This window comes from Monodon monoceros, unplaced genomic scaffold (genome assembly GCF_005190385.1).
Source record: "Monodon monoceros isolate NGI ecotype Baffin Bay Population unplaced genomic scaffold, NGI_Narwhal_1 Super_Scaffold_21, whole genome shotgun sequence".
Lineage (NCBI taxonomy): Eukaryota > Metazoa > Chordata > Mammalia > Artiodactyla > Monodontidae > Monodon > Monodon monoceros.
The window spans coordinates 37499628-37551809 of NW_021703778.1; the positions used below are offsets into that span (position 1 = coordinate 37499628).

Consider the following 52182-nt stretch of genomic DNA (forward strand, 5'->3'; position numbering starts at 1 on the left):
GATATAATTTATGTACCATGAAATTCACTCTTAAAGTACATAATTCAATGGTTTTGGTATATTCATACAGTTCTGTAACCATCACCACTGTCTAATTTTGGGTCATTTTCATCACCCCCCAAAAGAGACCCTGTAACCATTAACAGTGACTCCCCATGGTTCAGTTCCCCCACTCCCCACCCCAGCCAGCTCATCTGCTTTCTATCTCTATAGATTTGCCTGTTCTGGACATTTAGTATGAATGGAATCATATAACATGAGGCCTTTTGCATCTTGCTTCTTTCACTTAGCATCATATTTTCTCATGTACCGGTACTTTGTTTCTTTTTATTGCTCAATGCTATTCCATTGTATGGATATACCACAGTTTATTTATCCATTGATATTGATAGGTTTGTTTTGAAACCACTTTGGAGATCATTTCCAGCGCTCTGGCCCAGGCCAGGAGGGGCAGTGATTCAGAGTGGGGTGGGGGGCTCACTGTATAATTCAGAAGCCCGGGCGCACCCTGGCCAGCGTTTGGCTGCAGAGAGTGCGATCCAAAAGCCGAGGCCCTGCAGGGGGGCGGGACCTCACACCTTCGCTGATCCGCCCCCTTTCCCTCATCTCCACCCTCAACGCGCTCTCCCCTCCCAGAGCCCGAAGGAGCAGAACGGGAAGTCTTTTCCAGGACCCAGCCCAGTTTAGAAAATCTATTTACATGGCAAAGGCCCCGTGGTTTAGGACGGGGAATTAAAGTTATTAGCAAGTCTTTTCACAGATAAGTGGGGCTCATCGGCCAGCCCCCTCCCCTGCGGAGAGCCTCCTCTCGCTCTCCGAGCCCAGGAGCGGCCCACTGTTTATTAGCACCTGGGTGTGAATTTTCATTAGCACGTCCCTGTTAATAAGAGAGGTCTGGAGATGGGAAGGGGGCGCCTCCCACCACTCCCACGCCCCCACCCCCTTCCTGGGCTGGCCGCACTCACACCCAGCGGGAGGAGGACCAAGCAGCATCCAGGTAGGTGAGCCCTGGGCGAGTGCTCGCTCTCAGTTCTCTGCTAACCTGTGAGCTAACCCCAGTTAGCAGGGCCATCTTGAGGATGAGCAGTTACGGAAGGAAGAGGCTAACTAACGCGCCCGTGCGGATATTCAGGGGCAGCGCTGGGACTGGGACGCGGGTGTGACTCTAGGGCCTGCCTGTGTGCTTCCCCGATGGTGCACTGCCTTTGCGACAGCTGAGCAAGGACAGAGGGTGCTGGGTGGCGCCTCACCTCACCTGGGGCTGGTCCAGAGCGGTCTGGGCACCGTCCTGCTAGAAGTGGGAGGAGGGGGAGGATGGCATCAGGGGCCTGGCCTGCGGATCCGCTGGCACGCTGGTCGCCGCCAGCCAACAGTGCTGCCCTGCTTTCCGCCTTCGAAGCCCAAGGGGTCAGACATATATGGAGCAGCAATTTCAAGTCATTTTAGCCTCAGAGCCACAGGTGGGGCGGGCAGGTGGTGCTTATACCTATTTTATAGATCAGGACGCTGGAGCACAGAAAAAGGTCAAGGAATTTTTCACAAAGCTGGTGCGCGGCTATTGGGGTGGGGACAATGGTGGGTGGTAGTCGACAAATCCGGTCTTTGCCTTAGCCTGGCAGGCGAGTGTGTGAGCATGTTGAGGGTGTGAAATAAAGCTCCTAAAGCACATGGGCCACCAGTGCCGTTGCCAGCAGGGACCTGCCACTGCCTACTGACCACACGTGTTGCTCCCGCCGAGACAGCTGTACTGTGTAGATGCTGATGCTGGACGGGCCAGTGTTTTAAGGAGGAACAGCTAAGCTGATTGGTCGACATGCAAAACATTTATTCAAGGACACGCCACTTGGGTCATCGTATGAACCCAGGGGCAGAGGGAAGGGCTGGTGGTCATGAGTTGTCTGTACCGGCAGATGGCGGACTGTCCTGGTAGCAGGGCTGGAGAGCTGGGCTCAGCCGTGGGTGGGCAGGTGGTGCACCTGGAGGAGGGCCGTGCGTTGGCCATGCGTTGCTAAATAAACAGGTCCATCTGAGGGGCACATGGATGCCCCAAGATTCTGAAACACCCCCTACCTGGAGAACCAGGCTGGCACAGGGCTGTGGAGGGAAGCGAGCCCTAACTGCAAAGCCCCTGTTTATCCCAGGGCGAGGCCAGGGCCACTTTGTCCATTCCCCAGCTCTCCCCCAGGGGCAGACCCTGCATTTGCACAACGCTGAGGGTAAGTGCCTCCTCAACTTTGTACCCCAGGCACTCATTTGCCTCACCCTAGTCCCAACACTCCCCTGAGAAGACCCAAGCTTCTTGGTGCTGCTCCTAAGGGGCCCTTTCTCCCAGTGGGCAAGGACCTCTTTGGGGGCCACTGGCACAGCCCCAGTGGTGCACCAGCGCTAGTGCCCTGTATCCCCAGCCTAGTGCCACCTGGGCCTCTTCTGCCCATCTTCTGGCACTTTGCCAGCCCTGTTCCTTCTTCCTCCCTCTGTGGGCCCCAGCACCTAAGGCTCCCTGTGAATGCCCCAGCCCTCCTCGCTTCCCCCACGCACACTAGGAAATGAGGAGGTGGCCTGGCGTTGGCTGCATGTGACTTTGGAAAGGGTGGACAGGGCACCTCCGTTGTCTCAGCCTGTTCAGCATCCCTCCTGCCTTCGTCCCTTGCGGCCTGTCATTTTCTTTTCTCCAGACAGCTCCCCCTTCCTTAGTTTGGGTGGCCATGACCTCCATGCCCCTCCAGGGATGGGCATGTGCGCAGGCTGGTGAGGTCGTCATGGTGAGTGGTTCAGGGATGTGACCACATGCAGGCGGGTGAGGAACAGGCTCAGGACTTTGCTGGAACCATCGAGAAAGGGACACTCACTGTGGGTGCTGTTGGTGGCCGTGGTGCCGCTCAAGCAGAGGGCCTACCTGGAAAGGGAGTCAAAACTGAGAGGCAGGGCTTCCCTGGTGGGTGGCGCAGTGGTTGAGAGTCCGCCTGCCGATGCAGGGGACACGGGTTCGTGCCCCGGTCCGGGAAGATCCCACATGCCGCGGAGCGGCTGGGCCCGTGAGCCATGGCCGCTGAGCCTGCGCATCCGGAGCCTGTGCTCCGCAACGGGAGAGGCCACAACAGTGAGAGGCCCGCGTACCGCAAAAAAAACCCACAAAAAAACAAAAAAAACTGAGAGGCGGAGAAGGATTCCTGCTCTTATCCAACACTGGGGTCCAGCCACATGGAAAGCATTATGCCTGGACTTTTATACTACATGAGCCAACAAATTCCCCTTGTTGCTAAAGTTAGTTTGAGGGGGGTTTCTGTCACTTGCTGTTGAAAAAGTCCATCAGGATTTGATACAGGCTGTTCCAAGCTGTGTAACCTGAGTGTCAATTTCCCTCTCATGTAAAATGGGGGTAATGATATCTACATTTCACAAGGCTTATATGAAAAATACACAGACCACGGTAGATGCCCCGTAAATGTTAGCTCCCCGTCACATTTAGGTGGCCTGTAAGGCCAAGACTATCATCCTAAGTTTTCCTTCCTCATCTCAGAGAGAGCTGCCACCATGCCTACTGTGGAAAAGGATTGTTGTAGAAAGTTGTTTTTGCTGCTGTGTTTTCATTCCCATCCGGGGGAGGGCAAGGGGTAGAGTGTCTCAGGTGGGGACCTCTTCATCCAGGGGAGTCAGCTATAGTCGGTATCAGCACCATGAGGGCGGTGTCGTGCCAACAAAGAGTGTGTGTGACCCAGGGGAGAAGGTGGATGGGGACACAAAAGCAGCTGCGGTCACAAAACAATGTAAGCGTTTGGCCTTGGTGGGCCGTCTTGGGGGAGGGCCGGAGGCACTAACCACTTGCAGTTCTCAAAGGTACCACACGGTGTCCTCGGAGAGGCAGATGTAGGCCTTGAGCTGCAGGGGACTCCTCCACCCAGTTTTCCTGGGAAGGACAGTTTCTAGAAAAGAAAAAGGCACTTCTCCGCCCTCTTCCTGTGCCCCCAGGTCCCCCAGCCTCCTCTAGGGTTCCCAGACCAGAAGGCAAGAGGCAGTAGTGGCACAGTTCCTGCCTGCCTCCTCGCCTGCCCCTACTTTGCCTCTCATACCTGTGTGACCTCAGGCAGTCACTCAACCTCTCTGAGCCTCAGCCTCTCCAAACTGATTCCATAAGGTTATGAGACAGCAAAGAGAGGGAAAAGAAGTAGGTGGAGAGAAAAGGAGGCCACACAGTAGCTGGGGTGGACTGGGCGTCTTGCTCATTTGAACAAAGTGTCTCCTGGTCCTATGAGGCAAGTGGTCCTCACAAGGCCTGAGACTCTGGCTGACATCATTGCCTGGGCCCTGCTGGGGGTCTGGACTGGGTGGGAATGAAGGTTACACACCACAGCAGCTTTGGAGTCTGGAGACAGTATCGCTGTTTATTTAGGTGACACATCTGCCCGCCTGAGGATTCCGACAAGTGGCTTAGTGGTTGAAGGCCCCCCAAACTGGGCCTCTCCCCTTGATGGCTCTGCAGAGGTCCCAGACTGCAAGGCTAGGCCCCTTAGGCCTACTGAGCTGCAGCCCTTTGTCACTGTGTCTCTTGACCTCACAGCATTCCAGGGCAAAGCCTGCCTGCTGCCAACCTTTTCAGAGAGCCCAGGGCAGCAGCCCTGTCACTTGTTGAGGTTCTCTCTTTGGAGAAGCGAGGAATACCTCCGAAGCCGGGTCCAGTACTCCTGTTCTTTCACCTTGTTCTTCACCAGCTTCCGAAACCTGTGGGCCACACAGTTGATGAGAGGAACCTGCTTTGCTCTACGTTCCCCCCAACCCTGCCCCGGGGGCTCCTAGGTCCCCAGGGCAGACCCTGACCACCCTGGGCTGATATAAGAAACTCTCCAAATGACACATCTGCTTCCTGTCTGTGTTCTCAGGACTCAGCCTGCTGCACAGAAGGCACTCGAAACAGCTTTACTGAAGGAACAATATAGGTCTAGCATCCTAAACTAGGAAATGTACAGTGATAAGAGGCATGGTGAATTTACAAACTAAAAGTCTGTTTGCAGGACCAACGTTAAATACATCAGAATGCCAATAGTTACACTTAACAAACATTCCTTGAGCATCTACTAGCCACCGGCACTGGTGGACGTGTTGGAAAGATCAAAGTGACTAAAACAGCCGCCCCTCCCCCCCAGTTTAGTAAGAGGGAGGAGAGGAAAAGAACATTTGTAACAGGAGGCATTTAAGAGCTGTAGAGGTAAAGTGCAGAGAGCAGCACTCCCTGCTTGGGGAGTGCTCTCAGAAGTTAAGATTTTTGAGTTGAGTTTTTTAAAAAAAAATACTAGGTTTTTAAAAAATAACAAATAAATGCATAGTCAGTGTGGAAGAATCAGAGAAGCCCAGGGTCTCCCCTCATTCTGCACGTCGAGCTGGCCACAGCAAGCAGGCAGGAGGAGGCCTTCATTCTGGGGAGAGGATGCAGGCTGCTGCCAGCTTTCTGCCTCTGGTTCCTGAGTGAGCGACGTTTTAAAAAATGTTTAAAAGCTTAGGGCAAACGGGAGAAGGGACCCTTTTGTGGGGAAAGACAGGGACTGCAGTTTTTTGCGGCTCTGCCTATGGGACAGTCACATGGAGATGTCTGGTACACAGTGCATTAAAGCATTTTTTTTTCTTTAACTTAAAGAAGTAACCTATGCTTTGCTTTTAAAAAAGAAATCAAGGATACAAGTGAGTATACAATTAAATCTCCTTCTCACCTCAGATCCTTATTTTCTCTTCCCAAAGCAACTGTAATTAACAACTCCTTATAAATCCTTGAATACTGTTCATACACACAAGTACAGACATGCATAGAATCTTTTTTAAAATTTAAATGGAAGTGTGCAACACACTGTTGTGCCGTCTGCCTTTTTCACTGAAAATGTATCCTAGCAGTTGCTTCCAGGAGGCACTCAGATCTGCCTCATTCTCTTTCCCTATTGATGACGCTTGGAGATTCCAGTATGCAGTGTGTGTGTGTATATATGTGTGTTGCGGGGGGAGCGGATGGGCAGGGGGCAGGCAGAGGCTATGCAGGTTAGAAACTCAGGCCTTGGCCCCTCACTGCTTGTGTGCAAACCCAGCTACTTCACTTATAAGGTGCTGACCCTGGACGGGCAATTTGACCTCTGTCTTCCTCGCTGTACTGTGGGGATGATAATAATCATAGTAAGAAACAAGATATGCCACAAAGTACTTAGCATAGTACCTGGCACACAGTAGGTGCTCAGTAAAGGTTAATTGTTTTTCATTTTTTAAAATTGAAGTATAGTTGATTTACAATGTTGTGTTAAAGACTGCTGTACAGCAAAGTGAATCAGTTATACATATATATATATACATTCTTTTTAAAATATTCTTTTCCATTATGGTTTATCACAGGATATTTTTTTAAAATATTTATTTATTTATTTATTTAGGCTGCCCCGGGTCTTAATTGCATAACGCTGACTTCTTAGTTGCAACATGCATGTGGGATCTAGTTCCCGCAGGAATCGAACCTGGGCCCCGTGCATTGGAAGTGCGGAGTCTTACCCACTGGACCGCCAGGGAAGTCCCTATCATAGGATATTGAATATAGGTCGCTGTGCTATATAGTAGGACCTTGCTGTTTATCCATTCTATATATAAAAGCTTACATCTGCTCACCCCAACCTCCCACTCCATCCCTCCCTCAACCCACTCCCCCTTGGCAACCACCAATCTGTTCTCTATGTCCGTGATTCTGTTTCTGTTTCATAGGTAGGTTCATTTGTGTCATATTTTAGATTCCACATATAAGTGATATCATATGGTATTTGTCTTTCTCTTTCTGACTTACTTCACTTAGTATGATAATCTCTAGTTGCATCCACGTTGCTGCAAATGGCATTATTTTGTTCTTCTTTATGACTGAGTAGTATTTCATTGTGTATAGGTACCACATCTTCTTTATCCATTCATCTATCGATGGACATTTAGGTGGTTTCCATGTCTTGGGTATTGTGAATAGTGCTGCTATGAATGTAGGGGTGCATGTATCATTTTGAATTATAGTTTTGTCCAGATATATGCCCAGGAGTGGAACTGCTGGATCATATGGTAATTCTATTTTTAGTTTTCTGAGGAACCTCCAAACTGTTGGCTGCACCAATTTACATTCCCACCAATAGTGTAGGAGAGTTCCAGTAAAAGTTAATTATAATAATACTATTGCTGCTACTAAGTAAGTGGAAGTAAAATTGCTGGGCAGAGGGGTCAGGACAACATGGAATCAGTGAGCGACCAGCCAGGAGGCAGAGCATAGATGGAACTAGGGCAAGTTTTAAAAGGAGGACTGAAAATAAAGTCATTAATCTGTTCGAAGAAGATGTGGGTGACTTTTAAAATATAATGTTGGAGTGTAGAAGGGCTTCCTCTATGATCTAGTAATAAATAATGGCTAACCTTTACTGAATGTGCCAGGCAATGTCCTCTGAGGAGATAGGACTGTCACTGTTTTACATATGAGGACACTGAGGTCTGACCTGTCACACAGCTAGAGGCTCTCGTCTACCCCTCATCGCATTGCAGACTTGCACCCTGCATTTGAGGCTCTTTACAACCGCCCCTCAGCAAAGCCTAAGGGAGAAGATGGAAAAATACCAAACTTCTGTTTGGCTAAACAAGCAACCAAAATTACTCCTATCCAAAGACAATGCAGGAAAAATTATTCACAACATATTAACAAAGAACTCTTAAAATCGAAAGAAAATGAACTCACCCGTAAGAAAAAGACCCAGGTGGGGTCACAGAAGGAGAGAGACATACAATAGATGTAGCACATAGATGCTCAACCTTGTTAATTTCCAAATTAAAATAGTAATGAGCTATCAATTTTTATCCCTCATTTCTTGGCCAGTATGGGGAAGGGGTGAGTGTGCAGAGTGAATCCACCGTCTCTGGAGGGCTGGTGGGTACAACTATCCCAGTTCAAACATGCCTACCCCGTAACTCTGAAAGTCCACCTCTAATTTACCCTACAGAAATACTAGGAAAAACTCACAAAAATGACTGGTTGAGGATATTGTCTGGGAAAGTGGGGCCAGAGTAACACCCATGGTGAGTCTGCAGTGGGCTGGGGTGCAGATGGGAAAAGAGGACACAGGAGTGGGGTGTGGACTGATTGCTGGGAGCCGTGCTCTGGGGGGAGGAGAAATAAGGCGGCTGCAGAACTGGGAAGGCGCTTGCTTGTTTTCTAACGTGGGAATGCGGTCGGGACACATGCCTGTGATTAGGACAGTGGAGGGGAAGAGGTCACCAACCAGATGGACAATAAGGTCTGGGTGTCCTGGGGGAGGAGATGGCCTTGGGTATGAACAGGATGCCTCTTTCTCTGCATCAGGAGGGAGACAGGGGGTGGGGGTGACCCAGGAGACCCGGGTGAGAGGGCAGCCAAGGAACTGGCATGCTCTGGGAAGTGGGAGGTGAGGTTATCCACCAATGGCCAGGGCAGGGGTGGTGGTAGCCGCCTGCCACGTGACTACCCTTGGTAGTCAGTGCTCAGCAGTGAGGAGGGACAGGGGAGGCTGCCTGTTCATGTGAGGCTGGGCGCTGACTGTCAGGTGCCCCCTGGGGAAAGCCCTCTCTGGAGACTGAGACAACCTCCCTCCACCATCAGCAAGGAAAGGGTTTTCCTTCCCATGATGGCACAACAAATGTGACTGCTGTCTATTGTTTTGAAGCAATGTGTGTGCATACATTTCCAAAGAGATGGACTGTCCATCTGCAAAGTGGGAGAGGAGACGGAACATCTGTAAGGCCTCCCACAAAACCTCTGAATTCCAGTAGCCTGATGGCATATGCACATTTGGGATCTATGAGTCTATAAATAATTTTCCAGGGATTCATCCCCTTGTTTCTCAAGAAAGGCAAAGGAAGGTTAGGATAGGCCCACAGTTTCCCTCCCAGGGATAGTAAAAACGGGGGTGGGGTGGGGTGGGAGGGGATTCCTCCTCCACCCTCAAGGGAAATGTCACCTGGTGTCCATACAGGGCCTGACCCTCTCGCCAAGGGGGCGTGTGCCCTGTGGAGCTGGGACTGTTGGGTCAGCCCAGAAGCCCACCTTCTGCTTGGCCACAGGGAACAAAGGGGGCAGGGGGGAGAGAGACAGAGAGAGGCATTTTGTTTCTGTCAGCTTCCTGTGTCCTGAAATTTCTGTCTTGTGATCAGAAGTCTGACCCAGCTGAGATGGCAGATACTACAACAGGGAGCGGAGCCAGATGGAAATGGTGCCCTGGAGGCCCAGGCTGGATGGGAGCAGAAGCCAGGCCTGCGGAGGGGGTGGGGTGGGGGGCACATTGGGTGCTCTCTGGGCTCCTTTCAAAGTCCTAAAGGCAGGCTTCTTCACACTGGCTATTTATAAAAGTCCCAAGTGCAGGTTTTGCAAAAACAATTTGTACAGACTATCGGGAGTTTGAAACTCTGAATCCATTGCCTTAAAGTTTCACCTAGTTTTAGGGCCAATGGAAACTGTTTCAGACACAAGGAGTAAATAGAGAAAAAAAAAAAAAGATAAGATTAAAATCCTCTGACATATATGGTTATGTGTGAGAAACGATAGTAAAATGTAAATGACAGAATCTAGGTTGTGGGTATGTGGATGTTTACTGACTTTTTTCAAAGCTGCTGTATATTTAACATAATAAAATGTTGGAGGCGGGGTACTCTTTGGAAAAGCCCCAGGTGTCAGACCTCAGAGCGAGCAGAACAGGAAGAGCCTTCTTTAAATCAGTGTTTCCTAATTATCTCGGACCCAATTCAGAAAATGGGTTGCCGTGAGGAATATGATTTGAATACTGTGATCAGGCCCAAGTAAATGTCCCCTCAAGCTAGGCCTGCCCCAACCGCACAGTGCAGCCCCTCCCGGCTCCTGCTGTGGGTCCTCGGAGCCAGGGAACATTTTCTTGAGCTCTTCCCCTCCCCAAGCTCCCACTGCCCGTTTAGCCCCAGCCTTGTCCCTGGCCCCCAGCGCCCCACCTGGTCAGCCCTGCTGACTCCAGCCCTCCTCCCTGCAGAAGGTTCCCTGGGAGGCAGTCCCCTCCACCCGACCCGGCCTCTGGGGTCCCTCCCGGGGAGGGGTTGGGGTGTGGGACCTAGGGGCTAAGCTGTGTTGACAGGGAAGAGAGGCGGTTGGGAAGGGGGAACTGGAGGGGTCCCTCCCAATTCCCACTGGGGTTCCAGAGACTGGAGGAGGTCAGGGCAGAAGGGACTGTCTTCTCATGAGAGCAGACCCAACCATAGTGGGGTGGGGAAGGATATTATAGACACCTTTCCCACGGAAATTACATAGACATTAAAAACCACTGTGACAAGGAAGTTTTTCTTAAAATTAAAAAGTCATTAAGTTGTATTCTGGAGTGACATAAAGCCAGATTACAAAAGTGAACACGATCTCAACTTAGTAAAAATGCTAAGGATAAAACCTTAAGGATATGTACTAACACATTAATGACAGTGCTGGGATTTGGGGTGATGGGTTGTGGGTTATTTAAATTTTCTTCTTTGTATTGTCCTGTTTCCCAAATTTTACAAGTGTATATATATATATATATATATATATATATATATTTATATTTATATCTCAGAAATAATAACATTTTTTACAGTGGGGAATTGCTCTGTTATGGTAGTAGTTCTACATGTGAAGCAACCTTATTGGGCTAATAGCAGAGTTCAGCAGGTGTCTGAGTGGTAACGTCCACCTGGCACCCTGGTTGAGGGCGGGAAATGTCAGTTAGGGGCTGAAGTGTCCTGAGTTGCTTGGGCCCTCGGCTGCCAGCCAGGAGGTAAGATGCCCAGAGCTGGAGCTGCTGGCCTGTGATCCATTCCCACAAGGAGGGCAGCCAGTTGGCTTTTGGGTGAAGTGGAGAGGCTCACCCTTCCTAGGCCAGTAAAAGGAGGGGGTTCCACAGAAAGGACAGAAATGGTAACACGCTCATTAAACAAGTTCTCTGAGCCTCATCAAACAAGAGTACCAGAAAACTCCACACCATGACCTCCAACCCAGGAGAACGGCCCCACTACAGCCATGACCAAACCTCACACTCTTGACTTTTTTTTAAAACCAGTATTTGAAATTTTCCAAAATCATGCACATGTTTGATAGAAAAGCCGCAAAGAGGAAAAATACAAAGAAAAAAATCACACATGCTCCATTACCCAAATATAGCTATTGTTACTAGTGGTGTGTACATTTATAGTGTTCTTTTACTCAAAATCAGGATTCTACTGTAAATAATATAATCTCTCTCCAGCTTTTATTTAGAAAAATTGCAAACCTATAGAAAAGTTGCAAGTAGTACAACGAGCCTTCACCTAGACTCACCAGTTAGCATTTCCTCTCCCTCTCTTTCTCCCTCTCTATATTTTCCTGGGTTTCAGCAGTTGTTAACATTTTCTCTTTCTTTCTGTCTCTCTCTACAAATGTTTTCTTAGACCACTTGAAAGTAAGTTGTAGACATCATAATACTTGACCCTTAAATTCTTCAGCTGCATCTCTTAAGGACAAGTCAAATCATCAAGGGTCAAAATAAGAAACTTCCAGGTGAGGGATAGCTGAGCATTCTTGGTAAATCTTTAATCAGGGGAAATGTCAACTGACCCCTTCTTCACTGTCCTCCTCCCCCAAGACCCATGGACCATATTCCCCTCCTGGTGGATGGGCGTGCTTCCCCCCATGAGGTACTGGAAGCCGCCTTAGCAACACACCACAACCCAGGGAGGAACTGAATGCGGTGGTAAATGTAGTCACGGAGGAGAGCTGTGGTGCCCCCTCGTGGTGATGTGTACAATCCTCCCAGGCATGAACTTGAACTCAGAGGGGACCCATCACCATTTTTGTATCTACCATTTACTGAGCGACCACCCTGTGCCTAGCACTTTACGTGTATTTTCTCACTGAATACCTACAAAGCCTGGAGAACAGGTATCATCAAAATGTCCAGAACACAGTCTGGCACGTAGTAGGTGCTCAATAAATATTTTTGAATGACTAAGGAAACTGAGGCCTTGAGAGGCTAAGTAACTCACCCAACGTCTCCCCCAGTTAGTAAGTGATAGAGTCATAACTCAAATCTGGGACTTCCCTGGTGGTGCAGTGGATAAGACTCCACGCTCCTAATGCAGGGGGCCCTGGTTCAATCCCTGGTCAGGGAACTAGATCCCATGTGCATGCTGCAACTAAGAGTTCGCATGCCAGAACTAAGGAGCCAGTGAGCCACAACTAAGGAGCCAGCGAGCTGCAACTAAGGAGCCCACCTGCTGCAACTAAGACCCAGCGCAACCAAAAGAGCCCTCAAATCTGAGTATCTTAGCCATTTTACTTCGTTCCTCGAGGGACACTGAGACCCTGTCAGGGAAAGCCCACCAAAGCCCCCCAGCTCTGTAGTGGCAGGTGGTGTGAGAGTTCAGGGCTCCACTGACAACCCTCTTCCACCTGACAGGTATGGTCAGATCATGGCAGAAATTGTCAATAAGAATTTGAAAACCCCTAGAAGTTTGTTGTGGATGGATTAGAAGAGACCCCTGCTTCCCCAGAATGTACTGAGTACCATTAATGATGCTTTTATAGGAGGAAGGAACACAAGCAGAGTCCCTGTGAGGCTGGGGTTTACAGAAAGGGGAAGAGGAAAGATGTATCACATAATCGTTTATCTGGATGACGGAGAGAGGAAAGGGGTCTTAGACTAGGGGCTGGCAAACATCTTCTATAAAGGGCCAAATAGTAAATGATTTAGGCTTTATGGGTCACAGGGTCTCTGTTGCAGCTGTTCAACTCTGATGTTGAAGCACTTACATAAGTAGATGAGACATAAAGCAGTGGGCATGATGTGTTCCAGTGAAACTTTATTTACAAAAACAGGCAGTGGGCCAAATTTGGCTGTAGTTTGCCAACCCCTGTCTTAGATGACTGTGTCTGATAATCCAAATATACTTAAAAAAAAATTGAGAAAGCAAAAAGAAAAGACAGTCTTGACAGGAAGAAAACACCAACTTGCAGCCCCTCTTTTCTTACCAGCCTGAATTCATTACTCCTTTTCTACCAGTCTGAATGGGATTTGAATGCCGAAAGGATCTTACCATCAAGCAAACCACTATTCCTTAGTCCAGAGACAACCCCAGGTGCAGGGAGGAGATAGAGACCCAGAACTCTACCTCTTTTGGAAGAAATTCTCGCATCTTTCCTCCAAGGGCAACACCTGGGGGAAAGTTGTGTCATCCAACACATTAGCTTGAGGAATGGTGCAATTTCTTGAGATTTGTTCCAGGAGTGGGTAGGCCTCAAAATTAAAATAGAAAATAGAATTTGGGATGTCCTCGGCTTGGCTGGCAGATCCAATTTCATCTGGATGGTCTCCTGGGACGAAACAGGAACATCGTGTTCTGTTAGTGATCCCTTTCTCTGTGGCCTTGTAGTCTGGGCGGGCATGAGGGGCTGCTCTCTGCTTACAAAGCCGGGGTCACTGGGGTTGAGCTGTGAGGGGCTCACTTGATCTGGAGGAACAGGGGCCCAGAGAGGAGACCTTGTCCGGCATTTTATCTAAGTGCCAAGTGAGGACTCAGCGGTGGTGTCCTGCTGGCCTGTGGTGGATGGGATGAGGCGTGGGGAGGAGACTGGGTGGGGTCACCCTATGCTTTCTGAGAGGACTGAGAAATTCAGGGAAACGGTCAGCAGGCCACAGGTCTGGGCAGCAGCCCTCACGATCCCCCTTCCGTACCTCGGAGCAGGAAACACGGGTGGTGTAAAGACACGACAAATACTGGCTTCCAGGGGACCGCCAGGTGGTAGGACCTTGGGGGAGCAAAGGCGCAGACAATCTGCGGCTTGGCCACATCCATGAGGTGCACAGAACCATTGCTGGAAAAGATCAGCACCTGGGAAGCAAAGAGATGGTGAATGGGGACTTCTCCACTCTGTCACTCACCTCCGTGTGAAATAAGAACAGCTAGAAATAAAAAACAAACGGAATTTTTTCACTCTTGGCACCCAGCCTCTGGCTCCAGCCAGACCATTCAGGGGACAGCAGCAATGTGCGTGTTTGCTCCTATGGAGCCTCCAGAAGCAGCCGGCTGGCCCCAGGGCTGTGTCTGTTCCTGGCCCGTCCTTCCCCCTTGGCCCTGCTTCTCTTGCTACTTCCCCCTCCATGCGGCCAGGATTCAGTTCTGCATCTGTGCCATACCCTTTCCTCCCACCTCCTCGGGGACCGTTCAAGCCAACGGCCGCTCCTGCCCTGGGTTGGAGCTGAGACCTCTCTCCTGCTTGGGCTCTTTCCTCTCTGTAGGTGAACATACTAAACTCACCGCCATCTTTTTAACATATTTTTTTTTTTTGCGGTACGCGGGCCTCTCACTATTGCGGCCTCTCCCGTTGCGGAGCACAGGCTCTGGACACGCAGGCTCAGTGGCCATGGCTCACGGGCCCAGCTGCTCCGTGGCATGTGGGATCCTCCCGGACCGGGGCACGAACCCGCGTCCCCTGCATCGGCAGGTGGACTCTCAACCACTGCGCCACCAGGGAAGCCCCTCACCACCGTCTTTAAAACCCCCCTTGACCCTACATCCTCTTCCCGCTGCCACACACTCAGACGTCTGAGAGAGCCTCTCCTCGCCCTCCCTGCACCCCGACCTCCCTGCTGTCCCCCTTGCCATGGACACTGGTCTCCACAAAGTACTTGGTTTCTCTTCAGCACAGGACACTGTGCTCTTGCTTTCTTCCAGTCCTTCTCCCTGAGCCGCCAGGAGCCCCCTCCTGGTTTTCCTGGGGCGCCCCTGTCCATCACTTCATGAGCTCATTTTCCCCGTCCCGGAAGACTTACAGTGTAAGTGATGGTAGTGCCCCTGGGAGCCTCTTCTATATGCACCCACTCGCAATGGCCAGCCGTGCTGCTCCCCATGGCTTTAACTACCGCTAACCGGTTGCTGAGCACAGAATCTACTCTTTCAGCCCTGGACTCTCTCAGAGCCTCCTCTGGGGGTCCTGTAGGCCCCTCACTCCCGGCAGGACCACACAGGGAATCACAGACTTTCCCTCCAGGCCTGTGTTTCCTTCAGTGGCCCTGTAAGGATTAGAGAATCGGCTCCACAAGCCGAGAGCAGCCTCAGTGCCTCCCTGTCCTCTGGCTGCAGCCCAGGCAGCCCTGAGCTGTAGGCCCGTCTCTTCACTAACACCGCTCCACTCACCGCCCTGCCTTGGACACAGTTGGAGCTCCCTGGCTCCAACTCCCCTCTAAGCTTCAAGCTGCATCCCAGACAAGGGCCCCTGTGCCCCCAGCCCCCAGCCTCTTCCCTCTCCACACCCCACAGGGGTCTGATCCTGCAGCTCCTTGAACTTCCTGCCGGCCTGGGACACAGTGTTCTCTCGCCTCCATGGTGCTGCCCTCTTGGTGCCCGTGGCTCAGCTCACTGTCCATCACTTCCTCACCACTGGCCTCTGCAGGTTGAGTTAGGAGGCCCCTCTCTCCGTTGCACAGTATCCTTTGCATGATATATCACAGCCTTTTACAGGTTCTAGGGCAGCTGCTTGGGGGCTCGCCTGTCTTCCCAACTCAACTGTGAGCTCCACGAGGGCAGGTGCTTTATCCTTCATGTCTGTGCCCAAAGCTAGTCTAGTGCCCAGCACACGATAGGCCTTCAACAAATATTGGGTTGGCCAAAAAGTTCGTTCGGGATTTTCTCTAACGATGGGAGGTAAAACCCGAACGAACTTTTTGGCCAGCCCAGTATTTTTGGAAGGAATAAAGAATACATTCACTAAAGAGGAATGAAGGGCCTGAGGAACCTACCATGCCGGGTAAGGCTTGGACTGGGGCCACTGCACAGATGGCTTCATCCAGGTGCTTCACAGGCCTATAGGAAACAAGACACACAGACATCCAGACTTGAAGACTTTTCAAGTTTTGCTATCCTCTCCTAGGCATATATCCTGGAGAAATTCTTGTCTATAAGCATCAGGAGGTATGTCAGAGATGTTCACAGTAGTGAAAACTGGGAACAATCTAAATAAATCATTGGTAGGAGAGTGCTTAAGTAATTGTGTTACATTATACAATGGGATACAATATAGCAACGAAAATAAAAGAGCTGGAGCTACATACAACATGTATGGCTCTCATGAACCATATCACAAAGCAAGTTACAGAATAAATAGCATTGAAAAACAAGTTGGGGAATATACATAATATGATTCCACTTACAGGTCCCCTAAAATATGCACAGCTAAACAATATACTGCTTGGAGATACAGTCATATGGATGTGGTTAATTCTTAAAGGAAAACAAAGAAATGATGAATTTAGGAAAACATAAATAAGTAAATTTAAAAAAAAAGAAAAAAGGGACTTCCCTGGTGGCGCAGTGGTTAAGAATCTGCCTGCCAGTGCAGGGGACACGGGTTCAATCCCTGGTCCAGGAAGATCCCACATGCTGCGGAGCAACTAAGTCCATGCACCACAACTACTGAGCCTGCGCTCTAGAGCCCGTGAGCCACAACTACTGAGCCCACGTGCCACAACTCCTGAGCCCACACACCTAGAGCCTGTGTTCTGCAACAAGGGAAGCCACCGCAATGAGGAATGCGCACACAGCAACAAAGAGTAGCCCCCGCTCACCACAACTAGAGAAAGCCTGTGCACAGCAATGAAGACCCAGTGTAGCCAAAATAAATAAAGTAAAAAAAAAAAAAATGTGGTAGATTGAAAAAAAAAGTAGACATAATATTTGGCAGCAACTCCCACTAAAATGGTGGAGTCTATTTTTCTGCTGCTTAAATGTGGGTGTGGCCAGGTGACATGCTTTGTCCAGTGTCAGAGGCTTGGAAAGCATCAGTGAACCTCGCTGGCAGGTGGGAGCCCTCAGGCTACCAGGTGACGGAGCCTGAGATGGCCTGCAGGAGAGGTCGAAAGGAAGAGCGCCCCGGCCAACAGCTGCCAACTGCCTGATACGTGAGTGAGGCCGGCTTAGACATCCAGCCCCTAACCGAGCTGCCAGCTGCCCGAAGGCACCTGTGAGAGCCAAGGCGAGACCAGCCCATAGTGCTGACCTACTGCATCAGAGACTAAACGCTGACTGTTTTCTTAAGCCATTAAGTTGTGGAGTGGTTTGTTATATGTAGCAATAGATAATTAAAAGGTGGTTAACTTGGAGGAGGAGAGAGAAGGATGTGATCAGGGAGAAGCACACAGAGAGCCTTAACTGAATTGGTGATGATCTATTTCTTAAGCTCGGTGATGGGTACAGTGGAGTTCTCACCCTCCCCCATATGTATGCTAAATACACCCCCTCACACATATTGTACAGATCATTTGCCTGCATAAAATTATTCACAATTTAAAAGAGAGAGAGAGACCCTTGGAGAAACTGATAAAAAACTTTTGGCAGAAATGACCCTCTTCCTGGTCAGGTGGGATATGAAAGATGTCATTTGTGCCATCATACTATATATATATATACATATATATATATATATATATATATATATATATACACCCACATGTAAAAGACATTGGTGTTCTTGAGAAGCTCACCGGGAAAGTGATGACTAGAGAGAAAGTGGACTCTAGGCTGAGAGATTGTCAGTTTTTTACCATTAAATAGCATCATCTGTCTGGTAGATCATGTACCCACCCTGCCCTCAAGCCACTGACCTCTCCACCAGCACACTGAGGGTGGGTCTTTGGGTCCCCGTGGCTGCCACCAGTTGGAGAGAAGCATCTGTACACAGTACCACACATTTCATTTGGGATTTCACTGGCCCCTCGGGATACATGTTCTGTCCTTTGTGGACTAAGAAGTATTTCAAGAAGTGAATGCTTTGGCAGAAACACCTTTCAGGAAGAGCGATGACCCCAAGAGAGAGTCCTGGAGAAAGTAATGGCACAAGCAGGTCAGAAAAGGGGGAAGAGGGAGGCAGCCATGGGCACAGGGTCTGTGACCAGCAAGAGTGTGAGGGACGTGAGGGCAAAACCAAGCAATGAGCATCCCCCGAGGGTGAAGGCAATAAACCCCAATGTCCGAGGGGAGCCCCCTTCAGGGGGACCCCTTCTAAGTATCTGGGGGAACCAGACCCATGGAGGGGGGCAGGGTCAGCCCTGGAGCGGAGGGAAGGAAGCTACAACGCAGCCAGGTACTGACTCTAGCCATCAAATGTGTATCAGAGGGACGGCAGTATTAGGCAGCGGTGGGGCTCACCTTTGGCTAGGTCCCACAGTGTGAGCACACCATCCTCGCAGGCCAGCACCAGGTAGGAGCAGCAGCAGCTGAGCTGAGACACCACAATGGGTGCAGCACAGGGCCACACACCCTCGGGATCTAGTGGGGAGGACACCGCTCACCAGGCTGCCCCGGGGCCCCGCCCCCACCCATCACCTCCACCTGGACAACATGAGACCCAGACTAGTCTGCCTGTCTGGACTCACCATCTCTCTCCTCTCTGTGCAATGCTGTCTCCTTCCTCAGGATAATATATATAACAACAAGTTACACCATTATTATACTACAGCTGACATTGAATGAGTACTTACTAGGTGCTAAACAGCGTGGTAGGCACTTTAATGCATCATTTCATTTAATTCTCACAAGGATTCTATGAGGTGGGTCCTGTTAGTACCCCTGTCTTACAGATGAGGAGACTGAAGCAGAGAAGTAAGTGACTTGCCCGAGGTCATATAAGCCTGGTCAGTACAGAAGTTGAGATGAGAAGCCAGGTTGCCTGGGAGAGGGATGGAAGGAAAGAAATTCTTCCCTTGTGAGTTTTTAAACTTTACTTCTGAGATATAACTCTGAAGTACAACATAGTGTTGCACTTCCAGGAATTCTCACAAAAGTGAACTTGCTCATGTAACTGCCTCCATGAGTTTGTAAAAAACAAACCACCACCACCCATATTTCCTAAGTGCCTTTCGATTTCAAAGAGCTTTCACATACAGAAACTCTGAATTTTGCTATTCACAACAAATGCATGCAGTGGATAACAATGGTGTAGTTGAGTAGTTTTCTGTTTTGGATGAGAAAATGGGATTGGGGTGTGAAGTGACTGGCCTGAGACTACACAGTTCGCAGATAGCTGTGCTGGGACGGGCCCTCTGGTGCCAAGCCTACCTTCTTTTTACCTTCGTTGTCTAAGGAGCCCTGTGGACCTGATGGGGCTCTTTCCTTATGGACCTGTCATCTTTAAGAAACATGACAGTTCAGAGACAGAGCCTTGGGGTCACATGACAGCTGCCAAGCCACCCACTCTGCCTGCACAGCTCTGGTCCCCTAAAGCCACGCTGCTGTGTCAGTCACGTGCTCTCAGCTAAGCTGAAGAAGGACATGTTCTCAGAGCCCTGAGCTTAGGCCACTCCCATCTCGGCAGTAAAGTACCAACTTTATCCTTCAGCGTTCGGTTAAGTGAATAGAGGAAGAAGTTGTGACTTCCAGTCCAGTGTACGCCAATGACACAGGCTACCCCTGGGAAAGAAGAGAGGAAACGGGCATTACATAAGGAGTCTGGGTGGCCTTTGGTTTGTGTGAAGGGATTTGCCCAAGAGGAAGTCAGTTTGAAATGGTTCATTCTAATGGGCAGCACCCAGCTGAAGGGTGAGCTTCCAGATGAGGGTCTGGGCACCCCCCAGGAGGGCTGTTCCTAGGGCCAAGTCGCCTTCCTGTGCAGGGAGTGCAGGGAGGATGGTCACAACTGTCCCTCAGCTGCTTTCACATCTCCTAGATAATTCATGTCCACTTGGCTGTCAGTGTTTTAAATAACATTTTCTACAAAAGGAATTCATATCCAGAAGCAGCCTGGCAGGACGTGTGTGCACACTGTCCTCTGTGGCAGCTCACTCCCTGAAGACAGTGCCAGCCTCCATATCAGGGAATCTGGGCTCAGGGGTCACAAGTCCAACCAGAAACCATTAAGCTGCAGCTGGCAGCCGACTTTCCACTTCATTCCCTCCCAGCAGGCAGGGTGTGCTGTGCAGAACTTCTCTAGGAGGGCTTGCCAAGCATTCCCCCAAGGTGACGACCTGCTTCACGTTCAGTTACCTGGGGGGCTCTTAACTTCCACTGGCATTGCAATTATGCAGCTAGGAAGGAGGAAGTGGAACGCGGCCATACTGGGAAAGAAAGAGACACTGGTCAGAGCCATGGCAGACTCCTTGGCAAGGAGAAATGCTGGCAGAGTCTTGGTAGTAAGACCAGAAATGGGTAGTTCAGATGGACCTTCCCAGGAGTTCAGGGCCACGAGGCAAATCACATTCTATGTGCTGGTCCTGGTGAGGGCAGGGTAGGTAGAGCAGTGGAAGTTATTCCCAGGCCGGGAACAGCACCCAGCGTGGGCAGATCCCTTCCCCAAGGGATCTTGGGGAAGATCCCTTAATGCCAGACTTGGGTGAAGTGCATAAATGCTCCTATCCTGGGAGCAGTACAACCAGTGTTGTGCTGATAAGTTGGCACTCTTAAAAAAAACCAAAAAAAACCTGATTTCCTGATTTATAGGGTTTGTAGCTTTTTGTGGTATAAATATTCCCACTATGGACAGTTACCAGTGGTTTAATGACTGGCTTGCAAAATTCCTAAATACCTTGCTGGGCAGCACAGCACTGAACCTTACTGGGTTCCAGTTCAGGCCTCAGGTAGTTTCTGTTAGGGCCTAGCCCTGGGACTTTGTGTGAAGTGAGAAAATTCAAGGCCCACTTGACGGCAAGATGAGAGGTTTCACTTCCCACGTGAAGCAAGGACATCCCTGAGACCCACAGTAGCTGTGAGGAGAGCTGGTTCCTGAACCTGCTCCACCAGATACTTCAAGGACTTGGGCTCAGTTTTTACAATCACTGAGGCCTACCTGCTGACCGAGATTAGAAAGTAACGTTTTAATAATTACACATTAATGTATTACATTTAGAAAGACTGGATGCAAATGGAGAAAAATATTAATAGTAGTGACTTTTATTTCCCTCTTGAGGATCATCTGTGCTGTCTAGATAATCAGGAAAACAATTTTTTTTAAGGAGACACTATCATACAAAAAATTATAAAATAGGGAGTTCCCTGGTGGTCCAGTGGTTAGGATTCGGTGCCTTCACTGCCATGGCCCAGGTTCAATACCTGGTCAAGGAACTGACATCCTGCCAGCCATGTGGTGCGGCCAAAAAAAAAAAAAAATTCTAAAATAAACTCTACTTCTCATCTCCATAGATGTCTATGCCTTCTTTAAAATCTGTTATCAGCCTTTGTTTGAGCTATATTTAAACAATCTCCATACAACTTTTTTCTAAGGAATTTCTTCTTTTCTAAAAAAATTTAATTAACGTATTTATGGCTGCGTTGGGTCTTCGTTGCTGTGCGCGGGCTTTCTCTAGTTGCGGTGAGCGGGGGTTGTTCTTCATTGTGGTGTGCAGGCTTCTCATTGCGGTGGCTTCTCTTGTTGCGGAGCATGGGCTCCACGTGTGTGAGTTCTCTAGTTGTGGCACACGGGCTTAGTCGCTCCCCGGCATGTGGGGTCCTCCCGGCTGGCCCGGGGTTCGAACCCGTGTCCCCTGCATTGGCAGGCAGATTCTCAACTGCTGCACCACCAGGGAAGTCCCTCCATACAACTTTTCAAAAGACTTTTCTGAAGTTCTCAGAAAAGTCCCCCAAACCATCGAGAGCTTTGAGACCTTGAATTAATTCAGGTCCTTGGGCTGATTCCTGCGTGCGCCCAGGGAGGAGAAGCTCCCAGGGCAGAGGCGTTCTAGCTGGGCCCCTCCATGGCTCACCTGAGCAGCTCCTCCTCCCACTCCCCATCCAGGTACTTCCTGAAGGTGGCGTTGAAGATTGCCGCCTGCCGCTCCCACTGACTGTCCTTGATGAAGTGATTCTGCCCAGAGCCCAGCCCACAGCAATCCTCTATCTTTGCAAAGACTTCCAGGGGGCTTTTAAATGTGGTACCTAGGTTGAAAATATTCCAGAATTGGTCAAACCATCTGACTTCCTCCTTCCTGATTTCCCCCTTCTCCTCCATGCTTCCCAATTTCCTGCAGAATCCCTCGTCCTCAGAAATCTGTTCTTGCTTTGCCCAGGTGTTCAGTCCTCTTCCCAGCCTCTCCTACTCCACCAGCTCACGGAGCACAGGCAAAGGGCAGCTGCTCCCCTCCCACTTCTCCATCTCCATCCCACCGCCATTTCCTGTTTCCAGACTACAGAATCTCCAGAGGCCAAGGACATGTTCACGAGTCACTAGAGGCCTTAGATCACTGTTGCTGTCTCCCAGCCCAGCAAGGCCCCAAATCTGCCATTACTTGTGCTATTCAGCTGCTGCTGAGGACCTACATTCGACAGTCCCAGCGTCTTCCTGTGCTTACATTTATCCAACTACCTTCCTTTAAAAAAATCTCCTTTCTCTGCCAATCACTTTTCTTATCACTCTCCTTCCCAGTGACCTTGCATTTCCTTCTTTTTCATCTGCTCCTAAATTCACAGTAAAACTAAGTGATTTATTTTCTGGGTTCACAGCCCAACTTTCAGAACTTTTGAAAGTGCCCAGGTCCCTCAAGTTGCCCAGGAGGTCTCACTGTGCCCCAGGTCTCCTTCCCCAGAGGCAACCATTGTTATCAGTTTCTTGCATCAATTTCTAGAAAGAGGCCCCTTCTAGATGGCAATATATTATTATATTATATAATATATACAGTATTATATTATATTTTAAAATATGTATTACATGTACATTTGTATATATTTTATAAACAAATGATAGCATATATCAACTAGCAGTTCTCAGAATGTGGTCCCAGATCAGCAGGAATCTGGCAGGGTTAGACATGAAGGTTCTCAAGCCCCACCCCAGACCTACTGAAACAGAAACTCGGTGGGTGGGGCCCAGCAATTTGGGTTTTAACAAGTCCTCCAAGTGAGTCTGATCCAGCTAAAGTTTGAGAATTGCTGTCATACACTAGAACCCTTGCATTTTGACAACGTCTTAGGAGATCTCTTCATTTCAGTACTATAGATCTTCTTCGTTGTTCGTTGCTTATTTTCATTTAGTAAATCTTTTTCTTGTTGTGAAATATAACACATTCAGAAAAGAGCATAAAAATATGTCTTAATAAATTATTATAAAGCAAACATCTGTCTCTACTGAGGTCAAGAAACAGATTATCACCCCTCCCTAAAATCTTTCCAAGGGCCCTTCTCCAGTCATAACCCCCTGGGAAGAGCGGCAACCATTGTCTTGGCTTTTATGTAATCACTTCATGACATTTATTTTACTTTTGCTACCTAAATATGCATCTAAACACTACAGCTTTGTTTTGCCTGCTTTTGAGCTGTACACAATGGAATTACACAGTGTTAGCTCTATATGTACCCTCTTTTGCTTAATATTGTTTGTGAGATTTATCCATTTTGCTGTGTATAGCTGTAGTTTGTTCATTTTCATTGCTGTATAATATTCCATTAAGTGAACTAAAGTTTATTTATCTGTTCTTTTATTGATGGATATTTCGGTTGTTTCATGGTTTGGGGCTATTGGAAATCATGTCATTATTATCATTCTTGTACATGCCTCCTTGTACACATTTACTTGCAGGCCTATCAGGTATACACCTAGAAGTAGGGTGACCAACTCATTCTGGTTTGTGCAGGAGTTTCCCAGTTTTAGCACCAAAGGCCTCACATCCCGGGAAACCCCTTAGTCTCAGGCAAAATGATATTCTTGGTCGCCCTACCTAGGAGTGTAAATGCTGGGTCATAGGATATAACTTATCTTCAACATTACCAGATAATGCTAAACTGTTTTCCAAGGTGGTTGTACTGACTTTCATTGCTAACTGTAATCTATGGGAGGTCTGATTATTCCACATCCTTACCAACTTGGTATGATCAATCTCTTTTAATTTTAGCCATCCTGGTGGGTGTGGAGTGGTATCTCATTATGGATTTAATTTGCATTTCCCTGATAACTAATTATGTTGAGCACCTTTGTATGTGTTTATTGGCCATTTGAATAATCTCCTGCCTGTTTTATGCTGAATGATCTGTCTTTTTCCTAACAATTTGTAGGAATTCTTTATATAGTCTGGATGTGGACCATTCATAAGTTTTACATGTTTTGCAAATATCTTCTCCCAATACATGATTTGTTCTTTCATGCTCTTAATGATGTCTTTGGATGATTATAAGTCCTCAATTTTAATGTAATCAAACTTATCAACTTTTATTATATATAAGTACTTGAGTTTTGTTTAAAAAGTCTTTCCCTACCCAGAGGTCATAAAGATATTGACTTATTTTCTAAAAGTTTTATTGCTTTGTCTTTCATATTTACTTCTATAATTCATCTGGAATTTAATTTTGTATATCACGTGAGGCAGGGGTCAAGTTTCACTTTTGTTTCCATATGGACAACCAGCGTCATTTACTGAAATGACCATTCACTACTCTGTAGCACCACCTCTGTCAGGTATCAAGTGTCCATTTATGCTTAAGTTTGTCCTGGCCTCTCTATCCTGTTTTATTAATCTATTTTTCTATCTACTATTTCTATCTATTTATATTTCTGTATTTTATATATATTTCTATTATTCACTCATCTCTTTTTCTACCTTGTCTTAATTACTGTGGCTTTATAATAAATCTTGATGGAGCAAATCATATTACCATGTTCTTTTAAAAGAGTGAATTGGCTACCCTTGGTGTTTTGCATTTCTCTCTTTGTTTTTAATGGTTGTAAAGTATTCTGAGTGTACCAGATTTATCTAACCAGTCTTTTGCCTCTATAAATAGCACTGCAGTGAACATTCTTGTAGGTATATCTTTGAATATATGTGTGTAGGTATATAGGTATATCTTTGAATATGTGAATATTGAGAGGATAGACTCTATGTCCCGTGTCTACAGTGGACTTCCCCTCTGCTCCTCTTAACCAACTCCCACTTATTCTTCAAAACCTTCCCAAATGTCCCTTCTTCTGATAAAGCCTCTGCCTATTCCCTGGGCAGAGTTAGTTACTCCTTCCTGTATGTTTTCATGGCCCTGGATGTTTCCCATTGTTGCACTTATCATATCCTACTATGGTGGTTTCCTCCTATTCTCCCTTGGTACACTAGCAGCTTTCAGAGCACCGGAGATGTGTCTTACTCATCTTTGTGCTTGGTGCAGTATTGGCACTGATGAATGAACTAACACAGGAATGTAGGAATGAATGAACTCCACTAGCACTTGGGAAAGATGTCTCTTTCCTGATATCCCAATTCTGTTAGTTAACTGTATCCTTGTAACATTTATATTTTTAATCTTTAGGTCTCAGAGCTTATGAATTAAAAAATTACCTTCAGAACTATACTTGTCAATTAGGTATTGCTGCCAATAAATGGAAAAGATGGGAAATGTGGAGAAAGGCAGAGAATGAAAAAACTAATAAAGCAATGGCAAAAGGAAAGAAAGTATTCATTGAGTTATACCTACCTACAACTGGTTTGGGTGGTTTGATTTTCATTATGTAAACTGGAAGACTCAATTTAACATCTCCTCTAAAAGAAATGTTTATATCCTACAATAAAGAAAAGGCACAGCTAATAAGCCAACAAAGGAGATAAAACTGTATCATTAAAAACACTCATTTCAAAAGAAGGCAGAAAAAGAGGAATAAGGAAGAAAAACAGGTGGGACAAATAGAAAGTAAATAGCAAAGTGGTAGATTTAAACCTAAACATATCAATAATCACATTAAATATAAATGGCCTAAACACCCCAATTAAAAGGTAGAGATTGACAGATTGTATAAAAAGGCAAGACCCAACGATATGCTGTCAAAAAGAAACTCATTTTAAATATAAAGACACCAATAAAAAAAAAAGACACCAATATATTAAAAGTATAGAAAAAAGATACATCTTGTAAACTGATCAAAAGAAAGCTGGGGTGGCTGTATTAATATCTGACATAATAGATTTCAGAGCAAAGAATACTACCAGTGATCAAAGAGTCATTGAATAATGATAAAATGGTCAATTCTCAAGGGGACATAAAATTCTAAATGTTTAGGCACCTAATAGCAGAGCTTCAAAATACAGGAAGCAAAAATTCTTAGGTGTGAAAGCAGAAATAAATCAATCTACAATCTCACAGATTTCAACACTCTTCTCTCAATAATTGACAGAATAAGTAGACAGAAAATCAGTAAGAATGCAGAAGGGAAAGCAGTGAGGATATAGAAGACTTGAATAGCTTGGACCAACAACAACAAGAATACACATTCTTTTCAAGTGCACATAGAACACTTACCAGGATAAACCATATTCTGGGCATAAAACAAGTCTTAATAAATATGAAGGGTTTCAAATTATATGAAGTATGTTCTCTGATCACAATGGAATTAAGTTAGAAACCAATAAAAGGAAAAGAAAGATGTCTGGAACATCTCAAGTATTTGGACACTAAATAACATGCTTCTAAATAATCCACTGGTCAAAAAAGATATAAAAAAGCAAATTAGGAAGTATTTTCAAAAATGAGAATATAACATCAAAATTTAAAGGAAGCAGCTAAAGCAGTACTTAGATATAAGTTTGTAGCACTAAATGCCTGTGTCATTCTGCAAAGTTCGTAAGGTCTTGGTGTAGGCAAGGACACAGGAATGATAAAGGTCGTACATATGAATGATAAGGTCAGGAAACAAATGGGAAAAGAAGGATTACTCAAAAATATTTGTGTGGCAATTGCTATTTTAAAAGAATAGATAAAAGTTGATCTCTTCCTTGCTCCATTCACAAAAGAAACTCCCATGTGTATAAAAGAGTGAAATGTCCAAAAAAAAAAAAAAAACTATGAAGAGTATTAGAAGAAAACACAGGAGAATTTATTTATAACCTTGAGATAGACAAAGCCTTCTTAAGTGCAATGGCTGTAAAGAAAAGATTAAAAATTCTGATTATATCAAAATCTAAAACTTCTTTATAACAAAAAAGCACATAAGCAAAGTAAAAAGGGAAACAACAGAGTGTAAGAAAACATATAATAGGCAAAGAATTCACAGGCAATTCACAGAAGATAAAACCTCAATAGTCAATAAAAATATGAGATTAATGAAAATTAACACGAGATGCCATTTTGTTCCATCAGTTTGCACACACAAAAAATTAATATCAAATTTATCGAGGCTGTGGAGAATTACTGATTAAATGTAAATTGTCATGCCATTTTTGGAGGACAATTTAACAGTATCTACATTAAAACTAAAAACGCATATATCCTTCAGAAGCACTCGGGTATACAAAGAAGAATTTACAAAGATTTTCATTGCATTATATAAAAGCCACCCTCAATGGACAAACAGCCAAATAAACTATGGTACATCCTTAATAGGAATAGTACATAGGATGTCAAAAGAACACGGTAGGTTTATCGGACATTGCAAAACTTTGCCAATAAGTTGATTAGTATAAAAATGCAAATTTGTAAGAAAATATATATAGTATGATGCCACTTATATAGAAGAAAATTCCCATAAAATGAAACTATATTTTTCTAAATAAACTGATATCAGAATAAAAATACACACTAAAGTCCTAGAAAACACACACCAAGATAATAATGGTGATGACCTCTGGAGAGGGCTGCTCTATCTGAATTACTTGGCTTTTCCCAGAGTGATGTGTTCACATATTATTTGTATAATTTGAAACATAATGTAATTTTAGAAGGGAAAAAGGAAAGGACTCTAGAAAGAGACTTCCATTTGGAAGTTCACCACTGCCCTTCTGATAGGCCAGAATCCCAAGAGCTAAGCCTCTGGAAAGTATGGTATGCTCTCTGCCTCAGAGGGAGAGCCAGGAAGCTCCAGGGAAGCCACTCTGTTCTCTACGGTATCCCAATACAAAGACAACCTCCAACACCAAAAAAAAATCCCTCAGTTTGGTGGATTGGGCTGTTACTTTGGCAGAGGCAAATTGGATTTCATGAGGCCTGAAGTGTATATGATTTAGGGGTCTTTGTAAGAAAGAGAACACAAAAGTTTGAATACAAAATGCCCATGACCACCCTAATACCACTCAATCTGGGGGAAATTGTGACAGAGGGGAAGTTTGAGTGAGAAGAGATGGTGGTCTTAAGTGATTACGGTTAAAACATGTTACTTTTTCCAATTTTACAAAAGTATGTGGTCATGTGAACATACTGCTAGGGCCCCTCCTATGGCCTTGGAAGGGGCCATACAAGTGAGGGGCCCTGAAATTTAACCTCCTTTACCTTCAGGGAAACCCATCTCTGAACAAATGACTTGGGTCAATTATCCTCAAGGATAGGGGGCCATCTTCAAGGGAATGAGGCACAAGATTAAGTCACAGAGAATCTGAAAATAGTGCCCTGGTAGAACATTTTATTGGTATATTTGATACTTAAGGTAAATTTCAAATCAAAATAAAATTCTGACACGTAACTTAAATCTCTTTGGAGATTTCCTTTAAAGTTTCTTACCATTTCTAAATTATCTGCAGTCACGGGATCAAGAGTGTTCTGAGGAGAAAAACGAGAAATTAATTCACAATAGGTTTGGTATATGTTCTCCTTCTTCCTTCAATTTGAGATGCTCTTTCTTCCCCCCAATTATTTTCGTGAGATGTGAACTCATCCTGTAGACATTGAGGACCAATATTTGTGTGGTCTTCTGGCCTGCGGATTTTAACACATGATCCTTGTCCTCTAGGATCTTAAAATGTATTTGGGGAAACAAGAAATCATTAGTGACGTTAAGAGGAAATATGAGTAGAGGGGAGGAGATCAATTAGGAGACTACTACAAAAATCTAAGTTGAAGCGAATATGTCTGATTGGCAAAATATATCAGTGATGTTGACAATTATATTTAAGTAACTCTAAATACAATTCATAGGACACGAATTACCACTGTAACTGGCATTAGTTGATTGCTTCTCAGTGTATAGAAACAGTGAATTATGGCGAGAAACCACCCCCATTCCAAGGTGCTTCTCCCACTTGGATAATAAATTAATCCCTCAAAAAATGTATCTGTTGGGCACCAAGTAGGATACCATGGGGTTGGTTGATAAAAAGAAGCAGAAGCTATGGTCTTAACAACCTAGAAATTTATCATCTAGTTAGGAGAAAAGGACTTCCATGCACAACCAGATAGTATGTGAGAAGTGTCAAAGAGAGGTATAGAGAATAATTTCTGTAAGAGTTTAGAGGAGGAAGGTCTCTGGGCCAGTAACTCTCCCAGGGATACAAAATCACACCCTGCTATGAAGACATTCACTGGAGAGAAAAGGCATTTATTCACAGCCACTCAATGAGCTCGGCATCATTGAGTCTCAATCTTGGTCTCCTATATTAATAATTTCACTAATTCTTTAGCACCTAATACAGTAGTTTTAAAGGCATGCTCAATGAATATTTGTTGTTGTTGATTAAAAAAATAAGTGCACATCAGATAGATGAGAAAATTTTGTCTTAGGGACTTCCCTTGTGGCACAGTGGTTAAGAATCCACCTGCCAATGCAGGGGACACGGGTTTGAGCCCTGGTCTGGGAAGATCCCACATGCTGCGGAGCAACTAAGCCCGTGCACCACAACTACTGAGCCTGCACTCTAGAGCCCGCGAGCCACAACTACTGAGCCCGCGTGCTGCAACTACTGAAGCCCATGCACCTAGAGCCCATGCTCCACAACAAGAGAAGCCACCGCAATGAGAAGCCCGTGCACTGCAACTAAGAGTAGCACCCACTCGCCACAACTAGAGAAAGCCCATGCGCAGCAATGAAGACCCAATGCAGCCAAAACGGAAAAAAAGAAAAAAAAGAGAATTACATCTTAAAATAATATTTACTGAAAAACTATATTTTAAAGAGATGGCATGAAGCCCAGGGATCACATACAATTAAACTGAAATGGTAGAGTTCCTACCTTCTAAGAATAAATGAAGAATGCATGTATTCCTATATAGTGAGTCTCCTGCATACAAACGAGTTACATTCTGAAAGCATGTTCGTAAGTCCAATTTGTTCGTTAAGTCCAACAAAGTTAGCCTAGGTACCCAACTAACACAATTGGCTATATAGTACTGCACTGTATAGGTTTATAACACTTTTCACACAACTAATACATAAAAAAGAAACACAAAAAATAAAGAAAACATTTTTAATCTTACAGTACAGTACCTTGAACAGTACAGTAGTACTGGCTACATCTCCTCTGCTTTTACTCTTGCTTCTGGACATCCTGGGCTTGAAATAAAGATACTGTACTACTGCCCTCTATACAGTCCTGTACAGTAAAGTACACAAAAGCACAGCCACTTGTAGAGGATGCACACATGTGACAATGTATACCAGACATGTGAAGGCACGTTTGCATCTTTGAAAGTTCAAAACTTGAAGGTTCGTATGTAGGGGACTTACTGTATATTTAGAATAACCCTTTTATACCATAATCTGGGGAATTTAGTGGAATGGGAGACATGGAAGGATTATTTCAACCCAGGAGGGAAAAAAAATATATCTATTAGAGTCAAAAAAAAAAAGACACACTTCCAGAGAAATGCCTGGGAGTGCTCTTGGTGGAGAGGCAACACCTAGACGAGAGAGATACCGGATTCCAACACCTCTGCTTTTTTTTTCCAAATATATATATATATATATATATATATGTATATAGGAGTAAAATTGCGTTACAATGTTGTGTTAGTTTCTGCTGTACAATGAAGTGAATCAGCTATATGCATATCTATATCCCCTCCCTCTTGGACCTCCCTCTCTCCCCCCTCCCCACCATCCCACCCATTTAAATCTACAAACAATAAATGCTGGAAAGGGTATGGAGAAAAGGGAACCCTCTTGCACTGTTGGTGGGAATGTAAATTGATGCAGCCACTGTGGAGAACAGTAAGGAGGTTCCTTAAAAAACTAAAAATAGAACTACCATACGACCAAGCATTCCCACTACTGGGCATATACCGTGAGAAAACCATAATTCAAAAGGACACATGCACCCCAATGTTCATTGCAGCACTATTTACAATAGCCAGGACATGGAACCAACCTAAATGTCCAACGATAGATGAATGGATAAAGAAGATGTGGTACATATATACAATGACACCTCTTCTTTTTAACATCTTATTTTAACCACAGCAAATTGATTTGAGAGACATGGGCCAGTGTGCCTCTTGTCCTCTCTTATGGCCTCTAGAAGGCCTCCTTCATCTTGAAATTGCAAGGAGGAGTTAGGCTAGATGTGGGTCAAGGGTAGGGAGAAACATATCAGTTGAAAACAGGGATGTTGCCTACCAGTTGCAGCTGTCTGACTTTTTTCTTTGGATTTATGGTGAGTTGGGGGTGCTCCACTTCCTTGAGCCAAGACTCCTTAGGCAATTTATACACATCCAGCCAAATATCCCCAGCTCCTGCATTAGGAAACCAAGGAACCATTGAGCAACTGCAAGCAGGCAACAAGTTTCCCCTGAGAAACGGCCCGTCTTCACAGAACCTCTGTGAAGGTTGGCACAGAGACCAGCAGGCACCCTCAGAACAGCAACTTTGACAAACGGAAGGAGATGTAGTTCTGCAATGGTTATTGCCAGTCCTCACTCACGGAGAGCTGCAGAGCTCCTCTCCTCAGGCCACTGCCTCTAAATGAAACGGGCCTCTCACTCACAGCACTGAGGTAACAGTTTTTAACCAAACTGTCTGTGCTGCCTGGTCTCTGTGTTTTCTAGGTTCCAATGGTAAAGTCCCCTGATGTTTTGTCTCACAGCTATTCCCGTCTGGGGAGGAAAATGGCATATATAGAATCAATAACTGAGAGGGGTATGGCTGAGAAAGGGTTAGAATTGTGAGAGATGCCCCAGAGAATTCTTCTGACCAATATTTGAGGAGATGACAACCCATGGGGTGGTTGTGAGACTATCTCATCAAAGAAACATGCTCAGCTTCTATACTGAACTCCTGCCAACCTGGGAAAAGTTACTTTCCTATGATGGGATTCTGGCTAAATGTTTCCTTAACAAAGTAATCTATATAGACACGTTTATTTCAGACTGCCGGCCTCCAGAGCTGTGAGAGACAAAATATCTGTTATTTTAGGCCACCCAGTTGGTGGTACTTTGTTACGGCAGCCGTAGGAAAATACTACAGATAGTATATAAGTTTCTTGTGATGCATAAAGCATTATAAAATATGTGTCTTTCTCTAGCACCTAACATATGAGAGGCCTGGGGCAAGAATATACATGGAGGCCCATATACTGCATGTCTAAGTATTTAAAAATTAAAAATCAAGCTAACAATCATTTGAATAAAATATGTTCTATCACCACAGGAATAACTGCAAGAGGCAAGATCCAACACTGAATGCTACAAATGGTGAGCAAAACTCTAAGGAGACAATAGTCTCCTTAGAGACGAAAGTTTAGAGACTAAACTTTAATGCTGGGCATAGTCTCAAAGTATCTCCCCCCAATTTTTTATCAACCACTGTGGAGATTTCAACATGTCTCAAAATTCTTTGATCCTCCTACAACCAGGAGATGGTGTTTACATCCTCTCCCCTTGAGTGTGGTCTGGACTTACTTAGAGTATGGGAAGGGAAAAACAGTAGCTCAACAGTGGAGGAAACTGGCAGATCACTTTAACTAAATGATCAAGGTTAACATCAGCAGTAGTGCTATCACATACACCCCTGATATAATACAACAAAAAGTTCCTTTGTGGGACTTTACCCCAAATCCTTAACCCTGGTTGAATCATGAGAAAAAATTCAGACAAACTGAAATTCAGGGACATTGCACAAAATATCTGACTGGTACTCTTCAAAAGTGTCAAGGTCATGAAAAACAAGGCAAGGTCAAGACATCACAAATAGGTATAGATAATATGACGATGACTAAATGCAATATGATATCCTGGATTGCACCTTGGAGCAAAAAAATTAGAAGAAAAACTGGCAAAACGTGAAAAAAAACTGTAGTTAATAGTATTATACCAATGTTATTTGCTTAATTTTGACAACTGTACCATGGTTTTGTTAAATGTTGGCATTAGGGAAACTGGGTGAAGGGTATAAGGGAACTCTGTCCTATCTTTGCAACTCTTCTGTAAATTATTTCTAAATAAAATGTTTGGGACTTCACTGGTGGTCCAGTGGGTAAGACTCCGTGCTCCCAATGCAGGGGGCCCGGGTTCGATGACTGGTCGGGGAATTAGATCCCGCATGCTGCAACTAAGAGTCCACATGCCACAACTAAGGAACCCACATTCTGCAACAAAGATCCCGCATGCTGCAAGTAAGACACCCACCCCCCCGCATAGCCTAAATAAATAAATAAATGAAGTTTAAAAGGTTTTGGAGAAAAGTGATTATCTGGAAGAGATTGCAAATCTGAATCTTCTTAAGAGCCTTTGGTTAATCTTACCTTGTAGGAGGAAGGCTGCAAAGTCTCCTCCTTCAGAAATCTCCATCTTTATACAGGTGGTTTGCTTGCTGGTATCATCCTGAAAGGAAGAGAGATACTGAGAGAGCAAGTTCAGCCTGATGACAGAAGAGAATGTATTTCAGGGCTTTTTGTAGTTCACACCAGGGAAATAAATCCTTTTAAAACTTGAGGCATAAAAAGATGCCTCAAACTGCTTCAAACTTTCCATTTTTGCACAGGAATTAGACAAGATTGTAAGTAAAGAAGTGGAACTCAGTTTTCTGTCTAAAGGGTTTGGGACTTATTTCCTGGTTTCTTAAGTACTCCTGATGATTTGTAGTGATTTCATACTATCTGATCTCCTGGTCAGGTTTGCAAACCCTACAGACCTATGCCACCACTCAGGTATTCAAAATGAGCTGAAACAAGTTCTACATGACACTGAAAACTCTGGTAAGTTGCTTGAAAAAAGGCTCTGTCTAGGCTACTGTAGTGTCATAGTCTGATTGGGCTGCTAAAACAAAATACCATAGACTGGGTGGCTCATAAACAATTAACATTTATTTCTCATAGTCCTGGAGGTTGGGAATCCAAGATTTCCAAGGATTTCTGGCAGATTCAGTGTCTGGTAAGACCTAGCTTCCTGGCTCATAGACCACCTGCCACCTGTGGCTATGTCCTCACGTGGTGGAAGGGTTGAGGGAGCTCTCTTGGTCTTATAAGGGCCCTAATCCCATTTATGAGGACTCTGCCCTCATGACCTAATCACCTCCCACATTGGGGATTAGGATTTCAACATGAATTTTAGGGAGACACAAACATTCAGTCCATATTAAGTAGAGACTGAATGTAACCCTACAATGAAACCTGCTCAAACTTTGGGCCAGGTGAAAAAGACTCAATGTGTACGGTTGTGCTATACTTTTAAGGAGCTCTAAGACTAGCAACATAAGGTGGCTAGACAAATTAGGCTGGTGAGTCCCCTAAATTATTTAAGGAGAATGAGTTTTAAACATTTTTAATTTTTGTTTTTCTTTCATTTTATTTTTATTTCATTTATTTATTTGGCTGCACCAGGTCTTAGTTGTGACATGCAGGATCTTTAGTTGTGGCATATGGGATCTTTAGTTGCTGCATGTGAACTCTTAGTTGTGGCATGTGGGATCTAGTTCCCTGACCAGGGATTGAACCCGGGTGCCCTGCATTGGGAGCACGGAGTCTCAGCCACTGGACCACCAGGGAAGTCCCTCACTTTCTTTCTTAAAAAATTGGAGTATATTTGACGTACAATATAGTTATTAACAATTTTAAAAATTTATGCTCCATTTATAGTTATTATAAAATACTGGCTATATTCCCCATATTTTACAATATATCCTTGTAGCTTATTTTATATGTAATAGCTTGTACCTCTTAATCCCATACCCCTATATTGCTCCTCCCCACTGCCCTCTCCCCACTGGTAAGTGTTAGTTTGTTCTCTATAATTGTGAGTCTGCTACTTTTTTGTTATATTTACTGGTTTGTTATATTTTTTAGATTCCACATATTAGTGATATCAAACAGTATTTGTATTTCTCTGTCTGACTTTTTTCACTTAGCATAATACCCTCCAAGTCCATCCATGTTGCTGCAAATGGCAAAATATCATTCTTTTTTATGGCTTAGTAGTATTCCTCTGTGTGTGTGTGTGTGTGTGTGTGTGTGTGTGTGTGTGTCTTCTTTATCCATTCACCTGTTGATGGACTCGTAGGTTGCTTCCATATCTTGGCAATTGTGAATAATGCTGCTAAGAACATTGGGATGCATGTATCTTTCCGAATTAGGGTTTTTGGGTTTTTTTCCCTTATATACCCAGGAGTGGAATTGCTGGGTCATACAGTAGTTCTATTTTTAGTTTTATGAGAAACCTCCACACTGTTTTCCACATTGACTCCACTAATTTACATTCCAACCAACAGTGTATGAGGGTTCCCTTTTCTTTACACTTTCGCCAACATTTGTTGTTTGTGTTCTTTTTTTTTTTTTTAAAGGGCTTTTGTTTTTGGGGTTTTTTTTAAAATATTTATTTATTTTGGATGTGCTGGGTCTTAGTTGTGGCACACAGGATTTTCGTTGTGGCATGTTTAGTTGCAGCATGTGGACTTCTTAGTTGTGGCACGCATGCAGGATCTAGTTCCCCGACAAGGGATTGAACTCAGGCCCCCTGCATTGGGAGCGCAGAGTCTTACTCACTGGACCACCAGGGAAGTCCCTGTGTTCTTTTTGATAACAGTCATTCTGACAGGTGTGAGGTGATATCTTTGTGTGGTTTTGATTTGCATTTCTCCGATGATTAGTGACGTTAAGCATCTTTTCATGTGCTTGTTGGCCATCTGCATTTCCTCTTTGGAAAAATGTCTATTCAATTGTTCTGCCCATTTTTAAATCAGGTTGTTTGTCTTTCTGATGTTGAGTTGTATGAGCTATTTATATATTTTGGAAATTAATCCCTTGGTTGCATCATTTGCAAATATTTTCTCCCATTCTTTTCATTTTGTTTATGGTTTCCTTTGCTGTGCAAAAGCCTTTAAGTTTAATTAGGTCCCATTTGTTTATTTTTGCTTTTATTTCCATTACCTCAGGAGACAGATCCAAAACAAATATTGCTGTGATTTATGTCAAAGAGTGTTCTGCCTATGTTTTCCTCTAGGAGTTTTATAATATCCGGTCTTACATTTCGGTCTTTAATCCATTTTGAGTTTTTTTTTTATATTAAAGAATGTTCTAATTTCATTAGAACATTAAAGAATTTTTTATATTAAAGAATGTTCTAATTTCATTCTTTTACATGTAGCTGTCCAGTTTTCCCAGCACCACTTACTGAAGATACTGTCTTTCCTCCATTATACAATCTTGCCTCCTTTATCATAGATTAATTGGGCATACATGCATGGGTTATTTCTGGGTTTTCTATCCTGTTCCACTAATCTATGTGTCTGTTTTTGTGCCAATACCTACTATTTTGATTACTGTAGCTTTGTAGTATAGTCTAAAGTCAGGAATTGTGATTCCTCCAGCTCTGTTCTTTCTCTAAATTGCTTTGACTATCCAGGGTCTTTTGTATTTCCATACAAATTTTAAAATTATTTGTTCTAGTTCTGTGAAAAATGCCATTGGTATTTTGATAGGGATTGCATTGAATCTGTAGACTGCCTTGGGTAATATGGTCATTTAAAAATATTTTATTTATGTATTTTAATATCAATTTGTAGGTTATAGAAATTTCAAATGTACATGAAGACAAAAAATAGTATAATGAACCCTATGTATCCATTACTCAACTTCACCAGTTATCAATAAATGACAAATCTTGTTTTATTGTCTCCCAACTTCATTAAATATTTCTATTTAATTAATCCTAGTTCCTTAATACCACCTACTATCCAGTCTGTTTTCAAATTTCCTCAATCTAATAAATACCTCTCCACAACTGGTTTGTTCAAATCAGAATTCATGTGTAACTGATTCACTTTGCTGTACACCTGAAACTAACACAACATTGTAAATCAACTATACTCCAATAAAAATCTTTTTAAAAAAGTCACTATCAAAACTGAGAAATCAGGATTCAAATGAAGTCCATGTATTGTATTGAGTTGGCCAAAAAGTTCATTCGGGTTTTTTGTAACGTCTTACGAAAAACCTAAATGAACTTTTTGGCCAACCCAATATTTCGTTAATTTATCTCTTAAGTCTCTTTTAATTTATAACTGTTACCCTATTTGTTTTTCTTTCCACCATTTTTTTGTTGAATAAACCAGTTCATTTGTCCTGTGGAATTTTTCACTTTCTGGATTGGACTGATTGCATCCCATGGCATTGTTTACATGTATTTCCTGTAAACCAGCAACCAGTTCTAGAGGTTTGATTAGATTTAGGCTCAATTAAAACAAAAGGACAGAATACTCCACAGGTGTTTGGTGTCTCCCTCCGGCATCACATGAGGAGGCTCATAATAGCTAGCTGTTCTTTCTTTTACTTTTTTTTTTTTTTTGCGGTACGCGGACCTCTCACTGTTGTGGCCTCTCCCGTTGCGGAGCAACAGGCTCCGGACGCGCAGGCTCAGCGGCCATGGCTCATGGGCCCAGCCGCTCTGCGGCATGTGGGATCTTCCCGGACCGGGGCACGAACCCGTGTCCCCTGCACCGGCAGGCGGACTCTCAACCACTGCGCCACCAGGGAAGCCCTGTTCTTTCTTTTAATAATGTTCATGGTGACCATTGACAAGAGGTGTCATCCTGGCTCATCAGTTATAAAGTCCCCCATCAGCACTGATGGTCGTTACCTAGACCATTACTCTGCAAAATGGCTACAAAACTGATATCCCCCAATTCTATCATTCCTTCTGCATTTGTTAGGATTCTTCTATAAAGAAAATCTTTCCATTTTTCCATCATCAACTATTTGATTACCCTGAAATACAGCCTATATGGGCAAGTCAAGATAAATGCTGATGCTCTCCCTAATCAGTTTTCAGAATACTGAGTTTGTACCCTAGCAACTTCCAGAGGTAATAATGAAGTCCTTAAAAATATATGTAATGAATTAACTTTTTTTTTAACACTTTTGGTGTGTTCTAATCCACCAACACTACTTTTTTTTTAATGTCCCTGTCAAGTTTGGATATCACAGTTTTGCTGGTCTCCTAAAATCAGTTGATGAGTATTCCCTGTATTTTTTTTAGAGAGATTTCTTTTTACATAAAATTTAAAAACAGTTGGGGCTTCCCTGGTGGCGCAGTGGTTGAGAGTCCACCTGCCGATGCAGGGGACACGGGTTCGTGCCCCGGTCTGGACATGCCGCGGAGCTGCTGGGCCCATGAGGCATGGCCACTGAGCCTGCGTGTCCGGAGCCTGTGCTCCGCAACAGGAGAGGCCACAACGGTGAGAGGCCCGCGTACCGCAAAAAAAAAAAATAATAAAATAAAATAAAATAAAGTAAAAACAGTTAAAGGGACTTCCCTGGTGGCACAGTGGTTAAGAACCCATCTGCCAATGCAGGGGACACGGGTTCGACCCCTGGCCCGGGAAGATCCCACATGTCGCGGAGCAACTAAGCCCATGCGCCACAATTACCGAGCCTGCCCTTTAGAGCCCACGAGCCACAACTACTGAAGCCTGCATGCCACAACTACTGAAACCCACGCGCCTAGAGCCCGTGCTCTGCAACAAGAGAAGCCACCACAATGAGAAGCCTGCGCATTGCAACAAAGAGTAGCTCCCACTTGCCGCAACTAGAGAAAGCCTGCATGCAGCAACAAAGACCCAACGCAGCCAAAAATTAATAAATAAAATAAATAAATTTTAAGAATAAAGTACTTTGTTAAAATAAATAAAAACAGTTAAAGGCACAGATATTAAATGTACAACTTGATGGGTTTGGACATATGTATACATCCATGTAACTAACACACAGTCAAGGTATAAGTTCCTTAGTGCCCTGTTTCAGTCAATTACACCTCTATAGGCAACCAACGTTCTGCTCTTCCTCACCAACATAGCTTGGTTTCAACTGTTCCTAAATTTCATGTAACTGGAATCTTACAGGGCCTATAACATCGGCAGCCTCTGCACCCTTTCTCCTTCAACAACATCACACTCCACGGTCTATCTCCTACACGGCAAAGGCACTTCCTGGGTTATTCTTTATGGCAGTCTGTTGTCCAAGTACCTCTTCCTTTGTGTCCTTACTGGTGGTGAAACCGTATCTGTTGTTCACAGGAACCATCTGACTGTTCCCCAAACCTTTGTTGCCATAATCTCCTTGTCCCCACCAGCAGACGCAGCTCCTTGCACGGGCGGTGCAAGTGTGGGCAGTGTGGAGGGCTGTGGGCTGCTGGGTCTCCACCTCCTTGCTCAGGCTTGTGGTCATGGTGACTGGGGCTGGCTGTGACAGCTGTGGTTCCTCCTAGGGTGAGAGGGCCACTAGGCAGGGCGGCGGTGGGATTTCTCAGAGCTCTCTGGGGTCTGCTCTCTGCCCCTGATACTGATAGAACTCTAATAGCATCTTTTTTTAAATTAATTAATTAATTAATTAAATTTTGGCTGTGTTGGGTCTTCCTTGCTGCACGTGGGCTTTCTCTAGTTGCAGTGAGCGGGGGCTACTCTTTGTTGGTGTGCGTGGGCTTCTTATTGCAGTGGCTTCTCTTGTTGAGGAGCATGGGCTCTAGGCGCGTGGGCTTCAGTAGTTGTGGCATGCAGGCTCAGTAGTGTGGCACACAGGCTTAGTTGCTCCGCGGCATGTGGGATCTTCCTGGACCAGGGCTCAAACCCGTGTACCCTGCATTGGCAGATGGATTCTTAACCACTGTGCCACCAGGGAAGTCCCTAATAGCATCTTTTGACGAGCATAAGTTTTAAATTTTTTAGCAGCTTTATTAGGGATGTGATAACATAATAAACTGCATGTTTAAAGTATACAGTTTGATTAGTTTAGACATGTGTATCCCTTGAAACCAGCACCACAGTCAAGAAAGTGGACATATCCACCACTGCCAAAAGTTTCCTCCTGCCCCTTTGTAAGCTTTCCCTCCACCCCTCTCCCAACTCACCCCAGGCAAAAACTGGTGTTTCCTGTCACTAGGTTAGTTTGTATTTTCTAGAATTTTACATAAATGCAATCGTACAGTATGTATGTATTCTTTTTTGTTTCTCTTCTTTCACTCAGTCTATTTATTCTGAGATGTAGCCATGTTGTTATGTGCACCCTTTTTACTGCTGAGCAGTATGTGCCATGATTTGCTTATCCATTCACCTGTTGATGGGTGTTGAGTGATTTCTGGTTTCTGGCTATTACAAAGAAAGCTGCTGTGAGCATTCACGTACACGTCTTTGTATGGAGATATGCTTTCATCTCTCCTAGGTAAATGTCTAGGAGTGGAACGGCCACATCATATGCTAGGTGTATGTTTAACTTTTTAAAAAAACTGCCAAAGTGGTTGTGACACTATGCTTTACCACCAGCAGTGAATGAGAGTTCCAGCTCTTCCATAGCTCTGCCAACACTTGGTATGGTCAGTCTTTTCAGTTTTAGGCATTCTAATACACATGCAGTGATATCTCATGATTTTAATTTGCATTTCCCTAATGACTAACGATGGTGAACATCTTATTTACCCTCTCTATATATTCTTTAGTAAACTGTCCTTTTTTCCCCAAGACATTTGCTCATTTTAAAAAACTGGGTTGTTTTCTTACTTTTGAGTTTTGAGAGTTCTTCATATGTTCTGGATACAAGTCCTTTATCAGATATGTGACTTGCAATTATTTGCTCCCAGTCTATGACTTGCCTTTTTATTCTTTTAACAATGTCTTTTGCAAAACAGAAGGTTTTAGGGGGTTTTTTAAAAAATAAATTTATTTATTTTTGGCTGCGTGGGGTCTTTGTTGCTGTGTGGGTGCTTTCTCTAGTTGCGGTGAGTCTGGGCTACTCTTCGTTGAGGTGCGCAGGCTTCTCATTGAGGTGGATTCTCATTGTGGAGCACAGGCTCTAGGCATGGGACTTCAGTAGTTGCAGCACACAGGCTCAGTAGTTGTGGTGCACCGGCTTAGTTGCTCCACGGCATGTGGGATCTTCCTGGACCAGGGATTGAACCTGTGTCCCCTGCATTGGCAGGTGGGTTCTTAACCACTATGCCACCAGGGAAGCCCAGAAGGTTTTAGTTTTGATGAAGTCTAATCTATCAATTTTTTTCTTGTATGGAATGTGGTTTTCGTGTTGTAGTTAAAAAATCTTTGCCTAACTCAAGGTCACAAAGACTTCCTCCTATGTTTTCTTCTAGAGGTTTTATAGTTTTAGATTTTTCATATAGATATATGACCATTTTGAGTTAATTTTTGTATATGTCATGAGGAATTAAAAGTATCTAATTTCGATGAAGTCCAATTTCAGTTTTTTTTAAGGATAGTGCCTTTTATGTCCTAAGAAATCTTTGCCTGCCCCAAGGTTGCAAAAAACATGTCCTGTGTTTTCTTCAAAAAGGATAATGTTTTTAGCCTTTACATTTAGGTCTATAATCCATCTCAAATTAATTTTTATATATGATGTGAGGTAGGGTTGAGGTTCATTTTCCCCCATTTGTTTATCTAGCATTCCAGCATCATTTGTTGAAAATACTTTCTTTTTCCCACTGAATTGCTTTGGTGCCCATCAATAGTATTTTTTATAAAACAAACTACAACTAAAAATATACTCTGAGCAATACCGCCTCTTTTTTGGATTCATTAATTTAAAAAAAAAAAGACACTTTCTAAGAACCTATAGTATGCAGGCAATGTACTAGGAACAAGAAATATATGGTGAATAAGCCATGTCCTCTGCCCTCAAGGAACTTACATCCAGGAGAAGAAGCAGTCATATAAACAAATAAGTGTGGAGGGTAGAGAAAACACTGTGATAGAAATTCTTTCCTATATGGTGGTGGCACAGAGGAGGGAGAGATCAACTTCTCTTGGGTATATCAGGGAAAGCATCTCAGAGGAGGGGATATTTGAGCTGGTCTTGAAGAATGAGAGAAATTTAAGAGGTACACACAGTAGGTAGGGAGACAAGGAGAGCCTTCTATGCAAAGGGAACAGCATGGACAAGGGAACAGGATGTGAAGCAGCCTGGAAATTTTAGGGACTTGTAAGCAGTTATTAGACATGTTGGTCTGGTGCTCAACCTGGACCGGAGTTCCTTAGTCATTTTCTTCTCTTGACAACCGGAAAAATGAATCCAAGGCATTCAGTATGTACCCTCTGATGGTGAGGGATCTTTTAATTGGATATTTTGGAGGAGGCTCTCTGGCCAGGGAGGTCTCTATGTCTTTCTACTCTAGGATGGCTGTCATTGCCTCTATGTTAAAAGTAAACTTGATTTTCTACGGCTTTTGGCCCAGCTACAGATGAAAGAACATGAGCTTACCACTTCATTGATGGCTTTGATGAGGTAAAGGCCATCCTTATAAAAATAAAATAGTCTAATGATACCTGAAACAGAAAAATAAGTAAGAGTGAAAGACAGGCAGGTGAACCGAAGAAAAGTTGAAATTTTATATTTGACTTTCTGAGATATCATGATAAACTCATGCATTATTAGGCTTCCAGCCCGGCCCCTCCACTGCCCGTGATCATCTTGGACTCCTTGCCTTCTTCCACCCCTCACTTGAAATGTTCAAGTTATTCTCCCTCTTGGGTCGTCTCGGTCTACACTGGCCCTACCCTCTTCTTCTAGAATCCTCTTGTAAGCACTTCGGCCACACCAATCCACTCGTGATTTCTATTCACCTGTTTTAGCACAACATCCCATAGTGTTTCACATTGTTATCCAACTGCTTCCTGTGAGTGTTTTTTATTCCTCGAGTGAGTTCACAGATTCTCTGGGAAAGGATCACATCTTACTCTTCTATGTGCCTCATTTCTCACAGCCCAACAAGCTCCTCATGCAGTTAATTTTGTTGATACAATAAGTAATTTTGTCATTCTCATTCTCATTTAACCTAAGGGCTCTAGTATGTGACCATCATCCACCATGACTTCTTGCCTCTTTCTTTAGGTGCCTCCCAGACACTCATAACCTGCCCCTACAGCCATAATAATGACCTTGCAGAGGTATCTGGATCACTGTGGGTGACAGTCTAACTCAACCCAATAAACATTCATGGGATATCTGCTCCATGACCACAAATGTGCTAGGGACAACCAAGGCAGTCTCTGCCCTCAAATTCATCACATTGAGAATCACACAGACAGGAAACGAACTAGATATAATGCAGTGTGATAAATGCAGTCCTATTTTTACATCAAACTCCTCCTGAGTATCAACATTCCCACTCCAGGTGCCTCAAAGATGTGCATGCTCAAATGGAATTTATCAACTCACAGACCCCTGAAATCTTATTCTCCTAAAATTGCTTATCAAGTAATGACATCATCACCCACCCCATTATCTAAGGAGGAAAGGAGTAATTTTTCTTCACTTACCCTCACATACCGCCCTACTCCCTGACCCCATACATATATTCCATCACTCACCAAGTTTTTCTACTATATTTTCCTTTTTTTAAGCTTTTTATTTTGAACTAATTTTAGACTTAGAGAAAAACTGCAAAAATAGTACAGAGTTCCCTTATAATCCCTCACCTCATTTCCCCTAATGTTAACATCTTACAGAACTACAGTACAATTTTCTTTTCATTTTAACAGCCCCTGCCTTGGTTCAGGCCTTCATAATTTCTCTCCTAAATGAATGCACTAGCTCCTCCTGGTCTCTCTACCTCTCCATTTGACTTTTGCAAACTCCTATCAGGATGCTCTTCCTAAAATGCCAGTTGGGTCAGGTCACTCTCCTGCAGACACGTATCTTCCAGGACACTGTCCATAGTTCTCTATACTATGGTCCCCATGTCTGGGTCATCCTCAGGCTGAGGAAGAAAAGCAAGCCTGGCTTAAATGAGCAGCAGGATTGCTGAGTGCTGGAAAGGATGTGGACTCTGGGCCCACACTGCCTGGTTCAAATCCTGCCTGTGCCACTTACTTTCTGCATTACCTCAAGTAGGTTATTTAACCTCCATGCCTCAGTTGCCTCTTCTGAAAAACAAGAATAATAAACTGTATTTACCTACTAAGGCTGTTGTGACGGTGAAATGCGCCAACATGTGTGAAATGTTAGAATAGTGCCTGGCACACCATACTGTCCTGCAGATGTTAGTTAATACTACATGACCAGGGAGAACTCTCCAGGTCTGGCCCCTCCCATGCCTGGAAAGGAGATTACGTTGAACAACAGTCTACAGGTACCTATAAATTAGGCTAAAAAGGAAGATGAAGAATGTGTACCCATTTCATCCACAGAAGCAATAAGTATTTCACTCCCCAAATCTGTGGCCCAGATGTAAGTGACATCAACCTTAAGTTTCTCCCAAACATATATTCGTTTAGCATTGTACAGATTATAGATGGAGAATCCTTTGGTTCCTCCAATAAACACATAGTCTTGGGAAATAGCCATACAATTCGGCATTTTGTTGAGCTGGGAAAAGAAAAACATAGAAAAAAGGAATGATTTTTCAGGTATCACCATCTGCAAGTAATATGAGCTAACTTTTCAAAGAGGGAAGCAGGTCCCTCCTAGTTATAGTATCATGTCCAAACACAGTGCCCATCTAAATATCTTGCCCAAACATCAAGAAAGTCATAGCATTCTACTCTTAGGGGAAAGGGGCCAGAGAAAACAAAGAAGTTGAGAATAAATGCTCATTCACAACACTAAGCGTGACCACAGGCCCTGTGGTGAGTGGACCAGTGGCCCCATTCCCTGTACTTTATTCAACTAGAACACTGGTAAGAACTATAACTGACACACTGGCAGATTTTCAACCGTCAAGCAAGGGAATGATTAATACACTCTGAAAGATTTTTACATAACAATAGGATGTAAAAGATACATCTGTATAATCTTCAATTAACCAGAACACCCATTTCCCCAGGCAATTACTAGATCTATTTTAATCAACACCAGCATGCCTATAATCTTTCAAAAATGCACTGTCCTATTGAATGAAGGTTCCTGGTAGTAATTCCTTCCCTGGATCAGGTGTTATCATTTATTAACACTCAGTTCAGAAACAAGGCTGCCTTGTCAGCTGCTCCATACCTTGCTTTCTAGAAGTGGAGGGTAGATGGTGGGCTGGATGCGGCTGAGCTCAGCTTTCCTCGATGCATCCCTCTCCTCAATAATTTCCCACGAGTGGTCAAACAGAAAGTTCACTAGCTTGTTGATCATTCGATAAGGCTGAGGTAGGGAATCCTGCTCTTGATCTGGACCCTTGAAGACCCAATCCTCTTCATCATCCTTAGACCAGTCCTTCTCTGTAGGGGACGGCACCTCCAGTGTCCCCTTTCGTGTTAAAGTGGGCAGCTTCAGCTTCTGGGCTCGACTTCCTTTGGGAGATGTCATCACAGAAGGTGGTGCTGAAAACATCTATGAAATTCTGAAAAACTGATCAAGGAAGTAAGCCAAGGTACTTTGCTAAAAAGGGGAAGTTATCATGAGACAGCTCATCATCCTCCTTAGCGTATTAGCCTATGGGAACTATTTATTCTAGAGATTGGCATCTGCGTTATTGCCACATTTCTAAGATATGGTCTTCATATTAATAAGGGTGTTAGCAGAGACAGGTATTGACTATTCACATCTTCCAGACCAGCTCAAGATGATGTGCCCTATGACAAAAGGAAAGGAATTTGGCACCCTGTTGCCTTTCTTCACCTCCTGATAAGAGAGTGGCTGTCTTTCTGTCCCAAATAGAATACACCCTTTCTCCTACAACTTGTGCCTTCTCATGGCTCTTCCATCTCTGCAAATGGTTGTGCTGAAGCTAGCTGGGTAGGGAGCAACAACTTCTCCAGTTCCTTTTCCCTCCCCTCCAATCATATGCAGCTCAAGCACTATCCAATCCTTGCTGTCCAATTTGTTCCTTCCTCTCTACTCCCCCTGCTCCCATCCAGGAGCTCTGTAGGCACAGTGCCCAGAGCCTATGAGATTTTTCAAGGGCCTGCAGAAATGTTTGAGACTTGAAAAAATACTGACTAAAAAATACCCCCCCACAAAATCAAAATAATTAAATATTTACAAAAATATTTACAACTTATCAACTCCACTCTGTGTGTGCATAATGTTTAAGTCTATAAGAAAAGAACAAGCAACCTATACTTTATAAAACTCAAAACTGTACAAATTATAAAAAGATTTTCAAATGTTACAGTTTAAAAAAGGCATTTAATGTGGAATATGGGGTACATTTTAAGATGCTTAGTAGGTAGTGGCATAGGGTCTTACACTGTCGGAGTACCCTGGGGCCATGGAAGTCTTATAAAGGCCCTGCTGCCGTCATCTTTTCTCACCTGCTAGAGTACATTTGTGATGTTTCCAGTGCAAAGTGAGGAGAGACTATCTGGGTCTGAGTCTGAAAATAAAGGATCACCTGAAATCATCAGTGGGAACAGTAAGCTGAGCTCACACAGGGCCAGGAATAATGCCTGTTTCCATCAGTGAGAATGGAAAACCTCATAATTCACAAATATTGGGTTAGAGTACTCCGAAGAGCATAGCCAAGTAGTGGGAAAAATTAACCCTAGAATAAACGCTGCTCTAGTATTGCCCACCAAATCTTAGAAGTCAGAAGATCACACTTACTACGTAACTTAACCACATACCAGAACAAACTCAAGAATATTTATAGGAATACAAATATGAAACTAAGCCCCCCTAAAACCAAGTTCCCTTACTGAGTTTGCGATTAATCTATCCAAAACTTTATTCCCTTGCTTGTCTCCTCTGACCTCAATCCCTTTCTTGTCCTCTCTGACCTCAATCTTGTGCTAATTGGACACTAATAAACCAAAACAGAAGACTAAGATTGCAGTTGTTGACAACATCGTAAATGTACTAAAATTGCTGTTATAGGTATCATCATTAACATATAAACTCAGCTTGTTTCTCTAGGGCAACATGAACTCACAGACCTCCGAGCCATGGACCACCTGGCCAGAGAATCATAAACCAGAGTCATCCTGACTCCCGAAACCCTGATTAAGAAATGTCACAAGATGATGATTAAACCCAGTTTCCTTGTTCTTCCCCTTTAAAATATCCCTATCTCAAAGACCACTCCCTTGCTTGGTGCCCTGCAATAAACCCTTACTTTGCTGCAAACACCCGCTGTCAGAGTTTGACTTTCTGCGCTGCAGGCACATAAGCCCTTGCTCGGTTACAAAAATATGCAGCATCCAATGAAGTAAAATTCACAATGTCTAACATCCAATTAAAAAAATTACCTCAAATGCAGAAAGGCAGGAAGACACAAGCCATAATAAAAACTCAATCAATTGAGGCTGACTCATAATCAACACAGAACATTAGAATTAGCAGATATATAATTCTAGTATATATCTAGATTAGTATATTCCACATGTTCAAAAATCAAGAGGAAATGCTGAACATGTTACGTAGAGATGTGGAAGATGTTTAAAAAAATACCCAAACTGAACTTTTAAGGATGAAAACTATTGATATAATGTCTGCAATGAAAATATACACTGGATTAGATTAATAACAAGATTTCAGAGCAAAACAGATTAGATGGGCAAAAAAAAAGAATAGTGAATTTGAAAACATAGCAATAGAAACAAGATGAAAGAAAGAGAAAAATTTTTTGAAAAAAAAATGAAGACAGTGAGGTGTAGGATAACTTGAAGCAGCCTAGTATAAGTGTGATTGAAATCCCCAAAGGAGGGAAGAGACCAAAAAAAGCTGTAGAAATAATGAACAAAAAATTTCAAATTTTGATAAAAACTAAGAAGAAAAACCCTAGCAAATTAAAAATGAAGAAATTTATACCAAGGCACATCATGATCAAACTGCTCAAAACTAGTGATAAAGACAAAATCTGAAATGCAGCCAGAGATAGAAAGGCATGCATAGAGGAACAAAGTAAAGGACAAGAGATTTCCTGAAGGAAACAGCAGAAGTGAGAAGACAGTGAAGCAACGTCTTAAAAGTACTGACAGCAAAAAAATTGTCAATTAAGAATTCCAGGCCAAAAAGCATATCTTTCAATAAATGAAGGTGAAGGAATTCCCTGGCGGTTCAGTGGTTAGGACTCTGTGCTTTCACTGCCAAGGGCCTGGGTTCAATCCCTGGTTGGGGAACTAAGATCCTGCAAGCTGCGAGGCCAAACAAACAAACAAACACAAATAAATGAAGGTGAAATAAAGAATATTTAGACATACGAAAACTGAAAGAATTCATCAGCAGCAGACCAGCATTATAAGAAATAATGTTAAAGGAAGGCCTTCAGGCAGAAGAAAAATGGCATCAGAGAGATGTGAATCTACACAAAGGAATGAAAAGCACTGGATGATAGCTATGTAGGTAAATATAAAAGACTTTCTCTTACTATTTAAATTCCTTTAAAAGATATCTAAAATGTTTAAACAAAAATAATAATGTGGGCTTCCCTGGTGGCGCAGTGGTTGAGAGTCCGCCTGCCGATGCAGGGGACACGGGTTCGTGCTCCGGTCCGGGAGGATCCCACGTGCCGCGAAGCGGCTGGGCTCGTGAGCCATGGCCGCTGAGCCTGCGCGTCCGTAGCCTGTGCTCTGCAACAGGAGAGGCCACAACAGTGAGAGGCCCGCGTACCGCAAAAAAAAAAAAAAAAGAAGTAAAAAAGAGGAAAAAGGGCAAAAAACTGATGAGACAAATAGGAAACCCTAACCATATCAATAATCATATCAAATGTAAATAGTCTAAAGACTCCAATCAAAAAACAGAAATTGTCAGATTAGATAAAGGAGAAAGACTCATATATGCTGCCCACCAAAAATCCACTTTAAATGTAAAGACACATACAGGTTAAAATTAAAAAAGTAGAAATAGATGTACCACGCTAACACTAAAGAAAGCTGGAGTGGCTATATTAATATCATATGTAGAACATTTCAGAGCAAAGAATATTACCTGGGATAAAGAGGTATGTTTTATAATAATAAAGGGGTTGATTCATCAAGAAGACATAACAGTCCTAAATGTTAATGAACCTAATAACAGAGCCTTGAAATCCATGAAGCAAAACTGATAGAATTTCAATGAGAAATAGACAAATCCACAATTACAGTCAGAGATTTCAATACCCTCTCTCAATAATTTACAGAACATGTAGATAAAGAAATCAGCAAGGATACAGAAAACTTGAACACTATTAATGAATTTGACCTGACAGTTGTAGAACACTCTACCCAACAACAGCAGGATACAAATTATTTTTTAAGTACACTTGAAACATTTATCAAGAAAAATCATATTCTGGGCCATAAACAAGTCTTAATAAATTTATAAGTCATACAAATTATGTTCTCTGATCATACAGAAATTATTTTAGAAATCAATAACAGATATTTAGAGGTATACAAAACCTCAAAATATTAGGAAATATTTCTTAATAACTTATCAATCACTACTACATACCAATTACAATGGCTCAAATTTTTAAAAAAATATTGACAGTATGAAATACTTGTGAAGATGCAGAGCAACTGGACTCTCATACATGGATGGCTGTTAGGAATGCAAAGTGATACCATCACTCTGGAAAAGGGTTTGGCAGTGTCTTATAAAGTTGAACATATATTAATCATATGACCCAGGAATACCACCCCTGAGTATCTACTCTAAGAGTATGAAAACTTGTGGGCACAAAAAAGCCTGTACACGAAGTGTTTATAGCAGTTCTATTTATAATTACCCCAAATGGGAAACAATCCAAATGTCCTTCACCAGGTGAATAGACAAACCAACTGTGTTATATCCACATAATGGAATACTACTCAGTAATAAAAAGGGGAGAACTACTGATACATACAAAAACATGGATGAATCTCAAAGGCATTTTGCTGAATAAAAGAAGCCAGTCTAAAAATTTATGTGCAGTGATTCCATTTATAAGGCATTCTTGAAAATCAAAATGAGTAATGGAGAACAGATCAGTGGTTGGCAGGAGTTATAAGTGGAGGGATGATGTTATTTAATGTTATTTAAAAAGGACAGCATGAGGGAATTTTTTTGGGTGGTGTGGGACTGTTTTATCCATACTGGAAAGAACTATGTAAAGCTGTCTTTATTTATAATCAGACAATATGATTATCTATAGAGAAAACCTGATGTAATCTTTTAAAAAAAATCTACTAGAACTAATAAATGAAGTTAGCAAGGTTGCAGGATAAAAGTTCAATATACAAAAACCTCCTATATTTCTACATACTGACAACAAGCAATAAAAAATTGAAATTAAAAATGCTATTTATTATACTATTTATAATAGTATAAAAATATGAAATACTTAAGGTTAAATTTGACAAAAGATGTACAAGGCCTGTACCCTGAAAGCTGTAAAATACCACTAAGAGAAGACCTAAATAAATGGAGAGAGAGAGACCTTACTCATGGGTTGGAAGATTCAACTTTTTTAGGATGTCAATTCTCCCCAAATTGATTTATAAAATCAAAGCAATCCCTATGATAATCCCAGTTGGCATTTTTTTTTAGAAATTAAGAAGCTGATGTTATACTTCATATGAAAATGCAAAGTACCTAGAATAGCCAAGATAACTTAGAAAAAGAAAGAATTAGAGGACCATCACTACCTACTTCAAGACTTATAAAGCCAGAGTAATCAAGACAGTGTGGTATTGGCATCAAAAAAGACAACAAATAACAAGTGTTGGTGAGGATGTGGAGAAAAGGGAACCCTCATGCACTGTTGGTGGGAATGTAAATTGGTGAAGTCGCTACAGAAAATAGTATGGAAGTTCCTCAAAAAATTAAAAATAAAACTACCATATGATCCAGTAATTCCACTTCTGGATATTTTCCCAAAGAAAACAAAACAAAACAAAAACTATTTTGAAAAGATATATGCACCCTATGTTCATTGCAGCATTATTCACAATAGCCAAGATACAGAAGCAACCTAAGTCCCCACCGATAGATGAATGGATAAAGAAGTTGTGATATACACAATGGAGTATTAGTCAGCCATAAAAAAGAATAAAACCTTGCCATTTGCAACAACAGGTATGGACCTAGAGGGTACTATGCTAAGTGAAGTAAGTCAGACAGAGAAAGACAAATACTGTGTGATTTCACTTATATGTGGAATCTAAAAAACAAGACAAGTGAACAAACAAAAAAAAAAACAAAAAAAGAGTCATAGATACAGAGAACAAACAGGTGGTTGCCAGAAGGGATGGGGGTGGGAGGATAAGTGAAATAGATGAGGGAAATGAAGAGGTACAAAAAAAAAAAAAGACGAATAGATCAATGAAACTGAATAGAGAATACAGAATTAGACCCACACAGATATGGACAGTTTATTTTTGACAAAGGTGCAAAGATAATTCAGTGGAAAAGGGATAATCCTTTCAATAAATAATGCTGCCTCAGTTAGATATCCATATGGGAAAAAAAAACTCCAATCCATACCTTTCACTATATACAAAAATTAATTCAAAGTAGATCACAGGCCTAAATATAAAACTTAAAACTATTAAACTTCTAGAAGAAAACTCAGGAGAAAACCTTTGCAATCTTCAGTTAGACAAAGATTCCTTAGATATGACATTAAAGCACAATCTATAAGAACAAATTGATAATTTGAACCTTTCAAAAATAAACTTATGCTCTTCAAAAGACACTTAAGAGAATAAAAGGTAGCCCAAAGACTGGGAGAAAATATTTGTAGGTCATATATATGATAAAGTGCTTGTGTTCAGAATATTTTGAAAACTCTTAAAACTCAGTAATAAGAAAATGATGCAATTTTTAAAAATGGAAAAAAGATTTGCATTGACACTTAACCAAAGAAGATACACATAAGGCAAACAGGCATATTAAAAGATGTTCAACATGGTTAATCATCATAGAAATGCAAATTGTAATTACACATGTATTAGAAAGCCTGAAGTTAGAAAGATAGACCATACCAAGTGTTGTTGAGGATGAGGAGAAGCTGGAACTCTTCCACCTGCTGCTGGGAAAGTAAAATAGTACAGTGTAGAAAACAGTTAGCAATTTCTTAAAAAGTTAAGTTTACACCTACCACAAGAGCCAGTCATTCTACTCCTAGGTGTGATATAAGGGAACTGAAATCATATGTCCATACATAGACTTGTAAATGAACATTCATTACAGCTCTACTTGTAGGAGCTCCAAACTGGAAACAACCCAA

The 52182-nt window shown here is 43.3% G+C and overlaps 1 protein-coding gene across 2 annotated transcripts; it reads right to left on the bottom strand.

Annotated features, from left to right (window-relative positions):
* Window positions 1-4361: 4361 nt before the first annotated feature.
* WDR93 (WD repeat domain 93) lies at window positions 4362-45960 on the bottom strand. Of its 2 annotated transcripts, none has more exons than XM_029239540.1 (16): window positions 45054-45960; window positions 44237-44429; window positions 42324-42388; window positions 33378-33456; window positions 31256-31371; window positions 28429-28467; window positions 25420-25504; window positions 21735-21906; window positions 20023-20093; window positions 19363-19449; window positions 18190-18309; window positions 17646-17859; window positions 15786-15849; window positions 13722-13878; window positions 13159-13360; window positions 4362-4719 (listed from the first exon to the last, which is right to left on the bottom strand). In XM_029239540.1, exons 1-16 carry the CDS (start codon window positions 45378-45380, stop codon window positions 4620-4622), a joined length of 2091 nt encoding a protein of 696 aa, XP_029095373.1. In that variant the 5' UTR covers window positions 45381-45960; the 3' UTR covers window positions 4362-4619. The 2 variants fall into 2 exon arrangements, with proteins under 2 accessions (XP_029095373.1, XP_029095374.1); XM_029239541.1 differs by having other exon boundaries at window positions 4372-4719; window positions 17646-17775.
* Between the last annotated feature and the right edge of the window lie 6222 nt (window positions 45961-52182).

Excerpts from the sequence above, each read along its gene's own strand:
- WDR93 (XM_029239540.1), bottom strand. The coding sequence starts at position 45,380 with ATGTTTTCAGCACCACCTTCTGTGATGACATCTCCCAAAGGAAGTCGA. Across the intron at positions 20,094-21,734 it reads TGGGAGGAGGAGCTGCTCAG|TATGGCCGCGTTCCACTTCC; the intron begins GTGAGCCATGGA and ends TTTCTTTCCCAG. Across the intron at positions 15,850-17,645 it reads CTCAGTGTGCTGGTGGAGAG|GCCTGTGAAGCACCTGGATG; the intron begins GTCAGTGGCTTG and ends TGTTTCCTATAG.